General features: G+C 37.2%; 1 protein-coding gene and 1 pseudogene across 1 annotated transcript; one reads left to right on the top strand and one right to left on the bottom strand.

Annotated features, from left to right (window-relative positions):
• Positions 1 to 35,617: 35,617 nt before the first annotated feature.
• LOC126618125 (uncharacterized) lies at positions 35,618 to 38,564 on the top strand. The gene is made up of 2 exons (XM_050286219.1): positions 35,618 to 35,652; positions 35,741 to 38,564. The coding sequence occupies exons 1-2, from the start codon at positions 35,618 to 35,620 to the stop codon at positions 38,562 to 38,564; spliced, it is 2,859 nt and encodes a 952-aa protein (XP_050142176.1).
• LOC126620539 (small nucleolar RNA R71) lies at positions 36,227 to 36,337 on the bottom strand (annotated as a pseudogene).
• Positions 38,565 to 72,089: the final 33,525 nt, after the last annotated feature.

Below are 72,089 nucleotides of genomic sequence, written 5' to 3'. Positions count from 1 at the left end.
AACCAAACGTCATCACTTTTAATTCAGACAAACCTTGAGAACCCAACAACACACCAAACCTATAGGACCCATCATTGACTATTATTTGTACCTTTTGGGTTCGTTTAAGGGACATGAAGATGTCGTGTGCATATACTGTGAATTTCATATGCAGTACATATGCATGTGCATTTACTGTGCATGTACTGTAAATGGACTGTGCATTGTCTTTTGGTTTGCATGTCAGTGATTCATGCACAATATCCAAAGAAAATAATAAAAAGATAGACAAGAATTGATGAGTGGGAAAGAGTGGCAGCAAGTTAGATCAATGACAAGGTAATGATGACACCTTGGGCTAGTTTTTTGTAATTATGCCTAGTTTTTAAAGCTTGTTGTTTGTATATCTGTACAAAGAAAAATTACAAAGTCCATAGCATTACGAATTTAATAGTACATGAGAGACAACAAAATTAAATGCTAGATTTAAACGTTGTAATTACAACAAAGTTAAACTTACAAGAAAATAAACTTAGTACCTATCTCTACCACATAATATATCACAAAACCATATTCAGTTCCTGATGCTATTTACAGGCATTACAGGTAGTGAATTTTTCATGGTCACATGCATTTCAATGTGTTCGGAGTGTGACTGGACCCCGTGGACTTCCACAGTCGTTACAAGGTTTGGTGGCAGCGTTGTCTTGGTGTAGTTTTAGTGTTTGGGTCCTTACTTCTCTATGCACCAAAAAATATGACAAACACAACCGAAACCTCTCTTGGCATTCCATTACACTCAACTGTCTCGAGCTGTGACAATTGAGAGAATAGAGAAGTTTGAGCCCTTCGTGCTTAGAATCCAACCTATGGCACACTAAGATCGCACCGTACACGTTCCTTGCTACTTGACAGCTTTCCGAGATTGCACTCTTAAGCTGCTAAATTTCAGCTTCTTTCTTGTTGTCTTGGAAGAAGTATCGCATTCACACCATGTAGAGGGCCTCGAAGTTGCGACATTGGATGTAGTGATTGATAAATGTTGAGACTTTGTTAGATGCACCCCATGATCTAAGCAAATTGACGGTCTCAAAGTCTATAATATTGATTTATTGGTAGATGCGACAGTCATCGGCTATTTCCTTGAACTTCTTTAACACTATCTTTGCCGAAAAGTGTTCCCTTAACGAGCGGGGACCAACGATGATGAGAATTTTGAGAAGAATGTCATCAAAAACATATTGCATAGACGAAGAGGTGGTGTAGCCTTTCTCATCATTTTCAACTTCTGGTTTTTTTTAGGAGGATGGAAATTTAACTTGTGGTTTTGTAATGAAGCACAAACCCACTAGACAACTTAAATAAATGGAGAATAAGGGTAATTCAAATGGTGCAACTTCCCATCACAAAAGGGGTCATTCAAACGGTGCAACTTCCTATGCCAAAAAGTTAACTTCTTATGTACATAATAATTCAAAAACAAAACTAGCCAATACCATTACAAAAGTAAATTAAAGATAACCGCTCTCCGTATGGTCATGATACTATGCACACAGTAAGCACACTGAATGATCTCCTATGGTCATGATATGCACACTGCATGCTGCGTCTTGAATACTGAAAACATATAATCTGGAATTGGAAAAATTTACATTTTCCAAAATTCTTTTGGGCCAAATTAAGTGCCCAAACAAAAAACTAATTAAAACCCACTACTTTTGTGTTATATTATAATTAAACATTGGAAATTTACTAGTTGACATTAGGAAAAAGCACATCTTACACATATTGAATGCAATGTACACCTCAAATCTACACCATATTTACCTTGCCTTGTCAATTTGCTAACTAGTTTGCCAACCAATCCATTTAGAAACAAAGCATGGAAGGCAACATTTGCTATCCAATTTGGACTTTATTATTTGGGATTTCACTAATATGGGGATGGTGCATTTTCAAAGATATGAAACCCTAAAATAATGGGGTAAGTCTCAATACTGTAAACCTAGTCTTGTAGAGAATCCCAAGGAAAACATGCTAATGACGACTGGGTTTACAGTAATGTGTGAAAAAAATTTGATTTTTTACGGGGTACAATACTGCGTATGTTCCAATTTGTGTTTTAGTTCAATTGCAGAAATTTCACAAAATTTTCCTGATGTGTGCATACGACGTGCATATGCTGTGCAAGTTGCATACATAAGGTGTGCATTTCTTGCGCGTGGCATATTATGTGCATACGATATTATAAGGTGATATGCATATTATGTGCATTTTGTTGCATGGTATGTGCATGTGATATGCATATAACAAGGATACATAGTACGCATGTTTATTATAATAAAATACTTAGCTAATACATTGCACAACAATAAAATGTCAAATAATCCTGTTATGGTTGATGCGATTCCTTTCCCTTTGCTAGTCAACGAAAATCCTCAAAGCCCTTGTTGCCTTCCTCCTCTGTTTTGCCTTTTCCCTCTCGAGAATGCTTGTATGACTCAATATGGCCCTGTTTCTGGAACAATTCAAAATTTAGGAATTCACCCTTTCTCTCGACGTGTCAACCTTGTTTTCTGCTTGCTTCCACGGTAAAGCGCTCCATTGGCTTCACCGTTGAGGTCCACAAGCTCTTTTTCTACTTTCATTAACTTGTGGTTCCAATACTCGACTACGCTTATCTCATAGTCGAGTCTCCCATACCTGATCTATACTTTTCAGCATATCTATGAGTCCATAGAGCTAAACGATGACGTAGGATTTGCCTTTGGCGACCCCAGAAGTGGAGGAGGTTCCATGTTGTATCACCCGTGGAATTTTGTGTTAAAGCCCTTAGTTTCATATGAGAACTTGGACATGTTTGTGTTCTCAATTGTTTTGGCTTTTAGGAGGGTTAATGGTTATTTCAACTATGTGTGAGAAGCATATTTATGCACGAGTCTACCATGATGAGGATGAAATCAGTTGGGTAAAAGAGGGAATGTGTTGAAGGTGTTTATGTGGTAAGGATGTGACGCATGTGATCTTCAAATGTTGTAAGAATGCCCACTAATACTTTGTTGTCCCCCAAGTTGAAAGATGCTTCCAAATGTTGTTACTTTATTTCCAACATAAAGGTTAGTGTAATAAGTGAAGGAAGATTTTGTGAAAAACATGTTCATTTAAGCAACATCTATAGCATGCTATTAACAATTAAAAGGTGGAATCATGCTTGCATGCACTTAAAAACAAAACATTACCCATGAAATTCAAGGCCTAGTAGATTGGTGAACCAAGACTCAACTCAAATCAAAGTGAGTTGAGAAATTTATACCTTTGTAGATTCCTCTTTGCATAAGCAAAGGCTAATCACCCAAGGAGAGGGCCTTCATTCCTTGCTTCTTAGATCCATGGATTTGGATGGAAGAATAGATTCTCCAAGTTCCCAAAATTGAGAACCTCTAAGTTTCCACACCAAGGATGGATTGATGAAGAAATGAGTGACCTAGAGGAAGCAAGATTGCTAGTTAATTTCCTCTAGGGTGGCCGGCCTCTTTAGAGAGAAAAGAGAGCTTTGTGTTCTCATCTTTTCTCCAAAAGAAACCCTTAATGAATTTTGGCTATAAAGTCACATTTATACCTTAATTCCTTGGAGTGGCAAACTTGTAAATAAGTCCAAAACCCACTCCATCTCTAAATGGCCGGCCATTGGGTTTCATTGGGCTTTTAGGGCCTTTGTGAATTATTAGTCATTAAGTTGTCATACAACTTAAGTCAATGGGCTTGACGTTCGAAGCCCATTGGGCCTTGAGGCCCAAAACTAACCCATGGTCTTTTAACGAACTTATTCGTTTGATTAATTAACATATTAATTAATCCTTGCCATAAATAATTAAACCATTTAATTATTCTTACTCATCTCCGTTGTTTCTTCAATCTTTACCTTACACGGTGTACGATCCATTAGGTTCTTTTTAGCGAGGCAGTGGGCGATTAGAACTCTTTCAAACCGATTGTGAATTGAAACTTGCTTTCAATTCTCCCTTTAGTGATTATACATGTTTAGGGCTTCCACAAACCATGAGTGACACCTAGCAGCATATCATGGTTACCCAAGCTAATCAGAAGAGGTGGAGAACCTATTCAGTTTAGGATTACAAATGCAATACGGTCTTTCTCTAATACAATACTCTTGACCACATTGTTTGGTTTGATAGTTTATTCATGTCTACTATCCAATGTGATTCGTTAACTTATATGATTACCTTGAATGTGATTTGGAACGCCTTCCTAAATCTCATTCATACTCTGATCAGAGATTTTCAATCATATCATAGAGTATTCTCCCCCAAACGGTTTGAAAGTTAGAGATCCCTTGTTGCGCATTCAATTGCCTCCATGGCTAAGTGGCTTAACCCCAACGATGCCGTGGACACCCGCGGATGGGGTGACTTTGACATAATCAAAGATCAAGGACTTAACCACAAGACAACTGTGATGCCTCAGGTCAAAGGACTACTTTGCATTATCCCAACCATGAGTTCTCATGTGACATGAATATGAGAACTCTTCGTTGATCGTGTTCAGTGAACTCATTCTCTATTGAGCACCTAAGTACTTGTCTTGATGTCACACACAATAATGAATCGAGACTAGTCACTCTCCCTGAGAGAAGACATAGTGCGTACTGATCTTAACGGACTGTCAATGCCCAATTGGCAATCCTATGATCAGGAACGTTTAGGATGTGTCTACGAAAGAATGGTCTCATGAATCTAACTTCTTTAGATTGCATTCTCCCAATCACATATTCCTTGGACTTATCGTTTAAGCATATAACATTTATATGAGACGGCTCAAACAATAATCTTTGCCCTTTATATTTAAACTACATTAGTTTAACTTTGTGAAATGTCCGTAAAGTATCATCATATGATTGGTTTTAGGGCACATTTCCAACAATCTCCCACTTGCACTAGAGCCAATCAGCTTGGTCATCAGTGATGATACCTCTTATGTAGTCATTTCATAAATGGCTGAGTAGTAGGCCTAGACAATGGATATCTATATGTTATCCATAGAAGCAACCTTGAGAATAACGACGTCACCATTATACATGATTCTCAATCATGTGGTTCAGTCTCTCATATGAGTTCGGATCTTGATGAGACCTTGATTCCCTGGCTTGAGCTATCGCCCCATTAGTGTCATAGTGTCGATACACTAGATACACTTTCTGGTTGGAACCGAATAGAGAGTTCATAAATGAACTTTCCCATCCAAACAACATTGTTGTAAGCTTCTATATGGCAATATATTTTGCATTCTTAATGGAACATACTAAAGTCATTACTTTTAATGTTTCCATCCAAATATCTCTTTAGTCATAATAAAAAGATATTTGATTATCTCTTCATTCATAATGAAGAAACATCCAATGATGGATTAGATTCATAATCTAATACATTTACGCTTCCATTACGTTACTCTAATTCTTCCTCAATTATTGAGGAATCTATCCTTTAGTATTTCTTAAGTACTTAAGGACTCACTTGACAGTTGCCATGGTTCTGATCCTGGGCTTGTACTGATATCGTCTTGTACCTTTCTAGGTACAACTCATATCAATGTTTTTCATACAATATGAAATACATAAATCACCTTTCTGCTTACGCATAAATGATTCTATTTACGCATTATTTCTTTGGGAGTCAAAGAGTACGTTCTCTTTGAGAAGAGCAACTTCTTAGTCTCACTAGAGTTGTCCTTTTGATTGAAGTTCATCATCATATGAGAAACTTCCTATCATCTTTTGTCTATATTTAGGGCTTGATATAATCCAATTATATCCTAAAATCTATCAATATAGATTTCCATCCCATGTATATAGACTATGTCTCCCATATACATTCTATCTTCATATAATGTTTTAAAGTCATAACTTTAACGAATAAGTATTCTTTTCATTTCCAAAATTAATATATCATATATATGTTAAATTTTAGGAATATGATTAACTCCCACTAATCTTTTGTAAACCTAGTAAACAAAAGATTCATTTACATCTTTATGAGAAATCAAATTATTTGATCCTTTTCTCATAAAATGCAAATAGCTCCCACTAGCTTGCTTAGATTCATGATGGATGGATCTCTACAAATTACATGTCTTGTGATTCATAGTTTTAGACATATATTATTAAGACTATCTTAATAATGGTTTCGGAAACCCATATTATGTTCAAACATTGAATCACCATTTAGTTGTAGCTAGCTATCTTCAAATTAATTGAAACCAAGACTATCTCAAAAATGGTTTCTTCAAAGTCAACCATTCTCTTTGATTGTAGTCACCTTAAGCTACCAATTAGCTTATGAAGGTTTCATTATTTCGGGTCAAATGGTACTTTACCATTTCCTTGAGTATATATCGTATATACACTCAATGTAGTCATAAGGATTTTCATTCTTATTTCTTTCGAATTAAGAGGTGCAACTCTATGACATAGTCATAAAGTTCAAACCATTCAACTGAGACGGTTTATAAATCCTTCTTGACTACCTTGGAGCTTTTGGTATAGGAACTAGGTTGTTATATTTGTTGATTATTATCTTGTCTCTCAAAGAACCCATTCTTTGAGTTCTATCTCTCGTTCATTTGCTCTTAGGCAAATCACATTGTAGGATTACAATGAACTACCCAACAAAACAACATTTGTTAGTTGGTTTATAGAAGTGATATCCAAAAGTTAATTTAAGGATATCCCACAAGATTGTTATCAAACAAATATTGCTTATTAGCACACAACCCCAAATCTTAACATGCTTAAGATTTGTCTTTCTTTCCAACTACATCTTATGGAGTTATGAAAATTTTGGAAGATCTTCTAATTGACAATCATATTGTTTTAGAAGTATATATATCTTGTATATGGGTAATAGATAACATCCAACGAACTAAATCTTATTCGAGTTCGTTCTTCTCCTAATGGAGAAATTCATTATCTTATGATGCTTCTTCTTTCCTTGATATCTTTCAAGAAAACTATTCTAAAGTGTTACCATTCCTTGGATCAAATCTAAGGATGTAAATACTTTAGACGTCTTACTCATCAACTTACATTTCTTGAATTCTTTGAAACCTTTTGCAAAGTATTCGGACTTGTGTTTATTTAAAATAAACTATAGTCCAACCGAGGGTGATCTTCGGTGAATGTCATCTTGCATGAGTAATATTATGTTGTGGACAAGTTCCACTAACATCTAAGTGAATTAACCTCAACAACTTTGTGATTCTTTCTTCTTTCCAAAAGAATAAAGATTCGAACATTTCACCTCTATACAATTTTAACAAGAAGGTATTGGATCCGGATCTAACGATCCAAAGCATCCATCTATGACCAACTCGTAATTTATGTTTTAGAGGTATCACAACTCAGTTGGGATTAGTCACTACCTTGCAACCTTTTGGGTTTTAAGCATCATTATGTTCTAAACAGTTAACACTACCATCTCATCTTTACTATAGAGACAATCAATTAGATTATAATAATCCAATCATTGATTAATAAAGAACAATGTTTTGTCAAACAAAACATTCATCCATCTTTACTATAGTGACGGAATTACGTTCCTTAAAATTGGAATGTAAAGACAATCTTTGGTTTTTCCAATTTCTTTGGTAGTTCATATGAGGAAGTAAGTACTATCTGCTTTCGCAGAGATCTATATTTTATTCACGTTCCGAATGTGAAGCACCTTTTTCTTCTCTCATATATCCTCTACTTCTTATTAGTCACACTTTTACAACGATTGTAAAACATAGTTACTAATACGGAATCTAGCATTCAAGTAGAAGAACCAACTGTTTTGAACTATTCAAGAACAATTTACAACACCTTCGAAAGGTGTGTTCTTGACACTTGCAAGACATTTCTTGCAAATACCCCTTCCAATGTCCATCCTTTCATAAAGAAAGTTTGTTCCCTTGGAGATAATTTTATCTTCTTCATTTGACTTCTCCTTTGACTACAATAGTCATGGTCCCTAAACTCCCACTATCTCTCTTGAAACTTATTTCAATTGTGTTATACACATCAAACATTTTGGAGAGTGTGTGGTTATTGTTCACTATATAGTTTACAATAAACTTAGTGAACCATTTGGATAGGGACTCAAAGGTGAAGTTCTAGCCTAGTTTCTGTCTCTTGAAGTGGTCTAACACTTCAACACTCAATGTTTCAAAATCATCATAAGTCCATGTTGATGGACTATTTTTGTCAACCAACCATTTTGTTTTAAACATAATTACAAACTTTCAAGAGTTGTTCAAGGCAACTCTCATTTCTTCATACAACAATTTGTAAGTGAAGAATCATGGCACATAAAGTGTCCATGCCATTGTGCTTTCTTCTCAAGTTCTTTGTTCATTTAACAAAGAAACAAGCACTAGTGTTTGCATTGACTAAGGGTTGTTCAAAGCAACTCTTATTTCTTCATACAACAATTTGTAATTGAAGAATTATGACAGTAAAAGTGTTGTCCTCTTTATGATAGACTTTTTCTAACATATTCTTCTAATGATACATTATCAATAGGAGGATTGTGAGGATGAGACTACTTAGGTACATTTACAAGCCATTAAAGACAATCTATGGTTTTGTAGTACCAAGTCCGGAAACTAAAGCTTTCGGCTTGTATTTGTCAAGTGTTGGATAGCGTTTGCAAATATATTGGTAAATAAATACATAACGAATATAAATTGATTGATTTTAAGCCATTTGATCTGGGTCTTTAAATCAAATAGCACCACCCACTATTTTTGGCAAATTCCATATCCCTCATTGGAATTCGAGAGTTTTGGAGGAAACTCTTAGTAGGGTATGGGAGACTCACTACTACCAAGCCCACCTCACAATGATATGATGTTGGCTAGCATTAATAATAATGAGAGAGTACGCTTACTCATTTGCATCTCTTGCAAGTACCCATCTATTTGGCCTCTAGAAAACAATGCCTCACGATGATACGATGTTGGCATCATTTCTCTTAGTTAAGTTCTTTCCCACCATGCCGGTTTAGATAGGGGTTCAAGTATGACCTCACGATGATACGATGTTGGCCACACTCGTTGCCTACCTTAACCTCATCAAATGTTTTAAATAAACTCCTCCTGAGTATAAGCATGCACTTTGCACTCCCTCATGATAGGGTGAAGGCGGTGTACAAGTCATAAACGATTGGAGCCTACCACGGTGGAAGGCCACGAAAGAGTGCTCAAAGCACTCTCACGCTTGTCAACTTAATAATGGTTTGGTTGAGGGTTTTAGGTCTCATCACATATAAATATTCATTTTAATCTTATTAAAACAATTTTGGTCCTATTACAACTATTGGTCCATTTGATTGAATTTAGTTGTATATAATACTCCCACTATGCTTATAAAACGGTTTTTAAAGCAAGAGTATATGATACTACTAACATAAACTTTGCATTCATTTGATGGACTATATAGTTGCCTTAGGGCCTTAGGATGACTATGAACCTTTGTTTAGATTCAACACGAGCCTAGTGTTGAATCTCGGTCTAGGGATGGTGATTGATTTTAGTTACGCGTTTAATCACATTAAGGCGTGTTGTCTTAGGGGCGTTGGACCCAACTACTTCATTTTCATGCATATCAAATAAAGCAAGAAAGAAGTACTTCAAAGTAAAGGTGAGCTTATGCTCATTACAACATTTGAACAATTCAAATTACTTTAAAGTAAAGAAGAGCTTAAGCTCTTTTACAACATTTGATCAAATCAAATTACAACCAAAATCTAATCTACACATTCCCATGGTTCAAACAAATTTGAAACGGCCTTTCACATAGCTCAATTATCGTAGGCTTAGGTTCATAATCACCCTTTAATTAATTAACACTTTAACTAATTAAATTGAATGCAACATTTTCATTTGGTTTTTGTATCCATAAAATTGATTTAAATGAAGCTATATAAAATGAAAATCCAATTCTCATTTAAAGAGACAAAACAATTTTGTTCTCAAACTAATTTGGGCCAAAATGCAATTACCACAACTTTTGGGCTATATTGCAAAAACACAAACTTTTGGGGTCACTTTGTAAAAACACAAAAGTCCACTACTTCATGTAATTACAACTAGAACCCAAAAATTTCAATAAATTGAAAACTTCATTAAAGGAGCAAAACAATTTGTCCTTTAGCGTTTTTAGGCCTTAACGTCAAAACGTAAACTTTCGGGTCAAAATACAAATACACAAAAGTATCAAAACTTTATGTAATTGCATAAAAGCCCCAAAAATACCCTATTTTAATAGGGTGGCCGGTTTTAGGGAGAAAAAGGAGTGGAGATAAGTCCACAAAAATTTGGAAATTTTTCAACTAAGTCGTAAAGCCATGCAAGTGGAAATAGGTTGATGTGAATAAAGCCATGCAAGTGGTGTGTGTGTAAGAGAAGTCCTTCTTACACACCCATCACCATTTCTATCACCTTTAAAAAATAATAAATGTTTTGATGATAGATAAGTCACACCCACCAACACAAAACAAAGACTTTATGAAAGAAATCAAAACTTTGAATCAAAACTTTGAATCAAAACATCAAACCTTTTTGTTCTTGGCAAGAACATCAAGAACAATGAAGAACATCCATGAAAACCCATAAGAGCTCCATGAATGTTTTCAAGCAATAAAACTCAAATTTTCACCATTCAAAATGGGGCTAACATCCTACGGTACTTAGGGGTTCCAAAAGTCACTTTAAAACACTTTTAACAAGTCAAACAAGAACCCAAAAAATCACCCTTTGGATTTGGCCTAAAATCCCCAAAAACTTGGCACCAAATTTTAGCTCTAATATTCATGCTCATATGAACTACATTTACAACATTTGAGATGGCAAATTTTCTAACAAAATTTACATTCAAAGAAACAAGAATAAAGCTTGTAACATATTACAACTTTTACATCAAAACTATGAAATACAAAACCCAAAAGGATTCACCAACTACTAGACCTAGGCTCTGATACCACTTGAAGGAACATTTTGTGAAAAACATGTTCATTTAAGCAACATCTATAGCATGCTATTAACAATTAAAAGGCGGAATCATGCTTGCATGCACTTAAAAACAAAACATTACCCATGAAATTCAAAGCCTAGTAGATTGGTGAACCAAGACTCAACTCAAATCAGAGTGAGTTGAGAAATTTATACCTTTGTAGATTCCTCTTTGCATAAGCAAAGGCTAATCACCCAAGGAGAGGGCCTTCATTCCTTGCTTCTTAGATCCATGGATTTGGATGGAAGAATAGATTCTCCAAGTTCCCAAAATTGAGAACCTCTAAGTTTCCACACCAAGGATGGATTGATGAAGAAATGAGTGACCTAGAGGAAGCAAGATTGCTAGTTAATTTCCTCTAGGGTGGCCGGCCTCTTTAGAGAGAAAAGAGAGCTTTGTGTTCTCATCTTTTCTCCAAAAGAAACCCTTAATGAATTTTGGCTATAAAGTCACATTTATACCTTAATTCATTGGAGTGGCAAACTTGTAAATAAGTCCAAAACCCACTCCATCTCTAAATGGCCGGCCATTGGGTTTCATTGGGCTTTTAGGGCCTTTGTGAATTATTAGTCATTAAGTTGTCATACAACTTAAGTCAATGGGCTTGACGTTCGAAGCCCATTGGGCCTTGAGGCCCAAAACTAACCCGTGGTCTTTTAACGAACTTATTCGTTTGATTAATTAACATATTAATTAATCCTTGCCATAAATAATTAAACCATTTAATTATTCTTACTCATCTCCGTTGTTTCTTCAATCTTTACCTTACACGGTGTACGATCCATTAGGTTCTTTTTAGCGAGGCAGTGGACGATTAGAACTCTTTCAAACCGATTGTGAATTGAAACTTACTTTCAATTCTCCCTTTAGTGATTATACACGTTTAGGGCTTCCACAAACCATGAGTGACACCTAGCAGCATATCATGGTTACCCAAGCTAATCAGAAGAGGTGGAGAACCTATTCAGTTTAGGATTACAAATGCAATACGGTCTTTCTCTAATACAATACTCTTGACCACATTGTTTGGTTTGATAGTTTATTCATGTCTACTATCCACTGTGATTCGTTTACTTATATGATTACCTTGAATGTGATTTGGAATGCCTTCCTAAATCTCATTCATACTCTGATTAGAGATTTTCAATCATATCATAGAGTATTCTCCCCCAAACGGTTTGAAGGTTAGAGATCCCTTGTTGCGCATTCAATTGCCTCCATGGCTAAGTGGCTTAACCCCAACGATGCCGTGGACACCCGCGGATGGGGTGACTTTGACATAATCAAAGATCAAGGACTTAACCACAAGACAATTGTGATGCCTCAGGTGAAAGGACTACTTTGCATTATCCCAACCATGAGTTCTCATGTGACATGAATATGAGAACTATTCGTTGATCGTGTTCAGTGAACTCATTCTCTATTGAGCACCTAAGTACTTGTCTTGATGTCACACACAATAATGAATCGAGACTAGTCACTCTCCCTGAGAGAAGACATAGCGCGTACTGATCTTAACGGACTGTCAATGCCCAATTGGCAATCCTATGATCAAGAACGTTTAGGATGTGTCTACGAAAGAATGGTCTCATGAATCTAACTTCTTTAGATTGCATTCTCCCAATCACATATTCCTTGGACTTATCGTTTAAGCATATAACATTTATATGAGACGGCTCAAACAATAATCTTTGCCCTTTATATTTAAACTACATTAGTTTAACTTTGTGAAATGTCCGTAAAGTATCATCATATGATTGGTTTTAGGGCACATTTCGAACAATAAGTCTCACACACCTTACATCAAGTTGTGCATGGGTGGGTCCAGACATATCTAACTATTTTGTAATGGTGGGGACTATACATTCATATCTTTTTCTTTTCTTTTCTTTTTTTCTTTCTAAACCCATTGTTATGGTTTTAAATCAACATCTGAAGGACCTTTTGAAACCCAGAATCCAACACGTTGTATATATTGATAACGATATACAAGCACATGGCAAATCATGTGGAGATGACAAATGTGCATGTCATGTGCATATCGTGTACAATTTCTTTCATATGGAACTAAGACTTGTAATTCACAAACATTTTCAAACAAATACTCATTCTAGATCGAATACAAAAAATAATTGCAAGTTCATAGCAAAATTAACAAATATTGAGCATTCTGTAACAAACCCACAAAGCTAGAAATCTAAAGTAACGCAAAACGCAAAACTCTTAAGATTGAAACCCAGAAATCTAAAACAACAAAACCCATAAACAAATAAAAATTTCCAAAACACATTTCGAGCCCTATCGTCTTCATCCCTCTTTTGTTCGACTTCCCGTCTCTGCAAATCCAAAAAACCTAATTGAACAAATAAGTAATTAGTTGCAAAAATAGAGACAATGACTGAGTTAGAGAGAAAGAAATGAGAGAGAGAAAAAGAGACGAACTTGATGGCATTGGAAATATGGCTACCGAAGCTTCATTGACCGAAAAGAATGGAACTTTCTAGCCAAAACACAAAATTTGGTACAAAAATCATATCTTTAAGGATGAAACATTCATGAAAATGAGAAACCCTCACTTCGTAGCTTCACTCTCGACTTCCCTCTCTTGAAAATCGGAGCTCAACCTAGAAACCCAGAGCGCCCTCTTGGCATCCTCTCTTCCAAATAACAAAATGATGAATGAGCTGAGGGTTTTTAGTATTTATATGTGGGCGGCATTTTACTAATTTTGGTTTTGTGCATGATGTGCATGGCTTGTGCATAGCTAGTTTGTCCTATTTCTATCACAAGATTAAGAAAATGTCCCATTTTCGGGTATTTCCCTATATTTTAAAGGTTGGATGATCCTGAGTACATTGATTTTCATCATTCATAAGATATTTTAGAGTCCCCCGCAGGTGGATTAATTATTCATATAATTGGTGACATAAACAGGGTAATTTTGTGTATGTCTTAGATTACTTTTTTGATATCCAAAGATAACAAAGCTTTTCTAATTAGGAGTACAAGATTACGAATAATGTAAAACAAATGCACCATAAGTGTTAAATATTGGTGTTATCAAAAGATCACCCAAACCAAAATTATGATGATACATTTGTTGATATTCAGACTCTCTATGTCTGATTTATATCTTTACGTGTTGGTAACTCAAAGTTTTAAAATTGTGAGCATCATATGAATTATATTGCACTGTCATTTCTGGTTCAGTTCATTCACATTCGCATGATTGATCTCTTTAAGACATGAGTTCTCATATTAGTGCGAACAACTCCAATATCACCAAAGTGTTTGCATGGAGGTCTACTCACATGTCAAGCAAGTAACTCTATTAGTTGGAATAATGTAAGTAATCCTTTGATCTGAGACATCATAGTTGTCTCAGGGATACGTTGCTGATCATTTGATAATAAGACGTGACCACATCTCATCTTGGATGTGTTCTATGCATTGTTGGGGTCAGTGATTTATTCTCAGAGGCATGTGAATGATCAACAAGGGATCTCTAATCCTCGTTAAGAGAGGAAGAATACTCTAATAAAATATAATTCGGGAATCTTCGGCCAAAGTATCGAGCGTAATGATGGAAGGCATTCCTATATGACTCAATTGAATCATATAACTTGGTATTATCACATTAAGGGTTTGACATTAAGTATCCATACCCTAGTAATGTGATTGTGAGTATTGTATTAGAGAATGATCGAATCACATTGTAATTCCAACTGAATAGGTTTTCCAACCAAATTCTACATTAGCTTAGGTAGCCATGATATATGGTTAGATGTCACTCATGGCTTATGGGTTCTTCTAGATGATTAAATAAGTAGTCATCAAAGAAGAAGGAGAATTAAAAGTAAGTTTTAATTCACTAAGTGATTGGATAAATACTAATCAATTGGATTGATACCGATCACCTCATTGCCTCGCAAATTAGAACCTAAAATGATTGTACACCGATACACTCTTGTGGTGAGACAACTAAAGGATGTATGAAATTAATTAATTGGATTAATTAAGTGTTATGATTAATTAGAAAGTCTAAAGAAATAATATAAGCGATAAAAGATCGTTTCAAGCTTAAAGAAAAGTTCAGGTTCATTAGGGCCCATTGGGTCTTTTTATTCAAGCATAGAATGACTTGAGATGATGAAAGCCCAAAGTCCAAACCCACACTAAAGGGTCGGCCATTGCTAAAGAAAGAAGAGAGAGAAGGAGTCAATTTGTTGACTTACTTCTTTGACATTTATAAAGGGAGTTTAATAAAAAGGTTTCATAAGGGTTTTTGTGTGAACCTTTCAACAAGAGAAAAAACAAGTCTCTCTCTCTCTCTAAAACACATATAGCCGGCCACCAAAAAGGGAGAAATAGTTAATCATCTCTTCTCTTTTTGGTTATTCCAACATCCATCTCACTACACTAGTGGGTGTGGATCTTTAGTGGTCTTCTACTTTGAAGACTAGAGGATAATCAAAGGAGTTCCATATCTATCAAGGTGGAGGAATCAAGGAGGGAGGCTAGACTCAAGGAGTTCCAAGAACAAAGAGCTTGGAGGTGGTCCATCCTTGGTCTAAAGTCTAGATCAAGAGGTATAAAACTCAACCTTCACTTTGTTCTTCAATATTTTTTTAGATGCATCATATATAAATTTTGAATTGTATATGCATGCTAGTCACTAGAAATTCCACTATAAATCTCATTATTTCCCTTCACCACCAACAATCGGCCAGATTACGAGGCACTGATAGAGTTGGGGGCAACTGAAGTTGAGGTGTTTGGAGATTCAGAATTGGTGATCAATTAGTTAAATAGAGAGTACAAAAGCAAACATATCACCATGGCTGGTTATTATTTGGCAATAACACAGTTATTGAGCTATTGGGGCATTGAAATATTAGTTAACCATATCCCTAGAGAATCAAATTCAATTGCCAATAAGATGGCAAAGTTAGGTTCTAGAGCACAAATCCAAGAAAGAAGGTTCGAGGTAGATATGGTAGTACAAAAGAGAAATCTACCTTTTATTTTTGAAAGAGGGTTCACCCTAGATTTGATGACTAAAGAACCAGAGATAAAAGATTTCAGAACACCTATTACTCAGTACTTGAAAAATCCTTATTTTCCAAAAGTAAGAAGAATAGACAGCAAACAACTACGTATGTAATGTGGGAGGAGAATCTACTAAGAAAAACTCCAGATGGACTTTTGTTGAAATGCTTTGGCCAAGAAGAATTAATGAGAATGGTGGCTGAGGTGCATACAGGAATCTGTTGAGCACACCAAGTTGGAACTAAGATGAGGTGGCTGCTCTTGGCCCGAGATGGAAAAGGATTACAAGGCTTATGCCCGAGAGTGTGAGGAATGCTAAAGACATGGACCCTTCCAACACGTACCTTCAGTACCTTTGAACCATGTGGTAAAGCCTTGGCCTTTAAGAGGATGGGTTATGAACTTCATCGAGCAAATTTACCCAGCTTTTAGCAAGGGGCACACTTTCATAATTGTGGCAACAAATTATTTTACCAAGTGGGTAGAAGCTTCAGCTGTGAAGACTATCACTTCAATTGCGATTAAGAAGTTCATTGAAACCAAGATCTTACACATATATGGTGAGCCCGAGGTAATTGTTACAGACCGCGGGCCATTTTTTATTTCCAAAGAAGTAGAGGAATTTGCAAGCAAGTTCAAGATAAAGAATATCTAGTCTAGTCCTTACTACCCTCAATCAAATGGTCAAGCAAAGGCCAACAATGAGATCTTGGTGAATATTATTAAGAGAATGATAGCCGAAAGTCCAGAAAAGTGGCATAAAATGTTAGGAGATGCTCACTGGGCTTACAGAACTTCCAAAAGAGCAGGAACAGGAACCACTCCTTATGCCCTAACCTTTGGGAAATATGATGTACTCCTTATGGAAATTAAGGTGAGCTCTGTCAGACTTCAAAACCAATTCGGTCTACATAATGAAGAATACATTCAAGCTATGTGTTAAGGGGTTGAAGATTTGGATGTATCCCGAATTAAGGCCTTAAACAAGATCCATGAAGGGAAATGAGCTGTTACCCGAGCATACAACAAGAAAGTAAAGTTGAAAACCTTCTAATGCGATGAGAGTTAAGCACTCAAATTAAACCCTCTTTTGACAATTGTAGTATATGTATAAGTAGGGATCGTTCTGGACCGGGGATTAGGAGAGATTGCTAATCTAAACTAAACTGACTTACAAAAAGAAACTTAAAAACACTTAACTAGACTCTATAGACTCAAAACACTTAAAAACACAAACTAAAATAGAATCTAACTAATTAGACACACTAAAGTAAAGAGGGATTGGGTTTTGGACGAAAATAAAGTAAAACAAAACAGAAACTAGAACTAAACAGATTTGCACGAAATTGGTTGTTTTGGATAGATGATGGGCTAGCTAGAAGGTCTTTCTCCACACATGACACACTTGCATACAAATCAATCTCCAATTGCTTTTCAATAAACTATGATGCTCAACACCCCAGATTAACCGTGATGCACAAATTAACCCTCAGATTTTCCTTTACTCATTGAATTGGATGAATGCATGCGACAACCCAAATCATTCTCTAAAAGTCCCCTATATGAATGCATAATAGAGATACAATTAAAGATCATTAAGTTCCATGAAAAACATAAGCGTTGACGAGGCAATTGTAACTATGAATGCATGATACGTTTGCCAAGAATTCAATTAACGCAATTGTGACAAGCAACCTTCACTAGTCATGAATATAAACTTGTAACGATTAGGTGAAACTTATTTATATCCTAGCATCAAATTCATGCATGAAAACTAAGTATGCATCCTTAATAAACATACACAAATCCGTTATGAATAAAATAGATAATTGAATTGCAATCACAACTTATCAAATCACAATTGGAAGAAATCAATTCATATTGCAAATATATTCATGGTTTCGAATTCTCCTCTAGCCAAAAGAGGTTTAGTTCCTCATACTTGCAATTAAACAGAAACAATTGAAATTAAACATTGAAAACCAAAGTAGAATACACCTAGAATGCTCCAGCAATCCAAATTGAATGACTAGCACAACTCTAAGCATCCTCCTTCCTTGCAAATATGCGGCACCAAGGTGTGAGTGGTGAATGGATGGTCTCTTGTGGTGGTGGATGGATATAGGTGAGTTATGGTGAAGGGTGGAGAGTTGTGTAGATGATGTGGTGTCTTTGGATGATGGCCCTCAAATTATGGTGAAGGGTGGATGTATTTATAGGCTAGGGAGAGAAGTGTATGGAGTTGTAATGAGTGGATGTAATGGGTGTAGTGGGTGAGTGTTGTGGTAATGAGTGGATGTAATGGGTGTAGTGGGTGGATGTTTGGTAATGAGTGGATGTAATGGGTGTAGTGGATGGATGTTTGGTAATGAGTGGATGTGTAGTGGATGAGTGTTTGGTAATGAGTGGATGTAATGGGTGTAGTGGATGGATGTTTGGTAATTAGTGGATGTAATAGGTGTAGTGGATGGATGTTTGGAGTTGTAGGTCAACACACTTGCACACACACATGTTGATTTCTAGCCTTCAAATCTTCAAAAAAGTCCATCCTCATGTCTCCATGCTTGCACTATCCAATCTTGGCTCAAAAATGCTCTAAAATGCTCCAAAATGCACTTTCTTGCCAACTTTGTTATTATGACCTACAAACACACGAAAATAGCTTAAAATACATAATTAACTAAGAAATAACAACACAAATGCACAAGAACAAGCTAACTAAGCCGCATAAATATGTTCCTATCACCTTCAAAGAATGAGAATTAATATGGAAGGCAATTTTGTCCTTAGGAGCTCAAGTTAGAGGCTTCGGGAAATGTAATCCTACTTGGGAATACCCCTTCATTATCAACCAAGTACTAGATAGGGAAGGATATTACTTGGCAGATCTGGAAGGAAACTTGCAAAGGCATCTAGCCAATGCTATGTTTTTGAAAAAATATCACCCAACTTTGTGGGATGCTAGAGATTTTTATATCAAGGAGAGTTAAGCCGATTGAGGAAAGTTGAAGTTAGTTTACTATAGTTAAAGTTTCAAAGAGTAAAAGGACAAGTAAAGGTGAAGAAAGGATTCATTTCATTTCAGAAGAAGATTACAAAGACCCTAGCCTAACAGTTTTACATCTTTGGTCAAAGCAACTATCCTAGAATAGTAGGTTTACATAATAGTAAAAATGCTACCGAGCTGTTCTAAGTACATGTTGTTGTTGGCAAGTTATGCTTTAGAGTCTTCGACCTCTTGGTTAACGTTCTCCACTTCTTCTATTTTCTTATAAAGATGGCTGGTTAAAGTCATCTTCTCAACCTTCAAAGAGGAAAGTTCCTCATCCAATCTTTGAATTTCAGAATCAACCACTGCAATCCTATCCTCCATAACTGATCATTCCTCTACCAATTGTTGAAGTGTGGCAGAAGTCCTTGGTGTTTTTTCTTGGAAGTATTTCAATATGTTGGATGCCCGCTCCGCCCGCTGATATTGATCCCTCAACACCTGTAGGTTCTCCAAGAAACTGAGAAAGCACTCGTATTAAGCCTTTGACAGTAACTGAGCCTTGTAAAGCTTGGTCAAGGCCCCTTCAGCATCATGAAGGACCTTGACGCTGAAAGAAGCAATAAAGTACCTTTTTGTCCACTCCTTGAAGACTTGGCATGCATTTTAAAGAAATTTGGGCTCGGAGGAAGACGAGGGAGATTGCAACTTAGTTTTGATTTGCCCTAACTTTCTAACAAGTTCGGGAAAATATGCCATTGCAGGGATAGATGTGAGGGGAGGTGGCATTGTTCCAATTTCTTCGGAAGCTGCAGTAGTAGAGATAGTCTCAGCAGCGATAGGAGGAGAAAGTCGAGGAGTACAGGCAGTAGATGTTATCTTGGTTTTCTTCTTTAACCAAGGGATAGAAATCCCCATGACCCCAAAAGCTAAGTGAGGTTTCAGGAGAGTTGCTTCTAGAGTGGAGGAGACTAGCCCGAGCCCTCACCAGAACCCTATTGCAAACCAAGGGAAAATGAGTTAAGAGAATGGTCTGCGAATGAAGTTAAAGAAAAGTTAGAAAAGAAAAGGTTGTATACCTGAACTGAGCCTGGAGCCTTGGAAGGACTAGACGGAGGTGTTGTTTCCTTTGGAGGCTAGGGAGGATCAGCCCTGCTTACTAAAAGAGGAATGATGCCCGAGCTCTCACCAGAGGCCTGTAAACATCAATTGAAAAGACAAGTGTTAATGAGCTAACTTGTATAAAGCAGAAAACAAAAGTGTAAATACTAGTATACCTGAGATGGGAGTTGAGAGTGTTGTAAAAGAAACTTTTGTGAAAACAAGTTCATTTAAGCAACATATATGCATGCAATTAAAATTAAAGGCAGAATCATACTTGTATGCACTCAAAAACAAAACTTTACCCATGAAATTCAAGGCCTAGTAGTTGTGGTGAACTAAGACTAAACTCAAATCTTAAAGAAAAGAGTTGCGAAACTTTTATACCTTTGAAGCACCTCTTTGCTTAGCAACGGATATTCACCCATGTGAGGGTCTTCTTTCCTTAGTCTCATTGCTCCTTGGCTCCATGGATGTGGATGGAGGAACTTTTACTTCTTGGCTCCATAACTTCTTGGATATGGATGAAGGAATGGATTCTGCAATGGCGTGTTTACACATCGGGTATGGGTTGAAATGAAAGGGAATCATTCCCTTCCAGTGTTTACTATTCCTTATGTGAATGAGAACATGGTGGGGTCCACTCAAAAAGAGGAATTCAATTCCAAATTTAAGAGGAATTGGATTACTTAGATGGAGGTGGTAATCCCACTCCGAGTGAAAGCCTCCATCCAGAATCATACTTTTTTTCCCAAAATACCCTTAAAACGCTTCAACGCCCAACCCTCATTTTCAATTGTTTCTCTCTCGCCGACTCAGCTTCAGCATCCAGCACCGCCATATTCACATGTACAGTACCAGAGTGAATTTCGAAGCTGCCGTCAGAAGCTTAGTTGCACTTGTATTGTTGCATGACTTCGAGGTTCTGATTAATCGGTGCAACCTACAAAATTTAGCCCATCACATAGTCATGCGGACGTGAATTCCCAGATCTGAAGATCTATTCCCTTGAAATCTAACCTATACCGATGGTGGAGTAGGTAACAAAGAGAGGAAGGAGCAAAGGAAAAATGGGGAAAACAAAGGAAGAGAGGAAAGAAAAGGAAATAAAAACAAAGGAAGTAGGAGAGAGGAATAACCTTTTTGCCCCATTTCATAAAATGATATTTCTGGATAGGTAACAGAGAGGAAGGAGGAGAGTTGAATAATCTTTTTGCCCCATTTCATAGAATGATATTTCCGGGTAGGTAACAAAGAGAGGGAGGAAGAAAGGAAAAAATGGGGAGAAAAACCAAAGGAAGAAGATGAAGTTGCAGAGTGCAGAGCCAAATAAGATAAATGAGTTTTTTTTTTACTATTATATAATATCGAATTGTATTAAAAGAAAATAAGCAAATAAAATGATTTGTGGCAAGGGTATTTTAGTAATTCTAATAATTTATACTCCGATTCCATTGAATTAGTAAACAGTTTTATGGATTCAATACTATTTTTACTCCGATTCCAGAATACTTTAGTAAACAACTTTTATGGAAATTTGGATTTTCATTCTCATCGATCCAATTCGTCCTCAATTCAATTCCTCCATAGTTGATTACGGTTACATAAATATGCTACAGGTTCCCAAGAACGGGAACCTTTAAGTTTCCACACCAAGGAGAGCATTGATGAAGAGATGAGTGACCTAGGAAGAGATGGATGCTAGTCCATTCTTCCTAAGGTGGCTGGCCTCCTAAGAGAAGAGAGAGCTTTTGTGTTTTTCTCTTTTCTCTCTAGAAAACCCTTATGAGGGAATGGGTTATAATTTCCTTTCTATAGCCACTTACATTGAGTGGCATAATTGAAATTAAAGCCAATTCTCCATCACACTCTATGGCTGGCCATGTGGGTTCATTGGGCTTTCATGCCTTTTGTGTTTTCAAATTGTCATACAACTTGAGTTATTGGACTTGACATTCGAAGCCTATTGGGCCTTGAGGCCCAAAACTAACCCAAGGTCTAAAACAAACTTATTTGTTTGATTAAATAACATATTAATTAATCCTAGCCATAAATAATTAAACCATTTAATTATCCTTACTCATGTTTGTTGTTTCTTCAATCTTTACCTTACATGGTGTACGATCCATTAGGTTCCTTTTAGCGAGGGAGTGGGTGATTGGAGCTCTTCAAATCAATTGTGAATTGAAACTTACTTTTCAATTCTCCCTTTAATGATTATACACCTGTAGGGCTTCCACAAACCATGAGTGACATCTAGCAGTATGTCATAGCTACCCAAGCGAATCAGAAAAGGTGGAGAACCTATTCAATTTGGGATTATAATGCAATACGATATTTCTCTAATACAGTACTCTTGACCACATTGTTTGATTTGATAGTTTATTCATGTCTACTATCTAATGTGATTATCTTATTTATATGATTACCTTCATTGTGATTTGGAACGAATTTCTAAATCTTATTCATACTCTGGCCAGAGATTCTTAATCATATCATAGAGTATTCTTCCTCAAACAGTTTGAGGGTTAGAGATTCCTTGTTATGCATTCACTTGCCTTCATGGCTAAGTGGCTTAACCCCAACTATGTCGTGGACACCCTTTGACGGAGTGACTTTGACATAGTCAAAGATCAAGGACCTAACCATAAGACAACTATGATGCCTCAAGTCAAAGGACTACTTTACATTATCCCAACCATGAGTTTTCATGTGACATGAGTATGAGAACTCCTTATTGATCCCGTTCAGTGGACTCATTCTCTATTGAGCACCTACATGCTTCTCTTAGTGTCAGTCACACTAATGAATCGAGACCAGTCACTCTCTCTAAGAGAAGACATAACACATATTGATCTTAACGGACTATCAATGCCCAATTGGCAATCATATGATTAGGAACATTTAGGATATGTATACAAAAGAGAATGGTCTCGTGAATCTAACTTCTTTAGATCACACTCTCCCAATTACATTTTCCTTGGACTTATCATTTAAGCATATAACATTTATATGAGAAAGCTTTAAATAATAATCTTTGTACTTTATATTAAACTAGATTAGTTGAACATGTGAAATGTCCATAAAGTATCATCATATGATTGGCTTTAAGGCAAATTTCCAACATGTTGGTTAGGCATTTATATTACCACAGCAGCCTTGGAAGCCCTCGGGCTAGTTACCTTTGAAACCACAGGGTTCTCAGGGACTATTGGCTCCCAAAATGTAGTTGGTGATGGTGGATTAAACTCATGTGCTTGGGAAGACTAGGAAAAGCGAAGTAGAGGATAAGTATAAACAAACAAGAGTTTGAAGACAAAAAGGTTTAAGCTAAGAATACTCACTGAGTTACTGTCATCCTCCACAAAGTGCAGCATCTCTCCAATCCTGGATTAAACTGGGAAGTTGGAGTAGAGGAAATAGGAGTTGAGCCTCGCCCGACTTGAGGAGCTGGTGCCCTAACCTTTGCCTAGGGAAATAATAAGGAAGTCTGTCAGTACTTGGAGGATTAAAAAACTAAACCAAGAATGAAAAAATGAGTATACCTTAGAAGGTTTAGCACGAGAAAAAGAAGCATGCACCGCTTGGGCTAGAGGAGAAGAAGCCTCGGGCTGAGAAATCCCTCCTTGTTTGGCTCATACTTGACCTGATATTGCCTATGCTATGAGTGTTGTGAGTCAGTTCATGCATTCACCAAATGTGGATCATATGGCTGTTGTTATACGTATCTTAGCATACTTGAAGTCAGCACCTGGAAAATGAGTATTGTATGGGAAACACAGACATTTGAGAATTGAAGGGTTTACTGATGCAGATTGGGCAGGTGATGTAATTGATAGACGGTCTACTTCTGGGTACTTTACCTTTGTTGGAGGGAATTTGGTGACATGGTGAAGTAAGAAACAGAAGGTGGTGTCACCGTCTTCAGTTGAGGCCGAATATAGAGGAATGGCTCAAGGAATTTATGAAATCCTTTGGCTACGAAAAATTCTTTCGGGACTTAGGTTTAAATCGAAAGAGACCATGAAGTTGTATTGTGACAACAAGTCAAAAAGAGATATAGCCGATAATCCAGTGCAACATGATAGAACGAAGCATGTGGAGGTGGATCGACATTTTATTAAAGAAAAGCTTGAAAAGAAGATTGTATCAATATCGTTTGTGAATTCAGATGAGCAACTTGCGGATGTTCTTACTCATGCAGTATGTGGTCGAAAGTTCGGTGACTCACTTGTCAAGTTGGGCATGTGTGATATCTATGCACCAACTTGAGGGGGAGTGTAAACGTGAGTCATTAAAACTAAGTATGTAAATATTATGAGTCCTTTATAAGGAAGGTTTAATTATTGTGTCCTTTATTGATTATTGTTTACATATAGAACAAGGATTGTATTTGTATATATTTCAAGGAAGTAATACAATGAAAATTATCCTGTAAAATTTTATTACTTAAAGGGCTCTAGACTCCCTCCATTCGAACATAGAACATCATGAACCAAAAGTCCTTGTTTACAAGGCAAGAAAAAGAACTTAATGCAGACTTAACCCATCTGCGACAATACTTTGATAATAAGAAGTTTGAGTAACTTGGGGTGCAAGTAATCAACTTAAAACACACTTGTTCTCTATATAATTCTATTGAATATGATTTCGAACATATTTCTTAAGTCATATTAATATGCTTTGACCAAAAACTTTTTACTCATATCTTTGAGTATTCTCCTCCCACCATGGAAGGTTAGAATCCCTTGTTCTACATTTACATAGCTATGTGATTAGGTAGCTTAACCCCAAACATCCTCAATGGAATGCCTTTAACATAGTCAAAGGTCAAGGACCTAACCACTAGACGACTATGATGTCTCAGGTCAAAGGACTAGTTAGCATTATTGCAACTTATGAGTTCTTACATAATATGCATGTTAGAACTCTCCGTTGATCGTTACATAATGTAATCAACAACGTTTAGGGCACCTACGTGTTTGTGATAGGAGCATATTTATGCGGCTTAGTTAGCTTGTTCTTGTGCATTTATGTTGTTATTTCTTAGTCAATTATGTATTTTTAAGCTATTTTCGTGTGTTTGTAGGTCCTAATAACAAAATTGGCAAGAAAGTGCATTTTGGTGCATGTTGGAGCATTTTTGAGCCAAGATTGGATAGTGCAAGCATGGAGACATGAGGATGGATGTTTTTGAAGATTAGAAGGCTGGAAATCAGCATATGTGTGTGCAAATGAAACCAAGGAAACACACACACATGGGCAAAGATAAAAGAACACATGGACAACTTGGCATGGGCAGAAAATAGGTGGATTAGTGGCTGATATGATGAAGATGTGTGTGTGCAAATGCAAAGGTAAACATGGACAACACACACACATGCAAACCATGGCAAGATGAGGGTCTTTTTGTGCAAAGGTGACAGCACAAACACATGCAAAGGGATGAGACATCAAACAACTCACACACATGCAAGGATGACATTCACACACATGCAAACTGCATGGACAGGTTGGAGGGCAGAAAATGCGTTTGTTTTGTGGTGAAATAATGAGGAACATGTGTGTGCAAATGGGCAAAGGAAACACACACACATGGGCAAAGGAAAGGCACGGCATAGGCAGAAAATATACCACTACATTCACTCATTACCACAACACTCACCCTTGTCCCCTTCATTATTTCTGTTTTCATGCACCATTACATTTAATCATTGCACTCAAGTGGTGCACATCCCTTGTCCCCTTCACCCATCAGATTTCATTCACTTTCACCTCCACTACATGCACTCATTGATGCACCACTCCTTCACTTTCCTTGCCCATGTCGTGCATCATGAATCCACTTGCACCTATGACTTATTTCTGTACCATTCCACCTCCCTTTCCTTTATCTACCATGTGCACAATCATTCATGTTCCCCACTTGCATTCATAGCTGCAACACCACTCCATTTCACCCCTAATGCTTTGCATCATTACTTCACTTTCACCTTTGAATCATTGCTCACACCACCATCCATCCCTCCATGCCGTGCACTTCCTCTATAAAAGGAAATGTGTGTGGCAGCCATTACATTCAGTTTTTCCTTGATAATTCATCCCCAATTCAATACAACTTTCATCCAAACACATCCATTCATCTTCACATCCATTCCTCCATACAACCAAACCTTCAACACTCACCAACACCTTGTGCCGTAGCAAATGAAGGGAAGGAAAGTGCTTGGACGTGCATTCTGTCCAACTTGGATCGTTGGAGCGTTTAGGTGTTTTCTTTCTTTTCTTTTCAATATCTAAATCTGTTTATCTTTGCTTTGTAAGTATGAGGAACTAAACCCCCTTAGCTAGGGGGGAATTCGAAACCATGTTCATACTTGCAATATGATTTGATATACCTTCAGTTGTGATTTCATAAGTTGTGAATTCAATTTGTTTAACTGCTTGATTGATAACTTATTTGTGTATGTTTATTAAGAGTGCACACTTAGTTTGCATGCATGAATATGATGCTAGAGTATAAGGGAGTTTCACCTAATAGTTACAAACTTATATTCACAAGTAGTGGAGGTTGCTTATAAACGATCACGTTAAATGAATTCTTGGCAGGAGTTTCATGCTCATCATAGTAACGAATGCCTCGTCAATACTTATAGTTTTCATAATGCTTAATGATCTTTGATTGTATCTTTATTGTGTTGTTCACGTAAAGGACTTTTAAAGAATGCTTGAATTGTTGTATGCGATTTCCCATCCAATTCAATAACTTAAGGAGAACTTGAAGGTTAATTTAAGCGGACTTAATTAACCTAGGGTGTTGAGTTTCATGATTTATCAAAACAACTGAAAATTGGTTTATGTGCAAGTGTGTCTTCTGTGGAGAAGAACCCTCTAGCTAGCCTTCCATCCATTCAATTTACTCCAATTCGTCCAAAATCTGTTTGTTTTGTTTTCAAATTCGTCAAAATCAAATCCCCCTTTACTTTAAAGTGTTTTATTAGTCGAAATCTATTTTGATTTGTGTTTTTAAGTGTTGAGTTGAGTTAGAACCTAATTTAGTCCAAAACCATCCCTAGAGTCAGTTTAGAGTCTAATTCATTGTTTTAAACTAGTTTTGAGTCTCTTTAGTTTGTATTGAATCTTTTGAGTCTAGTTTGGTGTTTTGAACTTAATTTTACGTTTTTAAGTCAGTTTCAAGTGTTTTAGCAATCCCTCCTAATCCCCAGCCTAGAACGATCCCTACTTACATTCTTTACTACAATTGACAACAAGAGGGTTTAATTTCTATGTTAAGATAATTTTCGCATCAGTTTGTCTTAGTGTTTGATGCGAAAATTAACTTAACACACAAATTTAACCCTTTTTTGACAATTGTAGTATAAGTATTAGTAGGGATCGTTCTAGGCCGGGGATTAGGAGGGATTGCTAATTGACTCTAAACTGACTCAAAGACACAAAAACAAACGTTAAAACGTTAGGATAGATTCAAAAGATTCAAAACTAGTTCACAAGACTCGAAATAAGATGAAAATACTCAAACTTGCCTAAAAATACCAACTAGGCAGTTTCTGACACTAAACACAATTTTGGATGAAAATAAGGTTTGGGCTTGGCTCAAAACACTTAGAACACAAACGAAACAGGTTTAAAACAATTTGAAACAAGAAAGTAACGAGGGTTTTGATTTGGACAAACTTAGAATGACAAAACAAATTATAACTTAAAAACAGGTTTGAAAACAAATTTAGGAATTTAGATGGATGATGGGATAGCTAGAGGCATTTTCTCCACACATGACATGTATGCAAACAACTCGATTTCCAGTTACTAGTTCATTGAATTATGAATGACAATGCCCTAAATTAACCGTGACATCACTAGTTAACCCTTAGATTTTCCTTATTTTATTGGATTGGATGACATCATTCGACAACCCAAAACATTCTTCAAAAGTTCCCTACATGACATCATAATAGAGATACAATCAAAGATCATTACGTTTAATGAAAACCATAAGCATTGACAAAGCACTTGCAACTATGACATCATGTCACTCATGCTAGAATTAAACTTAACGTGATTGTTTATAAGCGACCTCCACTACTTATGAATATAAGTTTGTAACGATTATGTGAAACTTTCTTATATTTTAGCATCGGATTTATGCATGCCAATTAAGTGTCGACCCTTAATCAAGAAATACAAATAAGTTATCAATCAAATAGTTAAGCCAATTGCATTCATGATTCAAGAGTTCATAACTGGAATTTATCAAATTATATTGCACACATAATCATGGCTTTGAAATCACCCCTAGCGAAGAGGGGTTTAGCCACTCATGTTCACAACACAACAAAAGATAATGAATTTAAACATAGTAAATAAAGAACGAGTTACACCTAGAATGCTTCAACAATCAAGCTTGAACATCCAAGAGTCCTTCCTTCTTTCTTCACTCACGGCACAAGGTTAGGTGTAAGGTTTGGATGGTGATTTGTATGGAAGTGGTTGAGAGAATGAATGGATGTTTATGGATGAAGGTTGTATTGAAATGGGGGTGAATGATCAAGCAAAACCTAAACTCTATGGCTGCCACACACACTTCCTTTTATAGAGGAAGTGCACGGCAATGGAGGGGAAAATGGTGGTGTGTGCAATGATTCAAGGGTGAAAGTGAAGTAATGATGCAAAGCATGGGGGTAAAATGGAGTGGTGTTACAACAATGAGTGCATGGAGTGGTGTTGAAATGATTCAAAGGTGAAAGTGAAGTGATGATGCAAAGCATGAAGGGTAAAATGGAGTGGTGTTGCAGCTATGAATGCAAGTAGGGAACATGAATGATTGTGCACATGGTAAAGAAAGGAAAGGGAGGTGGAATGGTGCAGAAATGAGTCAAAGGTGCTGGTTGAGTCATGATGCACGGCATGGGAGTTCAAAGGTGGTGGATGGTGCATCAATAAGTGCATGTAGTGGAGGTAAAAGTTGCATGAAATATGATGGGTGAAGGGGATAAGGAATGTGCAGCAATTTAGTGCAATGATTCAATGTAATGGTGCATGAAATCAGAAATAATGAAGGGGACAAGGTTGGTGCATGGCAAGGAGGGATAGTGAGTGTAATGGTGTATAAAATGAGAGCAAGAAATCTAGTGCATGAAAGGGACAAAGGTGATTATGTATGGCATGGGTGGAAAGGTGAGTAAGTGGTGCATCAATAAGTGCAAGGAGGTGAAAGGATATTGTGCACATGGTAGACAAAGGAAATGAAGTGGAATGGTGCAGCAAATGAGTGCAAGGAGGGAACATGGATGAATGTGCACGGCATGGGGTGGAAATTTGAGTGATTTATGGCAGAAAATAGGAAAGGGATGGCTCCCTTGCACGGTAAGGAAGAGAAATGGTGAAGGATGGTATGGCTTGGACTTTTAGGGCAGGTTTAGGACTTGTAGAACATGTAATGAAATGTCCCAAAGTATTTAGGAACCCTTCGTATGACTGAATCTTTGGTAATTTAGGATTAGGAAAGGTAACGACAAGATAAGGCAAGTTTGACTAGTCTTTCCTCATTCTTAATGGTTTCCTTGTCTTCCTTGGTCCTCAATTTATTTTCTTCCTCTCCTTGGCATATTCCTAGCTTCTTTAGATCTTTAATTTCGTCCAACCACTTTGCTCCATGCATGTGATATCCATTCCATGCCCAAAATTGCTCCGAAAGGCACCAAAATGCACTTCTTTGCCTCTTTAACCCTTTGTACCTACAACCACATGAAAATGGCTTGAAATACTAAATCAACTAAGAAATAACAACATAAATGCACAAGAATAAGCTAACTAAGTCACATAAATATGCTCCTATCAGTGTTCAAACACTAATGACTTTGAGGCTAGTCATACTCCCAATTGAGTTGACATAACATATATTAACCTTAGTTGATTGTCAATGCCCAATTGATAATTTTATGGCTAGGAATGTTTTAGGAAAAAATATAAGAGAAAGTACTCGTTGATCTCACACTTATATCACTTCCCTCTTAGGTTGATTACATTATTTGGATTCTGTTATTAATTGAACAGATGATACATTAAATAGTGGCTAACAACAAACATGCCCCTCCTTTAAAATAAACAAAAGTTTAACATAATAAGTATTCCAAAAGCTATTACATCAAATGAATGGCTTGTTTGCATAATTTTAACAAGATAACCATGAATTCGGAAGTTAGCCCTCTTCAAATCATATATCTTCTTCTGAGCGAAGCAGCCATCACAATGGTCTTGATTGGTGTAAGTGGTAATATAGCCTCAGTCATAGCCTTTAGAGTATTTATGCTCCAATGGTTCTTTGAAGGTTGTGCGAAGTTCTGCCAAGTCTGTTTCTTCTCTTGCTTGTTGAAGAGCCATGGTGTATGTTTCTTCCCTCAATTCAGCCTGGCGGCGTAGCCCATCTTTCCAGCTTGTCCAAGAAGTGTTTCCTTTGTCCATACATGGGCTTATTTGTACAAATATGTGAGAATGAGACAAAGATAAAATAAATTAAGGTAAATTTGACTCAAAATGAAGAAAAACTTACTACTTAGTGACTCTAGTAGAAATGGTTGATAAAGTCACTGGGGAACAAGCCCATTTCCTTGAAATCAACAAGAACGATGGCTAAGACCGATGCCTGAGCATGCTTCACGTTATGAAGACCACTAGCATTCGCAGGAAGTGCGCGTCTATTCTAGGCTAGTCTGATGATTAAAGAGCATTTAATCAATTGCTCATCTCTGACTGCAATAAAATTTAAGGAGCTCAACGCTACGACAGTGGTCAATGATGGCTTTGTTGTATACTCATTGGAGCACATGGTGGAATTGAAGGAAAATGAGGTCTGAAAGTTGTTACCTCTCATCTAGAATACAAGTTAAGGCACGTTGATGTTGTTCTTGTCGCTGTTATTGTTGATGTTCTTGCTGTTACTGTAGTTGATGTGGTTGTTGTTGTTATTGTTGTTCTTGTTATTTTTTGTTGTTGATTTGCTTTTCTTGTTTGGCCTAGGCATCTCAAGGGCCCTGCTCAAACAAATCCCTTTATTAGCATCTTTAGCATACATATCAAGGATATGGATTTTTTAGTAATGCCTTATGATGGAAGACTTTTCGTGGTCCCTATTAAGCCTAAAAGCAATAAACCACCACCAGTTGCAATGCCCTGAAGGTATATTCTGGAGGGCTTGGTCGATCAGCTCTAGTCAGCATGGTCTGACATTCATTACATCATTGTCAAACTATAGATTGACATAAAGGGTGTTCCGGACTTGAGCCTCAGAGATTTCGCATTCCTAACCTCGATAAACCACACGGACATCCTTACACCAATCCTTGTCATCCCTAGGCAAGTCGGTGATATAGGGGACTCACATGTTACTCAGCATGGATTGAAAGAAGTAATGTGTGTCTAAGCTCCTCTGCGTGGTGTAAAGCATACAAAATTCTTAAAGCCCGAGAGGTTTACCTATACCACTTGTGTAGTAACTCGAAGCAAGTAATGATACAATAAGAAGTATTGGCGTGAGTCAATATTTAGACTCCCATTTTAGGAAGGATATGTTTGTGTCATTTATTGTTTCCTTATGGAACAAGGATTGTATGTACTTATATTCAAAATTATGCAATACATGAAAATTAAGCTGTATATTTCTATTTGGCATCTGAGCCAAGTTGTAACCTTAGAAAAAAATCCCACCGTGGTGCTGCTGTCGTGCAAAATAATCTGCAATTTTTTTGTTCTTCATTACATCCTTGCAGCAAGCCGATATTATTGTGGTGTTTCTTGCTGCTTATGTATGCTGTCGCGATGGCCAGTGTCGAAGAAAACTCACAGCTAAAGTTGGAAGATCCTTCATGTACAACCACTAACAATTCTGTTGTGAGCCTTGCAATGATATAGAATGATGCTTCAAACGTATCGAATACTGTAAAACCAATGGATCAAATTATCCTCTTGGTCCAAGGAACCGAAGGAAGAAAGTGCCGAGTATGAAACATGGGAAACCGGGAATGCAATTGTGAAAGGGTGGTTGATTAATTCCATGGATCCTACCATCATGCGTTTTTCATCCATCTTCGTACTGGTAAAGAAGTACAGGAAGAAGTTGCTCAGACATATTATGATGGTTATGATATTTCTCAGATTTATAAGTTAAATGGAAAGTCAATTCGACTTCGTGAGGAAGGGCTTCCTATTGACATGTACTCTGCTGATATCAAAGTGGTATGGCAAGAACTGGATCAAAGAAGACCAATTACAGTGGAGTGTGCTATTAACCTGAGGATGCTTCAATAAGAGATCCAATTGGACCGGGTTTATGCCTTCCTAGGGGGACTTGATGACATATTTGATAAGGCATGTGGTGATATTTTAAGAACTCAACCCCTACCATCTATCGAGGATGTGTTTTATGTTGTTAGGCATGAAGCCCAATGTCATGCTACACCGTCTGTAGCCATAGTGTCATGACCACTCTCTGCTGGCCGGCCATATGTCTCACCTTCATCGACAACTTCCCATCCTTTTACTCGGGAAAATAAAGATGATTTAAAGTGTACTTTCTATGGTCAAACCCATCATACTGAGGATACTTGTTTTTAGAAGCATGGAGTCCCTGAATGGTTCCCTGAATTAAAGAAAAATTTAGATGCAAAGGTGCAAAAGAGTGAGTTGCTAATGGAGCAAACAGGAGTCGTGCATCCATTACCACTGCTGCACTTAGTACCAAGGAAACCGTGCTTACCCTTGGAGATCCAAGTCAAAGCTTGTTGACTACGACTAATCCTAGTGAATCGTCATCTAATACAAGTATTATGGGGCACATTCTTTTAGCCTCCGACACTGAACATCATACAAGTTAGATTATGGACTCTGGTGCAACAGACCATATGACCTTTGATAAAAATTTGTTTACTTGTATGACAACAACTCATTGGAAGCATGTAGCAATGGCGAATGGCACCACTACACCGGTTATTGGGGTTGGTACTGTGGACCTTACACCGGCCCTCTCCTTTCATCATTGCTTGCTTGTTCCATCGTTGTCTCATAATTTGTTATCTATTCCTCAAGTTAATGAGCAATTAGATTGTGCTGTACTTATGTATCCACTCTTTTGTTTACTTCAGGATTCTCAGACCAATAAGATAATTGGGCATGACACTAAGAGAGAGAGGTTATATGGATAACGTCGTTCCTGGCAGAGCTAATGCAGTTCGAGCATCTTGTACCAATAATTTGCAAGAAGTTTGGCTATTGCATCGTCGGTTAGGACATGCTTCGTTTGGTTATTTAAGGCTAATGTCGCCTAGTTTATTTCATGAAATAAAAGAATCAGACTTACATTGTGAAGTATGTATTCTCTCAAAGAGCCATCATGCTTCATTTTCTCCTAGTATGAATAAAAGATTGTTTCCATTTGATCTTGTGCACTCTGATGTCTGGGGTCTTTCTCTTATTAGTACTCTTTCCGACATTAAATGGTTTGTTACCTTTGTTGATGATTTGATGTACACACTTTGTGTACATTTATATCATCTTTAATTGGCATTTTTGTGATGTTTTTGAATCAAACTAGTTGTGTTTTTACATTATTTTGTGCTAGTGTGCAGCCAAGTGTGTTTTAGGATCAATTGGATTGCAAATGAAGTAAAATCACCCCTTTTTGGTAGCTGAGCATTATCCCAAACGTGGAGAAGGTTCTTGAGGAGTCAATTTGAAGTTTCAAATGAGGATTTTAGAAGTTACTTGGCTGCATGGAATTTCAGGATCACATTTGGAAGTGTAAGGTGGCATTCGGCCATATTGGGTGAGACAAGACAAGGCAAAAACATTGGAATTAACTTAGGTGGTTCCAAAACATGCAATCACATGCATGTTCACAATTTGTGCCGTGCCTTCCATTTCCTTTAAACATCAAAACATGCAATCACATGCATGTGTTCAAACCTGCCGTGCTTTCCCTTCCATTTACACCTCAACAACATGTGATTACATGCATGTTCACACCTTGCCGTGCATTGCCTTACCCTTTCCAACTCCCTTTTGCAGCAATGCATGTGTCTTCATTAATCTAAGTCATTCAGCCACCTTTGCACATCCAAACCAAGCCATGCCGTGCCTTTCTTTCCCTTTCCAGCATGTGGAAAACAATTTCTGGTTGTCCACTGCACATTGCAGCCATTGCACATGCCTCTTGAATTAAATAAGTCCTGCACATGCTTGTGTTTCAACATGCCGTGCCTTACCACCTCAGAAATCACTTCAATTCATCATCATTTCAGATTGGCAGATCCATTACTCTAATTCCAGCTGCATGTTCTCATTAGGACTTCAATTTAAAGTCCATGCAATCTCACTTGAAGCTCTCTGGGTCACACTCTCATTCACACACCAAGAAACTCCATTTTGTGTCCATTCTCTATCCCATCCGCAACACCACCATTCACTCACTTAGCCATCCAAATTTCTGACCACCCTCTCTCCCATTCAAACAAACCACCCATCCACAAGCTGCTCATCTTTTATGTTGCATCACATTTGGAGAATCAAGACCGAAGGCTACACTTAAAGGATTTCAACATCAGTTTTGCTTCAAGGGTTCCTTCTTCTCAATTCTATGTTCATTCATGTTATGTATTTCTATGTTAAAACGTTTGTAAACATGAAATGTAACTAATCTCCTCTTAGGGATTCGATGTAGCCTAGCAAGAAAACCATGTAGTTAACTCATAATGCTCATTTGATCCTTCTATTTCTTGTTTCATTCTCTGATTTTATTGTGACTTTGTGTGTTGATTTTAATGCTTGATCACCACTTGAATTAACCACAGGTTGTGTAGCCAAAATTAGAAGCACACATCATGCATAATTTTGGCAGATTTGGGAGTGAATGAAGGGGATGTTTGGCAAACATCATGCCGTGTGTCCCCTTTGGTTTTGTGAAAGTTTCATATGTATAAAACATCCTTGGTTGAGAACCAAAGTTGCACATCACAATTTGGTTCTTGACTAGGATGATTTGATCAAATCCACACATCATATGGTTGATCATATCTAAGTGAAACAAACTCAAGAAATAGGTGAATGAATGAGCATAAACTGATTTAACAAACATGGGATTAATTTAGCTATGGTGAAACCGAATCCCTAGTTCCATCTCCATTGGTTTTATTCCATTTTATTACTTGTTGATTCATTACTTGTGTTGTCATCATTCTTGTGAGTTTTTAAGTTACAACAACAAATCTGTCTAAAGTTGCCTAGTTTAGTCATTTAATATGGTTCTTGCAAAACAAGTGATTATATAGGTCCAATTAGTCCCTGTGGATTCGACACCTTTACTTGTGCTATTATACTCAATATGTTTTAGCATTAGGAAGGTTTAAAACATATCATCAACAAAAATGGCGCCGTTGCCGGGGACTGATTTCAGTCCCTTGTAATTGCTTGTTTAGTTATGAACCCTTGTTATTTTTATTTTAAGTAGAGTGCTAATTTATATTCAAACTTGTTTGTTTTGTTTTCAGGAAGTTTATGTCAAATAGACTTGTTGAGTTAGGCCAAAGAATTAAACGGTTGAAGAGCAATACTTTTGACAACTTTGTGCCAACAAATTCACCCAATTTCCGTGAAGAAGAGATGGCGGACAACCAAGATGAACTTCGAGCTTTGGAGGACTTTGCTCAACCAATCATACCAAATTCTCCTTCATGCATCTTGCTGCCCACCGAAGCTAGAAACTATGATCTTAAATCTTCACATTTTCATATGCTTCCCTCGTTTTATGGCTTACCTAATGAAGATCCTTTAGCTCATGTGAAAGAATTCTATAATGTTGTGAGTGGTTTACCTTTGCAGGGAGTAAGTGAAGCAAATTTGAGGATGAGAGTATTCCCTTACACATTGAAAGATAGGGCCAAGAGTTGGTTGATGACTCTAGCACCGGGTTCCCTCATCACTTGGGATGCCGTGGCTAAGAAGTTCTTGGAGAAGTTCTTCTCCACTCAAAAGACAGCCACATTAAGGGGACAAATCTTCAATTTCAAACAAGATGATGGAGAACCTTTCAATGAGTGTTGGGAGCGTTTTAAAGGCCTTTTGTTGCAATGTCCACACCATGGGTTACCTTTTCATTTACAAATGCAAATTTTCTATGATGGACTAACCCAAACATGTCAATCAACTGTTGATAATGCAGCAGGTGGAGCTTTGAAGAAAAAGAATGCTCAAGAGTCATATAACATTTATGAGATGTTGGGGTCTAATGCTCAACACAAAGATCTAAGGGGTAAGAAAGTTGGAGTGTATGAAACAAATTCTAATCATGAACTTTCCTTGCAGGTAGCTAACCTAGAGAAGAAGCTTGAAGCCGTGCTCAACATGGTGCCAAAAGCAAATGAGGTGTGTGCCATTTGCAACATACCAAACCACCTTACTCATCAATGTCCATCTAGGGAAGCCTACCCCGAATTTGTCCAAGAACAAGTGAACCTCATGAATTCTTACAATCAAAGGCCAAGGAATGATGTGTATTCAAACACATATAACCCAAGTTGGAGAGATCATCCCAATCTTTCATGGAGGAACAACAATCAAAATCAAAATCAATTCCAAAACTTCCAACCAAAACCGGCCACTACACTTGAGGATACGGTTAAGTTGTTAGCTCAAAACACCTTGCAATTCCAACAAGCTACCAATAGCACTTTCCAACAACATTCGGCTGCCCTAACCAAAATGGAGACACAATTGGGACAGATTGCGGATGCCTTGAACCAAAGAGAAGTTGGAAAGTTTCCAAGCCAACCCGTGATGCTTCAAAGGAACCAAGAGCAAGCCAAAGCAATCACTACACTTAGAAGTGGTAAGGTTATCAATAATAGAGTTGGTAATGAAGTTACTAATGAATTTGATCATGTGAATGCAGGGGTTACTCAAGGAGAAAATGAGAAACCAAATGAGGAACCAAGCCCTGCCAATTCCTCATTTGAAGCACCAAATCTTCACAAGGCCGAGAAGCCTTATACTCCACCAATACCATTCCCTGGAAGACTTGCCAAAAGCAAGCAGGATAAGTCATTTAAGGACATTTTTGATATTCTAAGTAAAGTGAATGTTAACTTACCTTTGCTTGATGTCATTAGGAACATGCCAGCTTATGGGAAATTCTTCAAAGAGTTAAACAACTACAAAAGGAAGTATGGACCACATGAGAAGGTAGTGGTGTCTGAGAATGTAAGTGCAGTGTTGCAAAGAAAACTTCCACCAAAGCTCAAAGATCCAGGGAGTTTCTCTATCAACATTACTATAGGAGAAAATAAAGTTGAAAAAGCAATGCTTGATTTGGGTGCTAGCATCAATTTAATGCCTTATTCTGTGTACCTTCAACTAGGTTTGGGGGAATTGAAAGCCACCACCATTTCATTACAACTTGCAGACAGATCCGTGAAGTATCCAAGAGGTATAGTAGAGGATATTCTAGTTCAAATTGATAAACTAATCTTGCCTGCGGATTTTGTAGTGTTGGACATGGAAGAAGCTCCTATACATGATAGAGAGTTGCCTATTTTGCTTGGAAGACCATTCATGGCCACGGCCAAGACTATCATTGATGTGCAAAATGGACTCCTCACTATGACAGTGCTAGGAGAGACCGTACAATTTAAAGTGTTTGAGTCTCTTTCTCATCCTTCTTCATCTCTTGAGTGCTATGCCATTTATGTGCTTGATTCACTTGTTTTCTCTAAGTTCTTGCAGGCACAATCTAGTGAACCATTACAAACTGTTTTGACTCAATCTCAAGATGAGTTTGATGAAGAAGATGCACTCATGAAAGTAGTAGCTGCCTTGGAAGCATTGGCACCGTATCCTTTAAATGTTTCACCTCTTGTAGAGCATTTAGAACCATCTAGGTCACATTTAATTCCTTCCATTGTTAAGGCACCAAAACTTGAACTTAAACCACTTCCACCACATCTTAAATATGCATATCTAGCTGAATTTGAAACTCTTCCGGTTATCATAGCTTCTGACCTAAATCCAAATGAAGAAGATAAGCTAATGAGAGTGTTAAAAGAGTCTAAATCAGCTATTGGATGGTCTATTGCAGATATCAAGGGAATAAGCCCTACCATGTGCATGCATAGGATTCTTTTGGAGGATGGATCAAAGACAACCCGTGAACCACAAAGAAGACTCAATCCACACATGAAGGAAGTGGTGAGGAGTGAAGTGTTGAAGTTGTTAGATGTGGGAATCATATATCCCATTTCTGATAGCAAATGGGTGAGTGCTATTCAGGTGGTACCCAAGAAGGTGGGAATCACAGTGATGACAAATGAAAACAAATAGCTTGTGCCCACAAAGCCCACAGCCAGTTGGCGTGTTTGCACTGATTACAGGAAGTTGAATTCTAGCACTAGAAAAGATTACTTTCCTATGCCTTTCATAGATCAAATGCTTGAGAGATTGGCAGGTTACTCACATTATTGTTTTCTGGATGGTTACTCAGGTTACAATCAAATTGCAATTGCTCCAGAGGATCAAGAGAAAACTACCTTTACTTGCCCCTTTGGCACATTTGCATATAGGAGAATGCCATTTGGACTTTGCAATGCTCCAGCAACTTTCCAAAGATGTATGTTGGCCATCTTTTCTGACATGGTAGAAAGATTCATTGAGGTATTTATGGATGACTTTTCAGTGTTTGGTTCTTCTTTTGATGAATGTCTTAACCATCTCTCTTTAGTACTTCAAAGATGTCAGGAAACAAATTTGGTTCTCAATTGGGAAAAATGCCAATTCATGGTGAAACAAGGAATTGTGTTGGGACATGTAATCTCTAGCAAAGGAATGGAGGTGGACAAAGCCAAAATTGACATAATCACCAAGATGGCACCTCCCACAACCGTGAAGGGAGTGAGAAGTTTTTTGGGACATGCGGGTTTTTATCGACGTTTCATTAAGAACTTTTCAATGATCACTCGTCCATTATGCAATCTATTAGCTAAAGATGTTGCATTTCATTTTGATACAGCTTGTATGGATGCATTCAAAACTTTGAAACAGGAATTAACCTCGGCCCCAATTATTATGGCACCAGATTGGTCTTTACCTTTTGAATTAATGTGTGATGCCTCTGACTATGCTATTGGTGCAGTTTTAGGGCAAAGGGTGAACAAACTTCCACACGTGATCTACTATGCAAGTCGGACTCTAAATGATGCTCAACTTAACTATTCCACAACTGAAAAGGAGTTGCTTGCTATTGTTTTTGCTTTAGAGAAGTTTCGGTCATATCTTGTGGGATCTAAAGTTATTGTGTTTTCTGATCATGCAGCCCTTAGGTATTTGATGACAAAGAAGGATGCTAAACCACGCTTAATTAGATGGATACTCTTACTACAAGAGTTTGACTTGGAGGTTCGAGATAAAAAGGGAAGTGATAATGTTGTGGCTGACCACTTGTCAAGACTTAATGAGAACCATGGAGTTGCACAACCTTTGCCTCTAAATGAATCATTTCCAGATGAACAACTCCTTGTTGTTCAAGAAAAAGAACCGTGGTATGCTGATTTCGTTAATTATCTTGCTTGTGGTGTAATGAGAAATGACATTTCTTTTCAGGAAAGAAAAAAGTTCCTTGCCATGGTCAAGCACTACGTTTGGGACGAACCATATTTGTTTAAATATTGCCCTGATCAAATCATTAGGAGATGTGTCCCAGAGAGTGAACAACAAAGCATTCTAACGTTCAGTCATACATTGGCATGTGGCGGACATTTTGGTGCCAAAAAGACATCTCTTAAAGTTTTACAATCTGGTTTCTTTTGGCCTACTTTATTCAAAGATGCTTTTGATTTTTGTTCTAATTGTGATAGGTGCCAAAAGATGGGGAACATTAGCCGAAGAAATGAGATGCCATTGAACAACATTTTGGTGGTAGAGCTTTTTGATGTTTGGGGAATCGACTTCATGGGACCATTTCCATCATCTTTTGGCTACTTATACATATTAGTGGCAGTTGATTATGTATCCAAATGGGTTGAAGCCATTGCTACAAGAACTAATGATCATAAGGTTGTTTTGCACTTTATTAAAGATGTGATTTTTTGTAGGTTTGGAACGCCAAGAGCTATTATTAGTGATGGTGGTAGCCATTTCTGCAACAAACCCTTTGAATCATTGATGAGGAAGTACAACATCAACCACAAAGTGGCAACCCCGTACCATCCTCAAACCTCAGGACAAGTGGAGATTAGCAATAGGGAGATCAAAAACATTTTGATGAAGACTGTGAGCCCCACAAGGAAGGATTGGTCGTTGAGGTTGAATGATGCACTTTGGGCGTATAGAACAGCGTACAAGACCCCCATTGGCATGAGTCCTTATCGTCTTGTGTTTGGGAAAGCTTGTCATTTGCCAATGGAGCTTGAACACCGAGCATATTGGGCCATTAAGAAGTTCAACTTTGATTACAAGGATGCTGGAATAGCAAGGAAGCTCCAACTTAATGAGTTGGAAGAGCTCAGAAATGAGGCATATGAAAATGCCAAAATTTACAAGGAAAGGACTAAGCTCTATCATGACAAAGCCATCCTAAGGAAGGAGTTTCACCAAGGTATGAAAGTACTTTTGTATGACTCACGTTTGAGACTTTTTCCAGGTAAATTGAAGTCTAGATGGGTAGGACCATTCAAAGTGTTGCAAACATTTCCCCACGGAGCTGTGGAGATAGAGAACATGAAGAATGGCACCTCTTTCAAAGTCAATGGACAGAGATTGAAACCATATTTGCAACAAGAGGAGGAAGGGCAAGTGTATCAAATTGTCGATTTTCTTGAGTTTACAACACCATGAACAAGTTCCATGTCTTGCCTAGACATTAAATAAAGCGCTTGCTAGGAGGCAACCTAGTGTGGTTTGTATTCTATCTTCATGTTGTGTTTATGTTGTTACCATTCCATATTATTTACCTACTTGAATTGCATACAATTTTAAGCATCGAGGACAATGCTTACCATAGGTTTGGGGGTATTTTGGGATGGAAGGTTTGTTTTTGTGTTTGTTTTGGTTAAGTGTGCTTTTGCTTACTAATTCGAATGCTTATGAGGACTATGTTTGCAAACAAACTTTTGGGTTGCTATAAAAAAATTTTGTATCTTGTGTCTTGTATAAAGATGTAATTCTTGGAGATATGATGATAGAGGTACCATACTCAAATTCTGGAAGAAGAATAGTGGAGACTACCCTAGTGAGTTATTTTGAGCTTAATTGCTTCTTTTAGAGGGTTTAAAGTGTTTCAACTCCTATCTTTTTCTTTCAATTTCACTTTAAATGATCTCTTTACTTCTATTTTGTTTGGATGCTAAGAATTACTCTATTTTGCAGATACCATGTGTTTGGTATCATTCATGAATGAACTCAATGAAATGATGTTAGGCTATGCATGTTTTAACTACTAAAAGGCTTAAATCCTATCCCTTTGTGTGCTCCATTCACCATTGTTGCAGCCAAACACTTTAGCCTAATTCTTTCATCACCCGCACCATACTCTACCCATTCTAGCTCAATATAAGCCATACCTTATAGTTTGGGGAATACCAATTTGATGAAAGCTTAAGGTAAATTGAGTGAGAGATCAAGATTGTGGCGTGTACCGAGGGCACCTATGTGAAAGTTGTTTCTAAGCATAAAAGTTATAAAAAAAAAAGAATCAAAGTGGATACAAGTTCCAAATCTCCTCTTTATAAGGTTTAGGGCCTGGACGCCAAAAGAAGAAAGAAGGCAAATGCAAGTGAAGAGCATGATCCTCAAGGACACTTTGGTATACCCCAAGCTCTAGTATTTCATATCCCTTCTTTCTTAACCTTTAACCTAAGCCTTACATTACAATCTTAAGAAAGACCTAGCTGATCATTGAGGATGTATTCATGGGTGATGGTAAGTGTATGTTATTTTTATTCTTAGCATTTGATTCATTTCATGAGATCTACTCAGAAATTGTGCTCCCATTTCGGATTTCATATGTGAGAATTTTGATTGCCTTTACATAATTTCACTCATATATGTTGTGAAGAGACTGAACCTTAGGATCTGAGTGAGAAATTGAGTGGAAGCTGTGAGGAGTAGAGTTGAGGCGATTTCTTTCTTAAGCATTTGGGTATGGTGGCCTTGAAGTTGTAAGACATGGAGAAATATCTTTATACATCACAATTGATATAATTCTTTGGAGTAGAAAACTTTTGAGTTTGGATGTATGACAAAGTTTTCTTTGGTTCTTATTATTTGGTGTAAAGCATGTTTTAACCAACATACATGAATGTTTTGTGTGTTGTGTGTGTTTTAGTTTTAAGTTTGCTCGTGGACTAGCAAAAACCAGGTTTGGGGGTATTTGATGTACACACTTTGTGTACATTTATATCATCTTTAATTGGCATTTTTGTGATGTTTTTGAATCAAACTAGTTGTGTTTTTACATTATTTTGTGCTAGTGTGCAGCCAAGTGTGTTTTAGGATCAATTGGATTGCAAATGAAGTAAAATCACCCCTTTTTGGTAGCTGAGCATTATCCCAAACGTGGAGAAGGTTCTTGAGGAGTCAATTTGAAGTTTCAAATGAGGATTTTAGAAGTTACTTGGCTGCATGGAATTTCAGGATCACATTTGGAAGTGTAAGGTGGCATTCGGCCATATTGGGTGAGACAAGACAAGGCAAAAACATTGGAATTAACTTAGGTGGTTCCAAAACATGCAATCACATGCATGTTCACAATTTGTGCCGTGCCTTCCATTTCCTTTAAACATCAAAACATGCAATCACATGCATGTGTTCAAACCTGCCGTGCTTTCCCTTCCATTTACACCTCAACAACATGTGATTACATGCATGTTCACACCTTGCCGTGCATTGCCTTACCCTTTCCAACTCCCTTTTGCAGCAATGCATGTGTCTTCATTAATCTAAGTCATTCAGCCACCTTTGCACATCCAAACCAAGCCATGCCGTGCCTTTCTTTCCCTTTCCAGCATGTGGAAAACAATTTCTGGTTGTCCACTGCACATTGCAGCCATTGCACATGCCTCTTGAATTAAATAAGTCCTGCACATGCTTGTGTTTCAACATGCCGTGCCTTACCACCTCAGAAATCACTTCAATTCATCATCATTTCAGATTGGCAGATCCATTACTCTAATTCCAGCTGCATGTTCTCATTAGGACTTCAATTTAAAGTCCATGCAATCTCACTTGAAGCTCTCTGGGTCACACTCTCATTCACACACCAAGAAACTCCATTTTGTGTCCATTCTCTATCCCATCCGCAACACCACCATTCACTCACTTAGCCATCCAAATTTCTGACCACCCTCTCTCCCATTCAAACAAACCACCCATCCACAAGCTGCTCATCTTTTATGTTGCATCACATTTGGAGAATCAAGACCGAAGGCTACACTTAAAGGATTTCAACATCAGTTTTGCTTCAAGGGTTCCTTCTTCTCAATTCTATGTTCATTCATGTTATGTATTTCTATGTTAAAACGTTTGTAAACATGAAATGTAACTAATCTCCTCTTAGGGATTCGATGTAGCCTAGCAAGAAAACCATGTAGTTAACTCATAATGCTCATTTGATCCTTCTATTTCTTGTTTCATTCTCTGATTTTATTGTGACTTTGTGTGTTGATTTTAATGCTTGATCACCACTTGAATTAACCACAGGTTGTGTAGCCAAAATTAGAAGCACACATCATGCATAATTTTGGCAGATTTGGGAGTGAATGAAGGGGATGTTTGGCAAACATCATGCCGTGTGTCCCCTTTGGTTTTGTGAAAGTTTCATATGTATAAAACATCCTTGGTTGAGAACCAAAGTTGCACATCACAATTTGGTTCTTGACTAGGATGATTTGATCAAATCCACACATCATATGGTTGATCATATCTAAGTGAAACAAACTCAAGAAATAGGTGAATGAATGAGCATAAACTGATTTAACAAACATGGGATTAATTTAGCTATGGTGAAACCGAATCCCTAGTTCCATCTCCATTGGTTTTATTCCATTTTATTACTTGTTGATTCATTACTTGTGTTGTCATCATTCTTCTGAGTTTTTAAGTTACAACAACAAATCTGTCTAAAGTTGCCTAGTTTAGTCATTTAATATGGTTCTTGCAAAACAAGTGATTATATAGGTCCAATTAGTCCCTGTGGATTCGACACCCTTACTTGTGCTATTATACTCAATATGTTTTAGCATTAGGAAGGTTTAAAACATATCATCAACATGATTGCACCCGTATGATTTGGATATATGTGATGAAAAATAAAAGTGATGTTAGTGTGGTGTTTTGGTTCTCCTCTTAGATGATTACAACACAATATTGCTCCGTTATTAAAGTTCTCCACTCTGATAATGGAGGTGAATATATTAGTTCTGAATTGTCTTGTTTTCTTCGAGATCAAGGAATTCTCCATGAAACTACTTGTCCTTATACTCCGTAACAAAATGGGGTTGCTAAGAGAAAAAATCGTCATATCTTGGAAACTACTCATGCCTTGCTCATTAGTGAGAGAAAAAATGGTTTTGGCCTGAAGTTGTTACCTATGTCGTGTATGTGATTAATCGTGTGCCATCTCGGGTTGTGGAATTTCGTACACCTCTTCAAGTGTTGACGAAACATGTTCCCGTGGTATCCACCAATACTCTTACTCCTCGTGTTTTTTGGATGTGTAGCGTATGTTCATATTCACAAGATTCATTATAGCAAACTAGATCCATGTGCCCTTCAGTGTGTCTTTGTTGGTTTTGCCTCCCAACAAAAAGGGTATAAGTTCTAACATCTTGAAACTCAACATATGTATGTGACAATGGATGTTACCTTTTTTGAATTAAATTATTTTTATTCTCCAATCCCATCACCTTCAGATCACTAGGGTAGAACACTAGTGGTGATTAGGGTGATCTTGGATGGTTAGAGGTACCAAAAGATGTGATATGTACTTCAGGGGGAGCGTGTGTTGAAGAAAATAATAAAAATTGGGCAACAGTATCTTGGCAAGAAACTGTCGAGAGTGATATGGGCCTTCAACTACTACCTATTGAGATAAATACAACTTGTCGGCAAAGTCTTGCCGAGTAAACTACAACAGTCCAGCAGCAGGCTGCTGCTAAACCGAGTACACTAAAGGGAATTGACTCCTGTCGAGCCCATATCACCCTCTCTCTAGCTTGATAGTGCCATCTAATGTGTCTTCTTTGAATGTCCCTGAGGTAAGTACTATGTATGCTCATGTAACTAATCCAAATGATGTTGTAAGTATACTTAAGTGGTCGTCAAGGAAAAATTGTGGTGTTCCTCCTTACAGGTTTTCTCTCGAAGGAAAATTAAGGTTGTGAACACGAATTTTCTTACGATGAAACGAGACAATAACACGGGTACAAAATAATATTTGTATTAATGATTTGGGGGTTACAATCTCTTCTACAAATTTAGCCTCTGATTCGTTCTTCATAAGGTGTAGATTTATGGATTGTGGTATTGATCCTAGAGCCTTCGAGGCTTGATCTTAGGATGAATGGGTAATGAACGATGAACACTTTCTTCAAGGGGCCGTCGAGGCTTGATCTTGAATTGGTGCAAGTTCTTCAAGGGCCGTTGGGGCTTGATCTTGAAGGAGGAAATTCTTCAAGGGCCATTGGAGCTTGATCTTGAAGGAGGATTTGGTGGAAGTTCTTCAAGGGTCGTTGGGCTTGATCTTGACGGAGGATTTGACAAAGAATGAAGAGAGCTTTCTTGATCCTTCGGGATTTGCTTGGGAGCTTTAGAGTTTCAAAGCTTCAAGGTTTTGGTGTGATGTGAATTGGTGAATGAAAATGAATGCCTTGTTTCCTATTTATAGAATTCCAAAACTTGATTTTTGGATTTAAATAATCAGATGAAATAAATAATTTATGCCAAGTGTTGACACGTGTCCTATTTGATGACTTTTTTGATTTATTTTGATTTTTTCATTGAGTCACACACTACGTGTAAAATTTATGTGACACGGGAGCGTTGAAATTTGAATTATTGGTCAACATTTATTTCACCGAAATTTCGATGTCTACAAAGGTATCCAATAGAAAATTATGTGTCATACAAGAATCTTGCACCTAAACGCCAAGCATAGGTAAATAATGTGGAAACGATCCAAGTACCAACCCAAGTTGAGGAGGCCTTGAAGAGTCCTAAATGGGCTGCTGCAATGGATGAAGAGATGATGTCACTATGTAAGAATAATACATGGTTTAGGGTATGGAACTACCAAAAGGAAAAAAAAATAGTTGGATGTAGATGGGTCTTTACAATTCAATATAAGGCCGATGGATCGATAGACAAGTATAAAGCAAAGTTAGTAGCAAAAGCATATACTCAAATGTATGGTGTTGATTACCAGGAAACTTTTTCCTTAGTACCCAAGATGAATATGGTACATGTTCTCATCTCATTAGTTGAAAATTTGGTTGGCCACTAAAATAGTTTGATGTAAAGAATGTTTTTCTTCACGGGCATTTGGAAGAAGAAGTATATATGGATTTTCCTCCCAGGTATAAAGTCAGAGGGAAAACCGGAGTGTGTCAGTTGCAAAAGTCACTTTATGGGCTTAACCAATCACCTCGTGCATGGTTGGGTAAATTTATTCAAGTCATGAGAAGGAATGGATATTACCAAAGCCACTCCGATCACACAGTGTTTGTAAAATGGAGAAGTGGTAAAGTGACATCCTTAATTATTTATGTGGATGACATGATAATAACAGGTGATGATTCGGAAGAGATGGTAAAACTGAAAGAGAATCTTGCCGCTGAGTTTGAGATGAAAAATTTGGGAGATTTAAAATATTTTCTTGGAGTAAAAGTAGCTCGTTTTTCTAAAGGTATTTTCTTATCTCAACGAAAATATGTTCTGGATTTATTGAAGGAAACATGTATGTTTGGATGTAAACCTGTGGACACTCCTGTTATAGAGAAGCATTATTTAGGGATTTATCTATATCAGAAACCGGTTGACGAAGGCAAATATCAAAGACTGGTAGGGAGACTAATTTATTTGGCCCACACTCATCCAGATATTACATATGCAGTGAGTGTGGTGAGTCAGTTTATGCACTCACCAAGTGTGGATCATATGGCTGCAGTTATGCGGATTTTGGTGTATTTAAAGTCTGCTCCGGGGAAAGGACTTTTGTATGAACATCATGGTCATATGAGGAATGTGGTATTTACTGATGCCGATTGGGCAGGTGATGTGACTGATAGGTGCTCTACGTCTGTGTATTTTACATTTGTTGGTGGCAATTGGTTACTTGGCGAAGTAAGAAATAAAAGGTGGTGTCACGGTCTTCTACGGAAGCCGAATACATAGGCATGGTTCATGGAGTGTGTGAGATCCTTTGGTTAAGAAATTTTCTTTTGGGTCAAGGATTCAAGCAAAAAGAGGCGATGAAATTGTATTGTGACAATAAGTCGGCAAGAGAAATAGCAAAGAATGCAGTACAACATGATAGGACGAAGCATGTTGAGGTTGATTGACATTTTATTAAAGAGAAGCTTGAGAAGAAGATTGTGTCAATACCGTTCGTGAACACGAAAGAGCAACTTGTAGATGTTCTTACTCATGCCGTGTGCAGTAGGAGCTTTGATGACTCATTTATCAAGTTAGGCATGTGTGATATCTATGCACCAACTTTCAGGGGGAGTATTGGCGTGAGTCAATATTTAGGAGAAAGGGAATGTAATTATTGTGTAAATATTAGAAGAGTGATGTTATTCTCACCCCGAATGTCTTATCTTCCCACCCACCTTTTAATGAATTTTTGAATTACAAATTTGTCCATTTGCAAAAAGATTGATAAGGACATTAATTATCTTGTTTTGCTTAATTTAAAATTAAAAAAAAAAAGGTTGGATGTGGGAGATGACTTGTCTACCTTAAAACCTAACTCATATTTTCATCTCCTTTCATTAAAAACAAAGTAAAAAAAAAAAAAAATCAAAGAACTTAGAAGATGACATTTTCATTGAAGAGGTGGAAGATGACGCTTCTACGGAAGAAGTGAAAGATTATGTTTCCATTGGAAAGGTAGAATAATAATTTGTGTGTGGGTCATTTGAATTTGTCCATTGTATTTTTAAATTTGTCGTTGTCGAATTCTTTTGAATTTGGATACCTCTGTCGTTTCCATTTGAATTTGCAGACCATAGTGGTTTTCATTTACATATTATTTGTTTATATTTTTTAAGAGACAATTTTATAATTTCATATGTATGTATATATTAAAGGTTATTTTGATAATAATAGTGGGTGGGGAAATAGCATTTTAATTTTTTAACTTTTTAAGGTGGGTGGGATTATAATGTCGGTGGAAAAATAAGACAATGGAGTGGGTCTTGTTTTAAGAAGGATATATTTGTGCAATACATGAAAATTAAACCGTATATTTGTATTAGAAGTTGGGGTGAGATTGGAGAAAGAGATGTTGAAGTAGTCTAGAATCTCCTTAAGACAATCAGAAAGAGGAAATTTCAAACCCAACTCCAAGTACCAAAGGTGAATCCTGGTACATGGACACTTTCATGAGAGGGTTGAGGCAGAACCGCTTGAATATCTTGGCCAACCTTTCACCAGACCTTACATCCGTTAAGAAAATCCCAATGGGGGCAAACAAAGGCTTCTCATTCTTCTTTACAACGTACCCTGACCATAGGAGGATCATAATGGGAACCATAGTGGGCTGTTGGGGCAAGAAGAACATATTATGAGGTCATTTTTTTGGTAGGAAAGCATAGAAGAGGATATTGAAAGTTTGGGTTTAGAACAAAGGAGGCTAAAGACTTGCACAATAACAGTAGAATACTCGAAAGCTTTGGAAGTGTGAAGAAAGTGAGGAGAAATCCAACGATATTTATAGAGGGTACTTTGGAGCATCTTACCGTTGAATCTGGATTGTCTCGCCCCAAGCACCCTCACACCCCCACCCCGCCATTGCCCCATCCTCTCACCGCCACTACCCCACCCTCTCACCGCCACTACCCTACCCTCTCACCGCCACTATCCCATCAAGACCATGGTGGGGTTTAGTACTAGTATTAGTATTACTAACTAGGAAAAGTTTTAAATTATAAATTAGGAAAAGTTTTAAATTAGTAATTAACAAAAGTTTTAAATTAGTATTAGGAAAAGTTTTAAATTACTAATTTTAGTTGAAATTAGTAATTTAAAACTTTTCCTAATACTAATTTAAAACTTGAAATTAGTAATTTTTGGATTTTAGTAATAATTTTAATTGAAATAATAATTTTAGTTGAAATTAGTAATTTTAGGACAACTTATTAATTTTTTACTAATTAAAGATAAATTTTGTATATTAGGATTTAGGAAAAGTTGTAAATTTAAGGAGTGGTTTATGTGTTAGATCTCACATCGTCCAGAGAAGTGGATCGTCTATGTACATGCTCACCTTCTTTAGCACGAGGCCTTTTGGGAGCTCATTGGCTTCGGGTTCCGTAGGAACTCCGAAGTTGAGCAAGATCGCAGCGAGAGCAACCCCAGAATGGGTGACTCACTGGGAAGTTCTCGTGTGAGTTCGGGTCGGGATGTGACAGTTTAGGATTATTTATTTATTTTAGAAGGTTTCTTTTTATTAGCACCTGTTGACCCTAAAAACTACCAAGCCTACGTGGCACGCAGGTCGAGTAATCTATGAGCTAACTACGTCCTTTGGTTGAATGCGGGGCATGCCAACTTGTCGGCCGAGCTCGGTCGAGGAGTAAAATATGTTGATGTTGCGTTGGGTGTGCGACTGACTTCTACGTCTTGCGATTGCGGCCGAAGAAGGAACACGTCTTGGCCTCCTGGGTTCTCAAACCTGAAGACAAGGCTACTATTCTTATGAAGTTCACAAATCGTTGTCGTCGGATTCGGTCACTGTGATGTTATTCGTCAAAGTAAACTCACGCTGAATCGACACCAAAGTGTAAGGGCACAAATACTCAAAGCGGATATAAGTCTTAACAGTAAACGTGGTTCGGCCGTCAAAGTATCGAACTCTAAATCCCACTTAAGAGTATCCAATCGTAAAATAGCTTGATGTACTATGTGCCGAGCCCAATAAACTGTAACACCTCACTTCACCGAAAAGGCTGATGAGATGACCTCGACCAACAAGGATTCAGAAATCCTTCTTGACCAAGACTTGGATAGATAACCAGTCGCCCTCGACGCAATGGTGTCTATGTCGACTGAAGATGCTGCGAGATCGGCTGATTCTACGGCGACAGTGCTGTTTATGCCAATTGAAGATATCACCGGTTGCCTTCACAGTGCTGTTTATGCCAACTGAAGATGTGTCGGCGAAAAAGAAAAGAAAGAATCTCAAGGTTGTTGAGAGAATTTGCGCAGGGCAGTTGTGTGTGGAATTAGAGGGGCTTGTTTCGATACCTCCCCATCCTATTTATAGCAACCAACATGTATTGAATCAATCACTCCCGGATTAGAACTCCTTCTCATGATCCAACTCTATCTCGACCAATCCTATTCTTACTAGGACTTTGAACATAACTCGTTATCAGACCGTATTCAATCTCGGCATCCTGATCCTGTCAAGACTCCCTCTCATAACAGGATTCGTCCACATTCCACTTTTTGATAGGATACGGCCAACTTCGACTGCGCGGCCCATGGGCTAAATATCTTCTAATGACACATGTTTACAACTTCTGGGCCGAGGATGAATCTAAACTCAGCCTATCCAACACTGGGCCGAAAAAATCTAACTTGGCCCAAAACAATATTTTTGGGCCCAAACAGCACCTCACATAAGGTTGAATACACCTCACATTAAAATTTGATATCAAATGACTTATATACCTTACCATGTAATGACAATTTTGACCTCATAAGGTTTTAAAATAAAATTAAATACACCCCAATCATTTTTTACATATATCTCAAGATTATTTATTTTCTTCAACTCTTAAAATCACTCTCCCTCTCCATTGCAAAACAAACCGTAATCAATAAAACTACAAACACATTGATTAAAAAATATTTTTCGGAAGCTTCACATGATGTGAAGGTTTCATATTTTGTTTATTATTTTAGTGACTTCAACGACATCTGCAAGCCTATAAATTGATATCTCTTGAAAAAAGTATGGTCGATTCATGGATAACTCTCACCCCGCATCTGTTACTGCTTTCTGGGGTTGTGGCTCAAGATTGAGAGGCCTAATTATGTTATTTTATAATTATCTTATTGTAACGTGCTTCAGCCTGCATGCCATTGTGTTTGTGATTGTGCCCCCACTCACAGTGAAAGCCATGAGGGATAATATGGCCGGATGATCTTCATGAAATCGACTCTCACCCTAAAAGCATCTACTCAGATGCTTATGCAGGTTAAGGAGTTTCGATTGGCTTTAAACTTTCGAGAGCTGAAATTCTTCTATCCAATGTATCATGGAAGCATTTTGGTCAATTTTCTACATATATTCTACCTTTTAAAACCGGTTTCAATGTTTTGTGACTATACAGAAGTAAAAAATAAAATATGTATTTGCACCTAAAACGTGAAAAGTGTGGGGTGTATGTAGAAAATGTTAAATGTGGGATGTATGTAACAAAATGTAGTGTGTATTTTGAAAGTGTGGGGTGTAAGGGAATTATGGTAAAATAAGTAGGGTGTATTAAGATAAATTTTAACTAAAAAAGTAAGTGTAAGGTGTATTAAGTATGTGAGGTGTATTTAACAATATGTGAGGTATTAATAAAACAAGTCTTTTAGAATTAGGATAAATTCTTAATGTTAGGATTAAAGTTTCAAATTTTCAATGATTTTTTGTAATTTGACGATTGATTTTATATTTTCTGCAACTGTATAGACGTCGCGGCTTATTTGTAGTTGTAAGGTTGCGACGAGTGCACTTCCATTTAGGGCTGGGTTCGGTTCAAAACGGTTCGGTTTTTTGCCAAAATCAAAACCGAACCGAAATTTCGGTTCAGTTCGGTTCGGTTCATTTTTTTTCGATTTTTTTTTTATTCGGTTTTTTTCGGTTTCGGTTTTTTCCAATTCGGTTTCGGTTTTTTTTCGGTTGTTTATTTTTATTTTTTAAATGATGTAAATGGAAGGAACCTCCCTTGCAACCTCCCAGTTCTCATATATCAGAGAATTGAGAGCCTTAAAATCCTGAATATATTCAAGTAATTCAACTTTATGATCATGGAATAATACAGAAACATATATTCAAAATTCTCAAAACTTAAGCAAATACAGAAACATATATTCTTCAAGGAAATGTACATCGTCGGGATTCAAAATTCTAAAACTTTAAAATTTACAAAATCATGAAATAATTCAACAAATTAGTTGATCGATGCAGATCAAAACAAAACAAAAAAAAAAAGGAAATGGGTTCGTCTAAATGCCATAATCTGACTCCAATATTGCATGCCCAGTGCCCACATTCAAATTCAAACTCACAGTCAAGTCCACAATAGATCTAGAAAATTCCAAAACTTATTTAGAGAAAAATACAAACTTTTTCACCTTAAATTACATAAATTTCAAATGGGTAACCATAAAATTAAAAACCCATGAACTGACAAATAAATAAAACCCACAACCTTTGCTGCAACGATATCACCATGACTGTTGCAAGCTCTTACAATTCCTCTTTTCGTCGGGTCTCGAAAGGGGCGAGGGAAAATCATGGTTTGGAAAAAGGAATCTGCGAGGAGAACAGGAGAGGACTGGAGAGAGAGTGATTTGGAGGAAGAGAGGAAGGAGAGAGAGAGAGAGAGAGAGAGAGAGAGAGAGAGATTGAGGAAGCATAGGTAGAAAGGAAGCAGCGAACGGACATAGAGAAATAGAGAAGTGTTTGAGATCTGAAATGAAATGGGAGTGAGACGGCTAGGGTTTGTAAAGTTAGAAAATTTTATAAAGCATTAAACATAAGAAACCTATAAATATATTACTGGTACAATTATAACCACATGGAGCCTACAGCAAGTTGGCTTGCACCAGCTAACCCCAACATGCAGGGAAGGGTTTCAAACCCTGATGCCGACATGTATTTTTTTAGTATTTATATATGATTTTTTTTTTCGGTTCGGTTCGGTTCAGTTCGGTTTCCGAACCTCAAAAATCGAAACCGAACCAGCCAGATTCGGTTTGGTTCGATTTGACAGTTTCGGTTCGGGTTTTTTCGACCTCAGTTCGGTTTGGTTTTCGGTTTTTTGAATCCACCCCTACTTCCATTGCCTCCCTCACCTGCTACTGCTACCGCCACTGATTCACCTCAAGTGGACCCCACGCAATTCCACTGGTTCATCTGGTTAGCCCTCGGGTCCGGCGCCTGCGTCATCGACATCTTTGGTGGTGCTTCGACTCAGCACTAGACTTACTAACCAGCGACCCCCACACCAAACACTTCCTCGGCATCGACATCCACAGTCGAAGAAAAAGGCTCTCAGACAGGTAAAATTTAATATTATACTTTTACATTGCTATTCTTTTCATTTGTACAGTATTTTATGTTGAATATCATTGCTTTCATGCTCCAATTATTTGTTTGTCCTAAACGTGTAATTAAACTGTTGAAAATGTTGGTTGGATATGAAATATTGTTTTTTAGTGTTTGCAAGGTTTGTAAAATTGTGGAATTTTTTAGGTCGACGGGCCGAGGGCTCACTCCAAGAACACTGATATTGTCCCCACTTAACCACCTGCACAATTCTCAAGTGTGGGGTTTTATCACAAAAGGTTTCGATGTTAGTTAGAGTGGGGTAATTGATGCGAAATATATAAGCACACAAATTAAACCCTCTTTTTGACAATTGTAGTATAGATGTAAGTAGGGTATCGTTCTAGGCCGGGGATTAGGAGGGATTGCTAATCTATTCTAAATTAACTTAAAAATATTAAACAAGACTCAAGGACACAAAACTAGGCTAAAAACTCTAATAACTCGAAACACACTTAAAATGACTCAAAATAATGAAAACAATTAAATTAAACACTAGGAACTGAAATGGACGGAAATTAAATTAAAAGACTAACAATAAAGAAAACTAACTAAATAATATAATTTAATAATGGATGGGTGTTTGGTTTTGATGAAAAGTAAATTAAACTTAATTAAATTACAGAATTGATAAAAACATAAAATTAAGGTAAAAGGATAAATGACGGACTAGCTAGAGGGTTTTTCTCCACACATGACACATATGCAACCTAAATTGATTTTCAGTTGTTCTTTCAATAAGTTGTGAATTTCAACACTTCAGATTAACCGTGAATAGCACTTTTTTAATCTTCAAGTTTTCCTTAAGTTATTGAATTGGACGGGAAAACGCATACAACAATTCAAAACATTCTTCAAAAGTCCCCTACGTGAAAAGCACAATAGAGATACAATCAAAGATCATTAAACTTTGTGAAAACTATAAGCATTGACGAGGCATTCGTAACTATGAAAAGCATGATACTCTTGCCAAGAATTTACTTAACGTGATTGTGACTAGCAACCTTTACTACTTGTGAAAATAAGTTCATAACGATTAGGTGAAATTCACATATATTCTAGCATCAAATTCATGCATGTAAATTAAGCGTGCACTCTCAACCAACATACACAAATCAGTTTTTATACGAACGGATAAGTAAATTGAAATCACAACTTATGAAATCACAACCGAAGGTAAGCAATTCATATTACAAATATATTCATGGCTTTGAATTAACCTCTAGCCAAAATAAATTTAATTACACATTATTAAAACAAAAATAAAATAGAAGTTTGAAAAGATTTAACCGAGAGAGAGTGAATTGGCGCTCCACAGGTTCTGCTCTCTATTTCTCGCACTGCACAATTCTTTTCTTGGTTCTCCGTGCTGATGCCTTTGCTGCCAAGAGGCAGATTTTTGCTCTCTGTCCTCGAGGCTAATGCCTCCTCTCGGTTTCTTTTCTCCTGCACAGCAGCAAGTGCTGCTTCTCTCTGACCTCCTGGTTTCTCACTCCCGTCTTCTCTCTGCCTCCTGCGCTCTCTGCGAGCTGCCCAAAGGCAGCTCCCCTCTCCCGCTCCAAGACCCCCCCTGTATCTCCTCTCCTCTCTCCTCCTTCTATTCTCCCGCTGCCAACCCCACTATGCAGTGCTTTCTGTTTCTTTTATTATGCGCATGTCTTTCACTTTGGCAGCCAGGCTGCCCTCCACTTTTCCAGCTTATTTTTATTCCCTTTGACCAGCTGCAAAGCAGCTTTCACCCTAGCTTTTGACTGTCATCACACAGCTGCCCACGCAACTATTTCTTTTTCGTCACAGACAGCCCACCTGTCTCTCCTGGATCCCCCCTCATTATCCTTCTTTATTTTTTTTCATTTCTTTTCTTCTTTCTTTTATTTTTTATTTTTTTCCTTTTCTTTTCTTTATTCTTTCTACAAAACATATCAAATCTTATAAACACAAAAATAACGTAAATAGCTCAAAAATATAAGGAACTAACTAAGAAAAGACGAGTGAAATCGAAGTAAAAATATATATAAATATGATCCGATCAAATACCCCCACACTTAACTTTTGCTAGTCCTCGAGCAAAACAAAGAAAACATGAAAAAGTACTAACATGAAAAACATTAGTTTCCCCCTATGTGACCCTCATAGAATTTCATTCAAGAAAACAAATCATCAAGAACCATAGCTAGCACCAAACAAGTTAATCCAAGTTCAAATTCCTAATTCAAATATTAGCAGTAATCTTTAAATCATCCTTGAAGTGTAGTGTGTGAGATAGCCATGCTAATGCAATTTCAAGTTTTTATTTTTAAAATCATCATATGCAAACTAGCAACCTTCTCACGGGATATGCACTCAATCACACATGTGTTTAGTTTTAATGTGTTTCGCTCAAAGAATCAAATGTGAAATTTCTACCATAAGCTTGCATAAAGATCTCATCTCCACAATCATAATTGCAAAACTTAAATCAAGAGGACTTTTATTGGATGTAATGAGGTTTAGGGAGAGGGTTATTGAAACGAAAGAATAGGAAAACACAAGTTCCAAGCTACATTGCAAGCAATTCTTTTCTTTAGATTTATAAAAACTCAAGCTCTCCAACGATTCTTTTAGCACCTCCAACCATACCCTTAAACTGAAACTTTAAAAACTTTTTATTTTCTTTGTATACAATCGTTCTTTCTTTTTTTTTTTTTTTTCTTTTTTTTTTTTTTTTTTTTTTTTCACAACTAAATACAAACATGAAATACCCCCACACTTATTCTTTTGCCAAACACCTTCAAAGTACTTCACAAACGTTTCTCATAAGACAATCTCGCATTGCTCACTAGCTTGATTGGAAAGGGTAAGAAAAAATGTTTCAGGCATAAGGGTAGACATATCTGGTGATAAGAAATAAAAGGCTCAACATACACGGCTCAAATTGGCAATCTAATGATATCATTTTTCTTTGGGAAACATGGTTATTTGGGCCATGGTGGTAAACCTAATGCCTCTATCATTTCCAAGTTCATGCAATCAATGACAAACATTTCGAAAGATCGTTACGCAAGTTCTAGAGATGTATCTCACATAAGTTCATCACACATGAAAGAATAGGAGTGTATGAAAAATGCACACACTTTCAATACTCACATAGGATATATATGGTCACTAAATTCACATATGAAGCTTTAATTCATACTTTAGTTTCACATCAACAAGGCTATGTGCATTTGGTTTTTCAAAGATGATCAAACATGTACAAAACTAACAAGAGAATTAGGAATTTCACAAAACACATGTTAACTAAGTTCTTGATAATCCTGATTCAAATTTGATCTAATTATATCATTGGGTCGGGAAACTAACAAAAATCTAATTTAAAACAATAAAGAAAACGACAATATTTTTGGATTTTTAAATTTTCCGAAATTTTTTTTTTTTTTTTTTTTTATAAGAAAACAAAAAGCAACAACACAGAAACAAATGAAATTCTGGAGATTTCTACCCCCACACTTAAACTTGACATTGTCCCCAATGTCAGAAAACACTATAATGCAAATAAAAATAAAATAAATAAATAATTAATAAGAAACAAAATAAAGCAATTGGACTGAAAACTTCCCTAGTTTGCAGTAAAATCAAGCGATGACCCCCCAAGCTAAAATTCTGCAATCAACTTCAAGGGTGGAAATAACCAAAAGTTCCTGCAAAGAAAAGAAATAATTCAGTTAAGTAACGCAAGAAAATAAAAAAAAAAAAAAATTGCAAACGAAAAATTGAAAATCACGATAAAAGATAATGAATAAAACTAATAAGTAATCATTGGTCGTGCTTGTTGACTTTCCACAGCTTTCCTCTTGAACGGGGTGACACTTAGCTTTTTACTTGCAAGTGATGATTTGATGATATTGTACGGCGGAGCTTTGCTCTTTGGGAATGTTGCAGTTCCTTATTTGTTCTCCAAGCAGATGTGGCAGCTTCTCTAGTTCTTCATCTCAGACTCCTTCTGTTGGGATGATTGTGCAAGCTGCATTCTTCTCTGCTTGTTTCCTCTGCATGGCGGGCAGGCACGAGGGAGAGGTGTTGGTCTGTTTCTTTCTTCAATCTTTCCAAGTGCCCACCTCTTGCTCTCTTTCTCCTTGTCCTTAGTTGAGGATGAATCAGCACGTTGTCTCCACATGCTTCGAGGTATCATCTTCACTTCCCTTATACGTAAGAGACGAAGAGGAAACACAAGATGATGAGTACTCGAGAGCAAGTGCTGGCTGGAGAAAGGACAGGGAGAAAGCATGATATGAGATACTCTTGCTTTCAACCTTTATGATATGAAATACTTTTGCTTTGAATGGGTTGTTCGCAAGAGTATCCCAAGGAATGAGGAACACTGAGTAACTTAGGAGGATTCTTTTGGAATGCATTCTCGGAGATGAAGAAGTTTTGAGTGAGGCTACTTTGCAATGAAGTTTAACATTTAAAGAATTTTCTTAATGGCTGGTAGAGGTACTGTTTAATTAACCCAGGGTTACCGACACGAGTAGAAGAACAGTGCAACGTGCTTTCCCACTTCACCATAAATTTTTTTTTTTTTAACAGCTAGTCGTGATTTCCGCAAAGCAGATTCTTCATTGATATCTGGAATCGGCGCATCGAGCTCTGAGCATCGTCGATTGTAGAGGTAGCATGTGACACGTGCGGATAAATCAGGAAAAGAAGATTTGCTCGTGGGTTGAAGCCCAGCTTTTGAGAAAGCTAGTGTGTCTTTGACTGTTGAATTTCCCTCTTTGATTTCTGAATTGGTGCTACGACAAACTGCCCGAGATTTCCGCAAAGCAATTTGCGTGTGACAAGTGACGACATGTCTGGACAAATTGATCTTTTGAAATCCGGGGTTCGGCTCGTGGTTTCTGAGCAAGCCCAGCCTTTAAGAAATGAAACGCCTCTTTTGAGAAAAGAATCCGGCTTTTGAGAAAGGAAACTCCTCTTTTGAGAAAAGAATCAGGCGTTTGAGAAAGGAGCCCCGACTCTTCGATTTGCGAGAGGACGCTTCTCTGAGGAGCGCCTCTCCGATTTCTTCTTTTTATAGAGGCGCTAATTGTGTTCCACAACACATTTGAGCTCCCTCTTGTAAACACTTCATTCTTGCACTTGTTTAATCTTGATCATTCCGACTCTCTTCTTTCTTCACCACCTCTGAAAAATGTCTGGCCCTTCTGATCGTCGTTTTGACTTGAACATTGGTGAAGAGGCAGCTCCGCCTTCACCAGACAACATATGGCGGCCATCCTTCATATCCCCTACCGGTCCCCTTACCGTGGGGGATTCGGTGATGAAGAACGATATGACAGCTGCGGTGGTGGCCCGGAACCTTGTCACCCCAAGAGATAACAGACTGCTCGCTAGACGGTCTGATGAATTGGCGGTTAAGGAGTCGCTGGCTCTTAGCGTGCAGTGTGCCGGTTCCGTGTCCAACATGGCCCAACGCCTATTTGCTCGAACCCGTCACGTTGAATCGTTGGTGGCTGAAATACAGAGTCTCAAAGAGGAGATTAAAGGACTCAAGCATGAAAATAAACAATTACATAAGCTTGCACACAACTATGCCACCAGCATGAAGAGGAAGATTGACCAGATGCAGGACACTGATGGTCAAATTTTACTTGATCATCGAAGGTTTGTGGGTTTGTTTCAACAGCATCTGCCTTCGTCTTCTGGAGCGGCACCGCGTAGTGAAGCTCCAACTGATCAACCTCTGCCGCCTCCTCCTTCTGTGGCCCCGCCGACTGCTGAAGCCCCGCCTACTACTGAAGCACCACCCGACCAATGAATACTATTAGTTTACATCATTGTAAAATATTTGTACTTTTTTTTTTTTTTTTTTTTTAATTTTTATGTTTTTTTTTTTTTTTAATTTTAAATTTTATCTTTATTTTTTATTTTTTATTTATTTATTTTTTTTTTATATGTAAATTAATGTAAAGAGACTTTGGTTAATCTTCCCCCACACTTAAACTAAATAACACAAACTCACATAAATCAACCAAATAACACAACTAACTAAACAAAACAAAATGAAAACAGTAAAGATAAGGGTGGAAGAATGCAAAGCTGATTGGGTTAGCGATTCCAAAGTCTCCCTTCGTTGAATGCTTGGGTTGCCTCCCAAGAAGCGCTTGATTTAACGTCTTTAGCCGGACGCATCTTTCCTTTAAATTTCCCTTGTCTCCATTTGAACCTAAAATCAAAGAAATAAAAATAAATCAAATATCAAAAGTAAAATACACAAACACCAATATAAACATAAACAAAAACAAAAATAAAAGGATTAGCAAAGTTGCTAATCCCCGGCAACGGCGCCAAAATTTGATGCGAAATATATAAGCACACAAATTAAACCCTCTTTTTGACAATTGTAGTATAGATGTAAGTAGGGTATCGTTCTAGGCCGGGGATTAGGAGGGATTGCTAATCTATTCTAAATTAACTTAAAAATATTAAACAAGACTCAAGGACACAAAACTAGGCTAAAAACTCTAATAACTCGAAACACACTTAAAATGACTCAAAATAATGAAAACAATTAAATTAAACACTAGGAACTGAAATGGACGGAAATTAAATTAAAAGACTAACAATAAAGAAAACTAACTAAATAATATAATTTAATAATGGATGGGTGTTTGGTTTTGATGAAAAGTAAATTAAACTTAATTAAATTACAGAATTGATAAAAACATAAAATTAAGGTAAAAGGATAAATGACGGACTAGCTAGAGGGTTTTTCTCCATACATGACACATATGCAACGTAAATTGATTTTCAGTTGTTCTTTCAATAAGTTGTGAATTTCAACACTTCAGATTAACCGTGAATAGCACTTTTTTAATCTTCAAGTTTTCCTTAAGTTATTGAATTGGACGGGAAAACGCATACAACAATTCAAAACATTCTTCAAAAGTCCCCTACGTGAAAAGCACAATAGAGATACAATCAAAGATCATTAAACTTTGTGAAAACTATAAGCATTGACGAGGCATTCGTAACTATGAAAAGCATGATACTCTTGCCAAGAATTTACTTAACGTGATTGTGACTAGCAACCTTTACTACTTGTGAAAATAAGTTCATAACGATTAGGTGAAATTCACTTATATTCTAGCATCAAATTCATGCATGTAAATTAAGCGTGCACTCTCAACCAACATACACAAATCAGTTTTTATACGAACGGATAAGTAAATTGAAATCACAACTTATGAAATCACAACCGAAGGTAATCAATTCATATTACAAATATATTCATGGCTTTGAATTAACCTCTAGCCAAAATAAATTTAATTACACATTATTAAAACAAAAATAAAATAGAAGTTTGAAAAGATTTAACCGAGAGAGAGTGAATTGGCGCTCCACAGGTTCTGCTCTCTATTTCTCGCACTGCACAATTCTTTTCTTGGTTTCCGTGCTGATGCCTTTGCTGCCAAGAGGCAGATTTTTGCTCTCTGTCCTCGAGGCTAATGCCTCCTCTCGGTTTCTTTTCTCCTGCACAGCAGCAAGTGCTGCTTCTCTCTGACCTCCTGGTTTCTCACTCCCGTCTTCTCTCTGCCTCCTGCGCTCTCTGCGAGCTGCCCAAAGGCAGCTCCCCTCTCCCGCTCCAAGACCCCCCCTGTATCTCCTCTCCTCTCTCCTCCTTCTATTCTCCCGCTGCCAACCCCACTATGCAGTGCTTTCTGTTTCTTTTATTATGTGCATGTCTTTCACTTTGGCAGCCAGGCTGCCCTCCACTTTTCCAGCTTATTTTTATTCCCTTTGACCAGCTGCAAAGCAGCTTTCACCCTAGCTTTTGACTGTCATCACACAGCTGCCCACGCAACTATTTCTTTTTCGTCACAGACAGCCCACCTATCTCTCCTGGATCCCCCCTCATTATCCTTCTTTATTTTTTTTCATTTCTTTTCTTCTTTCTTTTATTTTTTATTTTTTTCCTTTTCTTTTCTTTATTCTTTCTACAAAACATATCAAATCTTATAAACACAAAAATAACGTAAATAGCTCAAAAATATAAGGAACTAACTAAGAAAAGACGAGTGAAATCGAAGTAAAAATATATATAAATATGATCCGATCAGTAATTCTATTTAAAGTACTCTTTCTCCTTTCCTCTGTTTGATGTGGGACAATTGGTTTCAACACTCCCTCGCATGTGAGATCCCATTTATGGGTCACACGTGAAATTCCACACATCGGCAACCATGTGGAGCCATGTCGGGACTCACCCAATCGCACAGGGTCATTGGGGACCCATCCAAACATGTTGTATCTTTGGTCTACATGGACAATCACGCAAGGCCAATGGGGACCCACCCAATCACGTGGCAGTACGGGTCCGTCCCCTAACTCTAATACCATGTGGAATTTTTCAGGTCGACAAGCCGAGGGCCCACTCCAACAACATTGATACTATGCCCACTTAACCACTTGCACAATCCTCAGGTGTGGGGTTTTATCACAAAAGGTCTCGGTGTTAGTTAGAGTGTGGTAATTTTATTTAAAGTACTCTTTCTCCTTCCCTCTGTCCGATGTGGAACAATTGGTTTCAACAAAAATATTATAATTATAGGGAGATTTGGCAGAAATTTCGGTAGAATTTTAAGTTTGTGTTTGACTCTTTTAATGTTTTTGCAGCTAAGAAAAACACCTAGGGTTCTTGTCGATAGCTAAAGATGGCAAAGGTCACACACGTGACCAATGATTGTATTACTATTAGATATGATGAGCGGCATCAGGCAACGCCTATGAGTAGCATAGCAACTTTGTCCACGACATTGGGAATGTAGTTAGGGCCAACTACTCTATCCGGTTAGAATCTTGATGAGCAATGCTTGAGGAGGAGAAGGTGAGGGTACACCATGGTTTGTCGGTAAGTATCCAAATTCTCAACTTTTAGTCCTTTTCCAATAAAGCATATATAGAATTATTAATAAAAGTATGTAATATTTAAATATTATTAATGTTAGTTTAATATTTTTCAATTTGCACACAAATTATAATTTTGACGACATGAGTGAGAACTTGGCCACCCAACAGCGGAGCTAGAAAATTTTTCTTGGGTGGGCTAACTAAAATTATTAGCATGTAATCTTATGAAATTTTTTTTTTGCCTACATAAAATTATATAGTAATCTACATAAAAGTAAGAACATGAAGTACTAATCCAAACAAGTTTATTAATTACTTTCCAACTAATTTTTAGACAAATAAAACATGCATACAAAAAAGCAATAGAAAGAAAACAAATATTATCACTTTTGTTGATAACAAGTACCCAAAAGAAAAAAAGGTTAGGGGATACCAATTCAAGTCATGCCGTAGATATTTGGAATGAAATTGAAATTTTTTGTTATTATTAGAATCGATATTGTTGTTGAGCCCTTTTTATTAGTTACAAATACAAGAACCATGAAACATGGACTATTCCCATAATCTTTAACCCTAATAGACAAATTCAAGGACTAAAAAAAAATTAACCTAACAATTGAATCAAGAAATAAGTTAAATGAAGACATGAAGAGCATACCTAGTGTTGAATATCATTAGAAAATAATTTGATGGTGATTCATAGTTTTTCTTTTATTAGGGTAGAGGGTTTAATTTTTTTGTTTTGAACGAATAGGGTAAAAAGCATGGGAAATAGGAGAAACCTAATTATGTATTAATTTACCATTTTTACTTTTAGCCTAAAAATAATAAAATAATATATAAGGTAATAAAAGTATTATTTATAAATTAAGAAACACATTAACTAATAATTTTGGCAGGATTTGGGTGGGCTATTATACATACAATATGACACACCCCGATCCAAAGGATCCAGGCGTGCTGGCCGTCATGTGAGCGTGACGTAACCATAAGTGCGACACGGAAGCGAAACAACAACATACATAAGAAGGAATTCAAACCAACTCTAGCAGAACAACCTACTAGAATGACAGGACGAGTTAAGATAAACACATAAATTCAGAGCATAGGTTTAAGTGCAGTCAAGTAGGACAAAAATAAAAGTACATCACCCTCAGGTGAGTCCTACATTCAAGTGTTTGTCAGAATGCCGGAAAAAGACCTCGAGAGCCACCAACTGCTAACTTGAACCTGGAGGGGCGTAAAACAAAATGAGTGGGTCAGTAAAATCAAATAGTTTTCCAAAACAGTTCATTAAAAACAATTCTAACCCCTCACCGTAAAAACCTGTATACTTTCCCAGAAAATAGTATATATACATATATATATATATACGCAACATCAAACTCAACTCAATTTCATCAACATAATATCTCAAAAATGACATGCCATGCCCAAAATATGATCAGAATACATCAATATCAATCAGGTGAATGATAAATCAACCGGAGACCCTACAATGGTCCTGTACGGCTGATTCTAAAGCTCAACATCCAATCCAACCGGAGTCACCTCTGTGACCTGTACGGTTCAACTCTGCACTTCACTCGGAACTACATATAGTAGTCTGTACGATGACAGGTGTATAAATATGCTCTAGTGCTTCTCTCATCAAACATCAGCGCGCATAACTAAGGTCACCCACTAGTCGGAATCACATCTAGTGATCTGTACGACTAGCATGTCGGAACCCTCACATGGTCTGTACGACATCCACCTACTTGGATCCAAGACGAGCGTGCGGTGTGCTGAATAACAATATAAGCACTATCACCTAGGTGCAGGTCATGAGCTTTCAATGCAATCCATGATAAATAACTCAGCTGAAAATAAATAAACTCACATGAGCGTCCACCGCGTCATTTCACATATATATATGTTAATTATCAAACTAAATATCTCAACAGTTTCATGCATGGCAAATAGATTCATAATTTTCACATAAACGGATTTTCTGGGAAAAACAGTTGTATATAGGTAAATACAAAATCAAAACTGCCCACTCACTGATAAGTCGAGGGGTCGTAACCCCCGTGGCGTCCCTGGATGCGCTCGTCCTCGGGATACGCATCACCTATATGCGAAACAACTATAAAAACGTTAATTTTAAACACATCACCAATAATTCGAAATAACTTCTCATACGATGCTCAAATTGGGTATATGAATATACCACATCGACCTACTCGACGTCACGGACGTCGCATAATTTTTAGAAAATTTTTTGGAGGTCCCACGCGCCCCCACGCGCCGTGGGTGGCACGGGTCAACGCGCCCCCACGCGCACCTTCTTCCTCCTTGGCTCGCCGGACTGGTTTTTCTGATGGCTGGTTTCCGGCGAGTTTTGAAACTCTTCGTTCTCCTTCGTTTTTCACCCATTTTCTTCGTATTTTATATCAAAATGAAGCCCCAAACATGTAGAATCACGATAGACTAGTTTAAGGCTCTAAAAATCAAGAAATCTCACCGGGAAAATTCTAAGAAATTCGGCCAAACTTGAACCACGTGATCCCGACGTCCAAATCCTTCAAACGAAGTACTCCAAGCCTCCTTGGGACCTCACTAAGCTCACTACAAGCTTAGAATTCCCTGAAAATCAACATTTTACGTTCACATGAACAGTGACAAAAAATGGAGGTTCGGGTTTCACATGATTCCGAGGGTTTCACTTCCTAAAACTAGTACCATTCAACTTAAAATGACTCAAGGATGAAGATGCATACCTTGGTTGCCTCGATCCGTCGAGTTTTGGGGATTTTTGGGGGTGTCCGTACGTATGGGTGTGTAGAGAGAGAGGGAGTCGGGATGGAAGAGAGAGAGAGAGCCACGGAATAGAGAGAAGGAAATGTGAGGGTGTAGAGGTCCAAAGTCAATCCACACCATCCATTTCTAATTCCCTAACCAAACAACAATCCAACCTTTCAATATTCTTATCTAACTTAAATAATATTTCCAATAGGTTAGGAAAAATATGAAATATCTAAAACATGTCACACACACACCTTAGTAACGTCAAGGGTATTTTCGTCATTTCATACTCTCGATATGAAAATCTCGGGACGGGCTGTGACAATCTCCCCTCCTTATAGAATTTCGTCCCCGAAATTCCCATAACCAAATAACCCACTTAATATCCATAGAATAACCTTGGGTACATCTCTCTCATTCGATCTTTTGTCTCCCAGGTAGCTTCCTCTACAGAATGGTTCCTCCACAACACCTTCACCAAACTCATCGTCTTGTTCCTTAGAACCTTATCTTTCCAATCCAAGATCGTGACTGGTTCCTCATCATATGTCAAATCCGGATTAATCTCTAACGGTTGATGAGGGATCACATGAGAAGGATCAGAAATATAATGTCGAAGCATAGAGACGTGAAACACATTATGGACCTTAGATAACTCCGGGGGCAACTCCAATCGGTAGGCAACTTCACCAACTCTTTTAGTGATCACATAAGGTCTAATATATCTCGGACTTAGCTTCCCTCTTTTTCCAAATCGTACCACACCTCTCCAAGGTGACAATTTCAAAAACACCCAATCGCCCACATTGTACACTCGATCAGTAGTATGTCGATCCGCTAAACTCTTCTGTCGATCCTGGGCTACTTTCAGGTTTGACTTAATCACCTAAACATTTTGAGTAGTCTCATCTACAATCTCTGGGCCTTCTAACACCCTTTCACCAACCTCAGACCAAGATAATGGCGTTCGACACGCCCTACCATAAAGTGCCTCGAATGGTGACATACCAATGCTCGAGTGAAAACAGTTGTTGTAAGCAAACTCCATCAAGTCCAGACGATCATGCCAGGAATCACCAAATTGTAATACTGAAGATCTCAACATATCCTCCAACGTCTGAATAGTCCTCTCTGATTGCCCATTAGTTTGAGGATGATAAGCTGTGCTATAAAGCAATTGCGTACCAAGAGCTTCCTGAAAAGCCACCTAGAATTTAAAAGTAAATCTTGGGTCTCGATCAGAAATAATGTTCACCGGAACTCCATGATACTTCACAATCTTCGTAATGAACAGTTTAGCCAATTTATTCAGAGGATACTTTTCCCTCACTGGAATGAAATGCGCTGACTTGGTAAGTCGATCCACAATCACCCAAATACCATCGAATCCATTTCGTGTACGAGGAAGTTTATACACAAAATCCATGGTTATATTTTCCCATTTCCACTGAGGAACGGGAAGTGGTTGCATTCGCCCAAATGGCTTCTTCCTTTCTGCTTTAACTTGCTGGCAAATAATACATCTACTCACATAATCTGCAATTTCCCTTTTCATACCCGGCCAATAATAAAATGGTCGAATGGTATGATACATTTTAGTTCCTCCCGGGTGTGTAGAGAGAGAGGGAGTCGGGATGGAGGAGAGATAGAGAGAGCCACGGAATAGAGAGAAGGAAATGTGAGGGTGTAGGGGTCCAAAGTCAATCCACACCATCCATTTCTAATTCCCTAACCAAACAACAATCCAACCTTTCAATATTCTTATCTAACTTAAATAATATTTCCAATAGGTTAGGAAAAATATGAAATATCTAAAACATGTCACACACACACCTTAGTAACGTCAAGGGTATTTTCGTCATTTCATACTCTCGATATGAAAATCTCGGGACGGGCTGTGACACAATAAGCAACAGCAAACTCATATATAAACTATTATACCAGCAGTTTGTCAAAATCCTCCCTAGGCTACAGACCACTGTAGTCATGGGTGTAGCTCCGCCAGTGTGGCCACCTACATTGATAAGCTGTTCACAAACTGGTAAAGATAGTGGAAGATCGACCTCAACAAGTGTTTTGAGCTCAACAATGATTAGGAGGTCGCTTTCCTAGAGGGTTGCCCTATCGATTTGGAGGAAAGCCAGATAAACTGGGAGTGGCTTTGCAAGCATTTACAGGAAGAGAAATATTTGGTACATATATTAAAACTTGTTATTATAATTTTATTAACTTCCTGCTCATATTAATAAATTGTTGTATATTTCTTTGAGATATTAGAACTAATACGTTGGTTTTGTGTTTAATAGCAGAGAGTCTAGGGCAACAAGATCAATCGGTCGAAGAAGATATTTCTCCACCAGTTCAAGAAGGTCATTAAGCATACAATATCCCAATTTTTAATTATATAAATACTAATTTCTATTTCGATTACTAAAAATTTTCTTAAACTCTTTTGTTTTAGGATGGTTCAAAAATTCCTGAAATCGACATGTTTAAAGACGTATATGTTCGACTTGGGGATAAGGCGACAGAGCAGCTATATATATATATATATATATATGTAAGTATATTTAATTCTTACTATTCTTACACTTGTAAGTAGTATAACAATTAATTAATTATTAATATATTTTGTCTTATTATTATAGGCGACAATGTTAGAGAAGAGTCAGGCTGTTCTTCAGGAAGTGGCATCCTAGCTTCCCCCAGACACTAAGATCGAGGTTGTGACTTCGGCCAAGGATGCGGGGTTTAAGATCCTTACAGAAACCCTCGATTCGACACTCGGTCGTAAGCTGGGAAAGGTTTGTCGGGGGATAGGGAATGGCTGTTATCGGAACACCGAGGCCTCTTCTTGCTTGCAGGGCAAGGGCTAGGTCACTATGTTGGGGAGTCAGATGACGCTGATCTTAAAGGCCATTCACTTGTCTAGCATCTGTCTCTCACTAGCTTCTCAAGAACCATCGACCTCCGAGCTCTTCCACCCAGAAGAGACCCAGCACGTGGAAGTCGACACAGTAAAACTTGAGGCACTTCTTATGTAGTTTTTTTTTTATTTTTTTGATATTTTATAAAGTTTTGTCTTGTACATACATTTCCATATATTGTGTAAATAAATAAAATTATTCTTTATTAATTAATGTTTATAATTTAAGTTTAATAATAAAAGAAAATATAATTAAATTATATATTTTAGTAAAAATTGAAAACCGAACGGAAAAAATAAAAAAAAAAACCTTTGGGCGATGAGTCACTTTGTTGCATAAGATTAAATTTACTTGAATAATGTTGCAGAACGGTTTACTTGACAAAGACCTTCATCGCGCAACTTCTTACCTAACGGCGTTTTTTGTCGTAATCATGAACTCAACGTGACAACATGGTTGCATACCCTTGTTATCTGCGTGACAACACGCTTGTTCCTCTATATTTTATGCGACGAAGCTCTTGTTCGTCGTGCGAGGTTACTTGCACGATGAATACCATTTCGTTCGTCACGCAAAATTTTTTTTTTACGAACTTTGCACGAACAACTAGTTTGTGACAAAGATTTCATCCTATGAATGTTTATGTGATGGAATATGTCTTTACGCGACGAATTTACTTCGTCGCGAGAAGTGTTAAATATATAGTGACAATGCACCTGTGCCGAGAAAAAGTTGTCTACTGCCCAGATCATGTATTGAATGTATATGGAAAGGAATGATGCACAAAATAAATGAAAACTAAACAATTTTTCGTTACAGTTTTATTTCATGACAACACACCACCTCCATTTTCCGTCTTCCTTTCCACCATCTTTTGCCAGTTCTTCATTCTTTCCTTTTTTTTCATTTATCCTTAGCAAATTGTAAACAAAATCAAACAGATTATAATGGTGTAAGCTAATAAATCTGTGTCAAATTTGTCATGTCAAATCTTTCCTTCATTTTTCAGTCGATGTTTTATATTTTTCTTTCAAGTTGAGTCAACAAATATAACGAATTTATCGTGTACTATTTGTTGTGAGTTGATAGAATTTTTACCCGCTGCAAAAGTAGAGATAAAAACACTTTAAATACTTGTAAGAGTACAAGGTAATTGTAGTATAGCAGCTCTAGTTAGGTCGTTTACCACACGAATTGAATGAATAAATTGTGTAAAATTAAATCTTAATTAATTATGTACGAGAAAGTTTGGGAAAATGTTGATTTTGTGATTTCATATAATAAAAACGAATTTAATAGAAATAATTAAATAAATCTGCAAAATAAAATAAACTACAAGAAAACGGTTTTTGAAAATTAAATTGTAAAGGCATTAGGGTTCCGCCATCACCTTAACAATCATATGTAGTTCTTTTAATTACTTATGACTTATACATGCATATTTTGAAGGTTAGGCTTTCCTAATATATGCCGACTTGGACTCCCAATATAGAGCGTATATCAAACATGCAATCCGTCTATGATATTCAGATCAAATTTAAACATGTAAGACTCATTAAGCTTTGTGAAACTTTTGAAAAACCATGCAATCTTTAAGATGTGTATTCATCCTAACATATATTCATCCTAAGTGAGCTTTCACATATTAACCACAAGAAGCCTTCGTCAATTTCAAGGACCGAGCTCCGACCAAAATTATATCAAATTACTTTTTTGATTGTCCTAATGGTGATCAAGTATTAAGACAAATAGATAGTTTAAACCGGTGATTAATAATTCAAACCTGCATGCATAATATCATAAGCAAACTGAAAATAAACTACATATTCTTGCTAAGGCTTGTGGCCTCACCCTAGCAAATGATTATTAGTTAAGAACATTAGTTACGAATAATCATAAAACAAAATATTATTAAAAACATAGATAGAAAGCACATTGTCAATAAAAATTGTCAAAGCCTAGCAAAGTTCTCCGAAATTTATGTGTTCTTCTCTCACTCTTTTAAACCCTAAGGGCTAATAAGGCTTATTTATACTACTACATAATAAAATCCTTACTAGAAAAGGTTTTCTAAAAACTAGGAAACATAATAGAATAAGATAACTAGGAAATACATTCCTATTCTAACTGTGGGAAATCTGCCCAGCCACAAGAATCCCACGTTTCTAGATCTTTAGGGCTTCAAAACAGGCCCAAAATTACTTAAATTAAAGCTTGAGATGTCCCGAACATAATTTCAGAAGGCCTCAAACCCAAAAGACATCATCTTGGACGCTAAAATTAAGCCCAAAATGTCACTTTGACAGCATTACGTGCTGACCCTTTATTTCATCGCCATAAATTATCTGCTTGGTATAAAAATTTGAAACTTTGATACGAACAAGTTGAAAGACTCACAAATATCCTCCAATTGGAATCCCTCCAAAATTCATCCGTTTGACCACGTTTCAATCTAGATGAAGTCAAATGTCCTACAGTGGAATTATAATTCGAAGTACTAAAATTCTCATAAAATAACCAATAAATTAATACTAAGAATATGGTAAAATATATAGAATAATATTGACTCATCAGTCTACCTACATTATTAGTGTATTGTCATCTACATGTGCGTGATAACTAATCCTAACATTTCATAATTATACTCGGAGATAATTGAACTACTCCTCAAAATAGAGGTGTGATATCCACACACCATTTTTTACTTCTCCCACACCTTTTTAATTTTCGACCGTCAGATCAGATGAATAAAAGAAAATCAACATGTTGAAATTAACAAGGGTGTGTGAGAAGTAAAAAAAAGTGTGTGGATAGCACATCCCCTCAAAATATTCGTTCTTGCGTTTGATCATATCATTTCATCCTCATCAATTTGCCGCCCGTTTGACATGTGTACTAGTACATCGATCGATCTGCACTTAACAACGGATAGCTGTCGACATATTCCATGCATGATGTATGAATGAAGCCAAATCGATCCAAATTAAGAAGAGCTGGGGGACAATAACCCGTTGAAGGTTATGTTCTCGGGAAAAAGATCATTTTTAGATCTCTTCCACCAAAGCCACCGGATCAAGTGATTCAAATCTTTGAAATTTGATTTAAAGACTCATCTGTTTTGATCCCTTAAAAGCTATAATAGTTGTTTACTGTTGAATGAAAATTCAATAGCCCGAATCACCGTATTGATTATTTGACTAGCCCACCACGTACCCTTATCTAGTAGCTAATTGTCATGGTTATATTAATAGGAAAACTAATGAAAAAAACTTGAAAACTTTGACAAAATAAAGGGTAAAGTGATAGTACTAGGATTGACTTTTTAATGTAAAAATGTGGTTTTTCGTTAAAGTGAATAGTACCGGGAACTTTTCATTAAAATTCCCACTATTAATATTATATACATGCGTCCATGAATCTTGAATAAATGACAAAAAAAAAGGCACTAATTAACTAGTACTTATCAATTATCATGTCTTACGCGATGAGATTAGGGTTAAGATTTATTTGGATTTGCATGAATATAGTGATATATATATATATGCGCTACTAGTAAATTTGGCTTTTCGAGTATGATCCGAGTCCGTGACTTAGATTAGTCAGAAATATATATATATTGCTAATCATAAACTAATTAATAATACAGCTAAAATCAACTTTATATATATGCTCCCCGCCCGTGAACTTCCGAATATAATCACA

This window comes from Malus sylvestris, chromosome 4 (genome assembly GCF_916048215.2).
Source record: "Malus sylvestris chromosome 4, drMalSylv7.2, whole genome shotgun sequence".
NCBI classification, from domain to species: domain Eukaryota; kingdom Viridiplantae; phylum Streptophyta; class Magnoliopsida; order Rosales; family Rosaceae; genus Malus; species Malus sylvestris.
This window is presented reverse-complemented; position numbering and strand designations above follow the sequence as displayed.

Bases quoted from the DNA above. Each gene is read 5' to 3' on its own strand.
- LOC126618125 (XM_050286219.1), top strand. From the start codon at position 35,618: ATGGCGCCGTTGCCGGGGACTGATTTCAGTCCCTT. The intron at 35,653-35,740 runs GTAATTGCTTGT...TTTTGTTTTCAG, and splicing joins GGGACTGATTTCAGTCCCTT to GAAGTTTATGTCAAATAGAC.